The sequence below is a fragment of the Monodon monoceros genome, unplaced genomic scaffold (assembly GCF_005190385.1).
Source record: "Monodon monoceros isolate NGI ecotype Baffin Bay Population unplaced genomic scaffold, NGI_Narwhal_1 Super_Scaffold_18, whole genome shotgun sequence".
In the NCBI taxonomy this organism is placed as follows: domain Eukaryota; kingdom Metazoa; phylum Chordata; class Mammalia; order Artiodactyla; family Monodontidae; genus Monodon; species Monodon monoceros.
The window spans coordinates 92,629,454-92,692,103 of NW_021703774.1; the positions used below are offsets into that span (position 1 = coordinate 92,629,454).

The window sequence follows — 62,650 nt, forward strand, 5'->3', positions numbered from 1 at the left end:
GATGAAGAAATGGGGAATTTCAGGAGGGATTTAGAAACTGCATAAAGAGCATAATGGAAATCCTAAAGATAAGAAACACACCTAAAATCAAAAATTTTGGAAAGTATTAATAATAGATTGAATACAATAGAAGAAAGATCAGTGAATTTGAATAAAAGACAATAGAAGTCATGTAAGCTGATGCACACAGAGAAAACAAAATTGAAACAAAAAGAGAGCAGGTACTAAAGGACTTGTTGGAAGTAACAAGTAGTAAAATATGTGTGTAATAGGAGATACAGAAGGACTGGAGAGAGGATGTGGGGTAGACAAAACATGAAGAAATATAAGCTGAAAATTTTCCAGATTTTCTCAGAGTAACCCACACATCCAATAATGTCTGCAAACCTCAAGCAGAATGAAACCTGCATCTAAGCATGTCAAAGCCAAACTGCTGAAAACTAAAAGTTAAAAACAAACATAAAAGTAGCCAGGAGAATAAAATGCATATTAAATATAAATAACAGTAAGAAAATTGACTCAGACCTTGAAGGATAGAAGTCAATTGAATAACATCTTTAAAATGCTAAAGGAAAAAAAAACCCCTCAATTAAGAATTCTATATTCAGGAAGTTATTCCAAATAACAAAAATGAAAACAATAGATTCAACATAATTCCTATCAAAATTTCAACAGGTTTTTTTTTTTTTACAGAAATGGAAAAGTTGATTGCCAAATTCATATAGAAGTGCAAGGGGCCCTGAATAGCCAAAATAACCTTGAAAAAAAGAATAAAGTCAGATGCTTCACATTTTCCAATTTCAAAACTTACTACAAAGCTACAGTAATTGTAACAGAATGATACTGGCATAAGGATACATTTATAGACAAATAGAATAGAATTGAGAGTACATAAATACACCAATACATCATCTATGGTCAATTGGGTTTTGACAAGGGTGCTAGGTCTGTTCAATAGATAAACAAGTCTCTTCAACAAATGGTGTTGGGAGGGAGACCTTCAAGATGGCGGAAGATCACCTTCCTCCCCACAAATACCTCAGAAATACATCTACATGTGGAACAACTCCTACTGAACCCTGGCAGAAGACCTCAGACTCCCCAAAAGGCAAGAAACTCTGCACGTACCTGGGTAGGGCAAAAGAAAAAAGAATAAACAGAGACAAAAGAATAGGGACGGGACCTGCACCACTGGGAGGGAGCTGTGAAGGAGGAAAGGTTTCCACACACCAGGAAGCCCCTTTGCAGGCGGAGACTGCGGGTGGCGGAGGGGGGAAGCTTCAGAGCCACAGAGGAGAGCATGGCAACAGGGGTGCAGAGGGCAAAGTGGAGAGATTCCCGCACAGAGGATGGGTGCCAACCAGTACTCACCAGCCCGAGAGGCTTGTCTGCTCACCTGCCGGGGCAGGCAGGGGCTGGGAGCTGAGGCTCGGGCTTTGGTCGGAGTGCAGGGAGAGGACTGGGTTGGCAGCGTGAACACAGCCTGCAGGGGGTAAGTGCACCACAGCTGGCCGGGAGGGAGTCTGGGAAAAGTCTGGACCTGCCGAAGAGGCAAGAGACCATTGTTTCAGGGTGTGCAAGGAGAGGGTATTCAGAGCACCACCTAAACAAGCTCCACGGACGGGCGCAAACTGCGGCTATCAGCATGAACACCAGAGAAGGGCATGAAACGCTAAGGCTGCTGCTGCAGCCACCAAGAACCCTGTGTTCAAGCACAGGTCACTATCCACACCTCCCCTCCCGGGAGCCTGTGCAGCCCGCCACTGCCAGGTTCCCGAAAACCAGGGACAACTTTCCCAAGAGAACACATGGTGCGCCTCAGGCTGGTGCAACGTCATGCCGGCCTCTGCCACCGCAGGCTCGCCCCACATTCTGTACCTCTCCCTCCCCCCGGCCTGAGCGAGCCAGAGCCCCACAATCAGCTGCTACTTTAACCCTGTCCTGTCTGAGCGAAGAACAGACGCCCTCAGGCGACATATACGCAGAGGAGGGGCCAAATCCAAAGCTGAAACCCAGGAGCTGTGCAAACAAAGAAGAGAAAGGGAAATTTCTTCCAGCAGCCTCAGGAGCAGCAGATTAAATGTCCACAATCAACTTGATGTACGCTGCATCTGTGAAATACCTGAATAGACAACGAATTAGCCCAAATTGAGGTGGTGGACTTTGGGAGCAGCAATATGTAATATTTTTTTCCTTTTTCTCTTTTTGTGAGTGTGTATGTGTATGCTTCTTTGTGTGATTTTGTCTGTATAGCTTTGCTTTTACCATTTGTCCTAGGGTTCTGTCTGTCCATTTTTTTGTTGGATTGTTTTGTTTTTCTTTTTTTATTACTTTTCTATTTTTTATTATTAATAATTATTTTTTATTTTAATAACTTTATTTAATTAATTAATTTATTTCTTTTTTTCCCCTTTTCTTCTGAGCCGTGCGGATGACAGAGTTTTGCTGCTCTGGCCAGGTGTCAGGCCTATGCCTTTGAGGTGGGAGAGCCAAGTTTAGGACATTGGTCCACCAGAGACCTCCCTGCTCCATGTAATATCAAACAGCCAAAGCTCTGCCAGGGATATCCACCTCAACACTAAGACCCAGCTCCACTCAATGACCAGCAAGCTACAGTGCTGGACACCCTATGCCAAACAACTAGCAAGATAGGAACACAACCCCACCCATTAGAAGAGAGGCTGCCTAAAATCATAATAAGGTCACAAGCACACCAAAACACACCAACGGATGCGGTCCTGTCCACCAGAAAGACAAGATCCAGCCTCATTCACCAGAACACAGACACCAGTCCCCTCCACCAGGAAGCCTAAACAACCCACTGAACCAACCTTAGCCACTGGGGGCAGACATCAAAAACTATGAACTACGAACTACGAACTACGAACCCACACCTGCAAAAAGGAGACCCCAAACACAGTAAGTTAAGCAAAATGAGAGGACAGAGAAATACACAGCAGATGATGGAGCAAGGTTAAAACCCACCAGATCAAACAAGTGAGGAGGAAGTAGGCAGTCTACCTGAAAAAGAATTCAGAGTAATGATAGTAAACATGATCCAAAATATTGGAAATAGAATGGAGAAAATATAAGAAACGTTTAAGAAGAAACTAGAAGCACTAAAGAGCAAACAAACAATGATGAAGAACACAATAAATGAAATTTAAAAGTCTGTAGAAGGAAGCAATAGCAGAATAACTAACGTAGAAAAATGGATGAGTGACCTGGAAAATAAAATAGTGGAAATAACTACTGCAGAGCAGAATAAAGAAAAAAGAATGAAAAGAATTGAGGACAGTCTCAGAGACCTCTGGGACAACATTAAAAACACCAATATTTGAATTATAGGGGTCCCAGAAGAAGAAGAGAAAAAGAAAGGACTGAGAAAATATTTGAAGAGATTACAGTTGAAAATTTCCCTAATATGGAAAGGAAATAGTTAATCAAGTCCAGAAACCACAGAGAGTCCCATACAGGATAAACCCAAGGAGAAAAACACCAAGACACATATTAATCAAACTATCAAAAATTAAATACAAAGAAAAAATATTAAAAGCAGCAAGGGAAAAACAACAAAAAACACACAAGGAAGGAATCCCCAGAAAGTTAAACAGGTGATCTTTCAGCAGGAACTCTGCAAGCCAGAAGACAGTGGCAGGACATATTTTAAGTGATGAAAGGGAAAAATCTACAACCAAGATAACTCCACCCAGCAAGGATCTCATTCAGATTTGACAGAGAAATTAAAACCTTTATAGACAATCAAAAGTTAAGAGAATTCAGCACCACCTAACCAGCTTTACAACAAATGCTAAAGGAACTTCTTTAGGCAGGAAACACAAGAGAAGGAAAACACATACAATAACAAACCCAAAACAATTGAGAACATGGTAAAAGGAGCATACATATCAAAAATTACTTTAAATGTAAATGGATTAAATGCTCCAACCAAAAGACATAGACTGGCTGAATGGATAAGAAAAACAAGACCCATATATATGCTGTCTACAAGAGACCCACTTCAGACCTACGGACACATACAGACTGAAAGGGAGGGGATGGAAAAAGATATTCCATGCAAATGGAAATCAAAAGAAAGCTGAAGTAGCAATTCTCATATGAGACAAAATAGACTTTAAAATAAAGACTATTACAAGAGACAAAGAAGGACACTACATAATGATCAAGGGATCAATCCAAGACAAAGATATAACAATTGTAAATATTTATACACCCAACATAGGAGCACCTCAATACATAAGGCAAATGCTAACAGCCATAAAAGGGGAAATTGATAGTAACATAATCATAGTAGGGGACTTTAACACCCCATCTTCACCAATGGACATATCATTCAAAATGAAAATAAATAAGGAAACACAAGCTTTAAATGATACATTAAACAAGATGGGCTTAATTGATATTTATAGGACATTCCATCCAAACACAACAAAATCTTTCTTCTCAAGTGCTCATGGAACATTCTCCAAGATAGATCATAACTTAGGTCGCAAATCAAGCCTCGGTAAATTTAAGAAAATTGAAATCATATCAAGTATCTTTTCTGACCACAATGCTATGAGACTAGATATCAATTACAGGAAAAAAATCTGTCAAAAATACAAACACATGGAGGCTAAACAATACACTACAAAATAACCAAGAGACCACTGAAGAAACCAAAGAGGAAATCAAAACATACCTAGAAATAAATGACAAAGAAAACATGACAACCGAAAACCTATGGGATGCAGCAAAAGCAGTTCTAAGAGGGAAGTTTATAGCAATACAATCCTACCTCAAGAAACAGGAAACATCTCAAATAAATAACCTAACCTTACACCTAAAGCAATTAGAGAAAGAACAAAAAAATCCCAAAGTTAGCAGAAGGAAAGAAATCATAAAGAGCAGATCAGAAATAAATGAAAAAGAAATGAAGGAAACAATAGCAAAGATCAATAAAACTAAAAGCTGGTTCTTTGAGAAGATAAACAAAGTTGATAAATCATTAGCCAGAAAAAAAGGGAGGGGCTTCCCTGGTGGCACAGTGGTTGAGAGTCTGCCTGCTGATTCAGGGGACAGGGGTTCGTGCCCCGGTCTGGGAAGATCCCACATGCTGTGGAGTGGCTAGGCCCATGAGCCATGGACACTGAGCCTGCGCATCCGGAGCCTGTGCTCCGCAACAGGAGAGGTCACAAGAGTGAGAGGCCCGTGTACTGCAAAAAAACAAAAAAACAAAAAAAAAAGAAAAAAGGGAGAAGACTCAAATTAGAAATGAAAAAGGAGAAGTAACAACTGACACTGCAGAAATACAAAGGATCATGAGAAATACAAACAAACCAAACACAAGCACTGAAATTGAGACTGTGATTAAAAATCTTCCAACAAACAAAAGCCCAGGACCAGATGGCTTCACAGGCGAATTCTACCAAACATTTAGAGAAGAGCTAACACCCATCCTTCTCAAACTCTTCCCAAATATAGCTGGGAGGAACACTCCCCAACTCATTCTATGAGGCTACCATCACCCTGATACCAAACCAGGCAAAGATGTCACAAAGAAAGAAAACTACAGGCCAATATCACTGATGAACATAGATGCAAAAATCCTCAACAAAATACTAGCAAACAGAATCCAACAGCACATTAAAAGGATCATACACCATGATCAAGTGGGGTATATCCCAGGAATGCAAGGATTCTTCAATATACGAAAATCAGTCAATGTGATACACCATATTAACAAATTGAAGGACAAAAAACATATGATCATCTCAATAGATGCAGAAAAAGCTTTTGACAAAATTCAACACCCATTTATGATAGAAACCCTCCAGAAAGTAGGCATAGAGGGAACTTACCTCAACATAATAAAGGCCATACATGACAAACCTACAGCCAACATCATTCTCAGTGGTGAAAAACTGAAACCATTTCCACTAAGATCAGGAACAAGAAAAACTTGCCCCCCTCACCACTATTGTTCCACATAGTTTTGGAAGTTTTAGCCACAGCAATCAGAGAAGAAAAAGAAATAAAAGGAATCCAAATCAGAAGAGAAGTAAAGCTGTCACTGTTTGCAGATGACATGATACTATACATAGAGAATCCTAAAGATGGTACCAGAAAACTACTAGAGCTAATCAATGAATTTGGTAATGTTGCAGGATACAAAATTAATGCACAGAAATCTCTTGCATTCCTATACACTAATAATGAAAAATCTGAAAGAGAAATTAAGGAAACACTCCCATTTACCACTGCAAGAAAAAGAATAAAATACCTAGGAATAAAACTACCTAGGGAGACAAAAGACCTGTATGCAGAAAACTATAAGACACTGAAGAAAGAAATGAAAGATGATATAAACAGATGGAGAGATATACCATGCTCTTGGATTGAAGGAATCAGTAATGTGAAAATGACTATACTACCCAAAGCAATCTACAGATTCAGTGCAATTCCTATCAAATTACCAATGGCATTTTTAACAGAACTAGAACAAAAAATCTTAAAATTTGTATGGGGACACAAAATACCCCAAATAGCCAAAGCAGTCTTGAGGGAAAAAAATGGAGCTGGAGGAAGCAGACTCCCTGACTTCAGAGTATACTACAAAGCTACAGTAATCAAGACAACATGGTACTGGCACAAAAACAGACATATAGATCAATGGAATAGGATAGAAAGCCCAGGGATAAACCCATGCACCTATGGTCAACTAATCTATGACAAAGGAGGCAAGGATATACAATGGAGAAAAGACACCTTCTTCAATAAGTCCTGCTGGGAAAATTAGAGAGCTACATGTAAAAGAATGTAATTAGAACACTCCCTAACACCATACAAAAAAATAAACTCAAAATGGATTAAAGACCTACATGTAAAGCCAGACATTATAAAACTCTTGGAGGAAAACATAGGCGGAACAATCTATGACATAAATCACAGCAAGATCCTTTGTGACCCACCTCCTAGAGAAATGAAAATAAAAACAAAAATAAACAAATGGGACCTAATGAAACTTCAAAGCTTTTGCACAGCAAAGGAAACCATAAACAAGATGAAAAGACAACCCTCAGAATGGGAAAACATATTTGCAAATGAAGCAACTGACAGAGGATTAATCTGCCAAATTTATAAGCAGCTCATGCAGCTCAATATCAAAAAAACAAACAACCCAATCCAAAAATGGGCAGAAGACCTAAATAGACATTTCTGCAAAGAAGAGATACACATTGCCAAGAAATACATGAAAGAATGCTCAACATTACTAATCATTAGAGAAATGCAAATCAAAACTACAATGAGGTAACACCTCACAACAGTCAGAAGGGACATGATCAAAAAAATCTACAATCAATAAATGCTGGAGAGGGTGTGGAGGGATAGGAACCCTCTTGCACTGTTGGTGGGAATGTAAATTGATACAGTCACTATGGAGAACAGTATGGAGGTTCCTTAAAAAACTACAAATAGAACTACCATATGACCCAGCAATCCCACTACTGGGCCTATACCCTGAGAAAACCATAATTCAAAAAGAGTCATGTACCACAATGTTCATTGCAGCTCTATTTACAATAGCCAGGACATGGAAGCAACCTACGTGTCCATCGACAGATGAATGGATAAAGAAGATGTGGCACGTATATACAATGGAATATTACTCAGCCATAAAAAGGAATGAAACTGAGTTATTTGTATTGAGGTGGTTGGACCTAGAGACTGACATACAGAGTGAAGTAAGTTCAGAAAGAGAAAAACAAATACCATATGCTAACACATATATGTCGAATCTAAAAAAAAAATGGCTCTGATGAACCTAGGGGCAGGACAGGAATAAAGATGCAGATGTAGAGAATGGACTTGAGGACATGGGAAAGGGAAGGGGTAGCTGGGACGAAGTGAGAAAGTAACTTTGACATATATACACTACCAAATATAAAATAGATAGCTACTAGGAAGCAGCCACATAGCACAGGGAGATCAGCTTGGTGCTTTGTGACCACCTAGAGGGGTGGGATAGGGAGAATGGGAAGGAGACGCAAGAGGGTGGAGATATGGGGACTTATGTATATGCATAGCTGTTTCACTTTGTTATAAAGCAGAAAGTAACACACCATTGTAAAGCAATTATGCTCCAGTAAAGATGTTAAAAAACAAACAAAAAAAACAAATGGTGCTGGGACAACTGAATAACCATATGTAAAAGAATGTAGTTGAACCCCTGCCTCACACCACACACACAAATTCACTCAAAATGGTCAATGACTAAGTATAAGAAGTCAAACTATAAAACTCTTAGAAGAAAATATAGAAGCAAACCTTCATGAACTTGTTTTCTTAGTTACAACAACAACAAGAAAACAGATAAATTGCACTTAAAGTAAAAAAAAAACTTTTGTGTATCAAAGGGCATGGTCAAGAAAGTGAAAAGATAACCTATAGAGTGGGAGAAAATATTTTCACATTGCATATATGATGTGGTTTAATATCCAGAATATACAAAACCTCCTACAATGCAACCAAAAGACAATGCAATTTTTAAATGAGCAAAGAACCTGAAAAGACATAGCCAAAAAAGATGTACAAGTGGCTAATAAACACATGAAAAGATGTTCAACATCATTAGTCATTAGGGAAATGCAAATGAAAACCATGGTGAGATAGCACATTGCACCTACTAGGATGGTTATAATTTTTTTTAAAGGGAAATAACACATGATGAGAATGTAGAGACACTGGACCCCTCGTACATTGCTAGTGGGAATGCAAAATGGTGCAGCTGCTGTGAAAAATAGCTTAACCTTTCCTCAGAAAGCTAAACATAGGCTATTATCCAGCAATTCCATTCTTACCTCAAAGAATTGAAAACAGGGACTCAGACAGATAATTGTACACCAAAACTAATTGTAGCATTACTCATAATAACCAAAAGGTGGAAACAACCCAAGAGTCTATCAACAGATGAATGGATAAACAAAGTGTAATTATATACATACAGTGGGATGTTGTTCAGCTGTAAAAAGGAATGAAATTCTGATATATGCCTCAACACGGATGAACCTTGAAAACTATCTATAATAGGCAAATTCGTAGGGATAGAAAGTAGATTAAAGGTTACCTGGGGCTAGAAGAGCAGAAGTTATTTAATCGTTGGCTACAGAGTTTTTTGGGGTGATGAAAAAGTTTTGGAAATAGATGGCGGTGATACTTGCACATTAGGAATGCAATTAATACCATTGAACTCTACACTTAAGATGGTTAAAATGTCAAGTTTTATGTTATATATATTTTATCACAATAAAAAATTTTAAATTGTATAAAAAAGAAAGCAAATAAAGACATTTTAAATAATCAAAAACAGATTAAAAATGTTGTCAGCACCTCTGCCTTGCAAGAAATGTCAAAGCTTTTCATCCTGAAAGGAAACAATATAAAAATTGAAAGGAAGGAAGGGAAAGAACAGGATATTGTAAATATGTGGGTAAATATAAAGGTCTTTCTCTTCTTAATTTCTTTAAAAGTAAATTGACTAAAAGCAAAAACAATAACAATGTATTTTGGGTTTAAAACCTATTTTGGGTTTTAAACATACAGTATAAAATGTATGATAATAATAGCACAAGCAGAGCAAGGGTTATAAGTGAAACTGTGCTGTTGTAAGGGTCTTACATTGTATATCTAATAGTATAATATTAATTATAGATAGATTGTAACAAGTATGCATATTATAATCCCTAGAGAAAGCACTAAATATAATAATATAGAGGTAGTTAAAAACATAAATAGAAGAGATAGAATGAAATTCTAAACAATACTCAACTGAAGGGAAGATAGGGAAAAAAAACTCACAAAACAAAGCAGACAAATAGAAAACAAAGAGATGATAGATTTAAACCCAACCATATCAATAATTACATCAACTGTAATGAACTAATATAATTAAAAAGCAGAGATTGAAGACTACATAAAGAAGCATGACCCAGTTATACAGTTTAGAAAGGATGCACTATAAAGACACAGTTTGAAAATAAAAGGGTAGAAAAATATGCAATAAAAACGTTAAGTATGATATAGTCATACCAGTCTGCTATTAACATCAAAGAAAGGAGTCTTCAAGACAGGAAGAATCATCAGGGAGGAAGTTATTTGATGATAAAATGTTCAATTCATCAAAAAGATCTAATGATACTAAATGCTTATGTTCCTAACAACAGTCTCAAAATACATGAAGCAAAAATTGACAGAACTAAATGGAGAAATAGATAAATAGATTTGTTTCTACATGTTGCTAGATTTGATTTGCTAAACATTTTTCTGTCTATGGATACATGAATTGGAAGACTCAATATTGTTAAGATGTTAGTCCTCCCCAAGTTGATATATAGATCCAAGGCAATCCCATTTAAATTCTAAGCAGTCTTTTTTGGTTTTTGTAAAGACATACGCTAAATCTAAAATTTATGTGAGAATTTAGAGGACCTAGAATATAATCGTTAAAAAGATAAATAAAATTGCAGCTGTTACACAAACTGACTCCAAAACTTATCAACCTATTAAAAAGCTACAATAATCAAAGTAGTAAGGTATTGACAGAAGTAGAGAGAAATAGACCAATAAAACTGTATAAAGAGACTAAACATAAACATTTTTTAAAGTTAAATGATTTTTTACAAAGCATCAAGATAATTCAATGGAAAAAGGAAATTCTTTCAACAAATGTGCTGTAACATAGAATATTTGTGTAGAAAAAAAAATGAATCTCAACTGCTACATCATGTGATACATAAATATTAATTTGAAATGGATGATGAGACTAAACTAAAAAACTAAAACTATAAAGCTTCTAGGAAAAAAATTAGGAAAACATCATGATTTTCTGGTACCTAGAGACTTCCTAGAACTCCGAAAGCACTAACCATAATGTAAAATGTATATAGTGTATTTTGTCAATATTAAGAACTTCTGTTTTCAATGAAACACTGATAATCAAACAAAAATGTAAGCCACAGACTAGGAGAAAATATTTGCAATATGTATATCTGACAAAGGACTTGTATCTAGGTCATATAAAGAACTCCCATACTACATCATCATCACCATCACCACCATCATCATCACCAAACAACCTGGGTTTTAAAATGGACAGAAGATTTGAGCTATTTGTAACGAGGTGGATAGACCTAGAGTCTGTCATACAGAGTGAAGTAAGTCAGAAAGAGAGAGACAAATACCGTATGCTAACACATATATATGGAATTTAAGAAAAAAAATGTCTTGAAAAACCTAGGGGTGAAACAGGAATAAAGACACAGACTTACTAGAGAATGGCCTTGAGGCTATGGGGAGGGGGAAGGGTAAACTGTGACAAAGCGAGAGAGAGGCATGGACATATATACACTACCAAACGTAAGGTAGATAGCTAGTGGGAAGCAGCCGCATAGCACAGGGAGATCAGCTCGGTGCTTTGTGACTGCCTGGAGGGTGGGATAGGGAGGGTGGGAGGGAGGGAGACGCAAGCAGGAAGAGCTATGGGAACATATGTATATATATAACTGATTCATTTTGTTGTGAAGCTGAAACTAACATACCATTGTAAAGCAATTATACTCCAATAAAGATGTTAAAATGAAAAAAAAAAACAGTTCATAAAAGAGATTATATATGAACATGGTCCCGAGACATATAAAAGCCTCTTTTGACACCACTAGTCTTCAAGGAACTACAAATAAAAACCACCATGATATGCCACTCCCTATCTACCAGAATGGTTAAAATTTAAAAGACCAACAATACTAAGTGTTGACAAGGATGTGGAGCAAGAGGAGCTCTCCTACTTTGGTGGTGGCTGTATGAAATGGTATGACCACTTTAAAAAGTTTGACAGTTTCTTATAAAGTTAAATGTACACCAATCCTATGACCCAGCAATTTCACTCTTAGTTTTTTAACCCACGAGAAATGAAAACACTTGGTGGTGTTGGTTCTGAGCTCTTTTTTTTTTTTTTTTTGTGGTACGCGGGCCTCTCACTGTTGTGGCCGCTCCCATTGCGGAGCACAGGCTCCGGACGTGCAGGCTCCGGACGTGCAGGCTCAGCGGCCATGGCTCACGGGCCTAGCCGCTCTGCGGCATGTGGGATCTTCCCAGACCGGGGCACGAACCCACATCCACTGGATCGGCAGGCGGACTCTCAACCACTGTGCCACCAGGGAAGCCCTGGTTCTGAGCTCTTTAAAAGACATTTTCATAAACAAACTTTCTAAAACGTTAAAGCATACTAGCCATCTCCACTTCCTTACCTCTCATTTACTCCTCCAATCACTGTTATAAAGCATCATTCTCTGGACTCCCCTGAAATCACTTTGGCATCTCAAGTGTTTGAAAGTTCATAGTAATTAAAGAGGCTGCCTTGGTTTGAGATCAGCTGGAGTGAATAGTGTTTAATGGGTTTGATTATTCTCAACCTGCTCTGTCATATCCTGGATTAGGGTAGCTACATTATGGTATATTTTGTTGATCATGTTGGCTCTATACACAGCCAGCTCTGTAATTTAATTAGGCAATGGGACCTTAGATTCCTTCTCTAGGTTGTCTTATATCCCCCACTCCCGACCCACCACCCCCTAGTTTAGGCCATCATTACTTCCTTTATATTTTTGCAAGAATTCTTACCTAATGGCTCTCCCTCCTCTCTCATAATACGCGTCTAGTCTTCACAGGGCTGAGTGAGTAAGGTTCCTAAAGCACATCTCTGTTCAAATAACTTTGTGTTTCCTTTTGCCAGCAGGATAACATCCATACACTTAGGGTTGATGTTCAAGGCCCACCACGATCTGGTCCTGATTTAGCATGTCCTGGTCAATTTAAATACTTGATTCCAATTCAGCTGATCAGGGCAAAATTGCAAATAAAAATACCTCATATTTACTGAGTGTTTACTCTGTGCCATTCACAGATTATCCTTAGCATGGTAGTCACAAGATTTGACCTAAAGTGATCTTTGTCCTGACTCTTGCTTTGTCATCTCACCTTAACCACCAGCTCTATTACTTTACTTTCTTCATCCATTTCAGTCCCTCTGATTATGGCATCCTGAGTTTTTGGCTTCTCTAGTTGCCTCTGCCATCATTTCCTTTGAGTTCTGTATTCTTATCACCATGACATTTGTCCAACTTTCCTGTTTGTTAACTAACCCTTTTTCTTGTCCTCCAGATGCCCTTCTTAGAATTACCACCACAGGAAGACTTGTTGGCACTGACCCCAGCAACTTGGGCTCTATTCTATTCTTTGGCTTTGATATCACAGGGGTGGACCCTGGACATTCTGAACCTAGCCTTCCTGGTTTATTATAAAATCATGCTGTAGATTTCCTAGAATGTCAGGTTTAAAAGGAATCCTAAAGTTTATAACAGTACAACCACTAACAGAGTTAAAAACCCTATGTTCTTTCTCTTATTTTGCTCATTCCTTTGAATAGTGCTTCAAATATTTGATGGCAGAATTCATATCCCTAATTCTGTTTCTAATCTAAATATCCCAGTTTCTTTAGTCATTGTCTCCAGCTTGACTAATTTCCTCAAAATTAGCTTTATTTTTATTACTGCCCTTTTTACAATAAATGGTGGAAAGAATTTTTTTTTAATGTCCCAATTATGTTCTGACCAGTTTGGGCTAGAATAGGGCTTTATGTTATTTACTATTAACTTTTACGTAACTTTCCCCATGATGATGATTGGGATCTTTTTAAATCCTTGTTCTGGAATCAGTGTATTAGTTATTTCCTGCTTCAGCTTCAGTCTCATCTCAGATCCAAATCACAGTGCTGGGGTCAGAGTGCCATGCTTCTTCCCACAAAGGGCAGCAGCTTTTACTATCTTCTCTGCAGCAATGTACAGATATACAACATATTGCTGTGGGTATGTCCAGATATGAGTGTTGGAGAGTTCTGCACAATTCTCTTCTGCTAACTGTAACTCCCACTCATCTCCCATTTACTGAAACCATCTGAATGCCAGTGAGGGAGATATTATCAGATAGAAAACCTTGAATCCATGTTGATTTACTTCTTAGCGTTAGTAACAAATTCCTCTTCACACACAACTGATTGAAACACATCCGTGTGCTTATCACAGATGAGATTCCTCCACATATGAGACTTCCTCTAGGTACTGATCAATAGTACACCTAGTATGCATTGGGTAGTCATTTAACCAGTTATTCTAACTGTTCCACATCCTCTCCAAACAATTAAAAAAACTTTATCAAACCCTTGCCAAAACTTTGATTTCATCATGTCTATTGCATTCCTCTTATTTAGAGGCTTCATGAAAAATAAAAACTAGTTTGTCTTAACTTTCTTTCCCCTTTCAAGTTCTGATTATTACTGCTCCATTTTTATTTTTAAAAGCTTTAGAATCTTAACAGGGTCCATGTCAAGCTCCCCTTTCTATGCTGTTTCTATGCAATCTACCTCCATTCATCAGGATTAGTCAAGAATTAGCGGATTTCTTTTTCTTTGTAATTGGGATGTGATTCTCCTCTCTAATGGACTCATTCCCCATCCCCAGAACACACCCTCCCTTTTCTCTTCTCCACCCGCGCCACCCCCCCACCCACAAACCCCTACCCCGCTGGCTCTCCCAGCCTTTGCTTAGGGTCTGAAATATCCTGTTCTGTTATGTAACTGTGTCTGTATGTCTTGGCTCCTCGGCTACAACGAGAGTTTTCTGAAGGTGGGAGCCCTTTATTATACTTCATAGTGTCTAGTGAAGAGCAAAGCACCTAACAGTCCAGTAAAGACATACTTTCTGAATGGATGAATGAGGACACATTAATTTTTCTTAGCTTTTCTCCACGTGAATACTCCTGCAAAAAATATTCCAGCATATATGCCTTCTTGTGAATGGATGCTTTTGTATCTAGAGAGTCCCAAGAGCGAAGTTATTTGTACTAAAAAAATAGATGTTGCTAGATTCCTTTTTCCAAAGACTTTATCTGCATTTCTCCCAACGATGTATAGGAGCATTGCTTTTCTCACATCTCTTTTAGCAGTAAGTATTTTGTGTTGGATTTTAATCTTTGATAGTTCATTATTAAACATTTGCAATATCTTTACTATTAAGTTTGTAAATATTTTCATATGTTCTTTGATCTTTTTGATTTTCACTTCTGTGAATTTGTTCTTCATGTGAATTTTCAGACTCTGCCCATTTTCATGTTTGGTTGCTTGTCTCTTTTTATCAGTTTAAAAACTTTTTGTGTATTATTGTTATTTATTTTCTGCTCAAACTTAGCATTGCAAAAACTCTTTCCAAACAAATTGTTTGTCAGGCAGTGTTGGTGGTATAGTGGTGAGCATAGCTACTTCTAAATAAATTGTCTTTGAGCTTGTTGTATACTTTTCAATACTTTATGTCTTTCAATAAGATTTTATAGTTTTCTTTATAAACTATATTGACAAATTTATCCCTAATTATTTTGTAGTGTTTGTCAATATTGAGAAAATTTTTTCTCATTTCTATTTCTAGGCCCTTATTATTAAAATAAAGTTATTGATATTTGAATATTCATCTAGTATCCACCTATTTTACCATTACTGCTTGTTATTGTTGTGGTTGTTACTCAGATTTATTGGGTGTTCATACCATCAGCAAAAGCAGATAACTTGATCTCATCTTTTTGAGACTAGTTATTTTATGTTCTTGTTGTTTTGCATTATCTAGAACTTCTAAGACAATGTTTACTAATAATGGTGGCATGAACAAAAATTTGGAATTTCTTGGAAATTAAGACTGATTCTTCTAGATAGTTTTTGGATCAAACAGAAATCAAAAGTGAAAAGATAACTAACCTATCTAGAGAGGAGTAAAAAAGAGACATTCTACCAAAACCTACAGAACCTAGAAAACACTGTAGTCAGAGGAAAACATATATATATTCTTAAATGACTTCATTATTAAAGAAAAGAAATATTAAAAAATCAAAGGGGAGAGAAGAATTTAATACCCATTTTAAGAGTTTAGGAAAGAAACTAAAATGGAATTAATTTAAAATTTTTTAAATGACCCTGTCCCTTCTGTCTCCCTCTTATAAGGACCTTTCTGATTACATTGGACTCACTTCAGAAATCCAGGGTAATCTCCTCACCTCAAGATCTTAATCCTATCTGCAAAATGCCTTTTTACCATATAAAGTACCATATTCATAGGTTCCAAGGATTAGGGCATGAACATTTTTTGGGGGGTGGGGGGGGTCATTATTGGGCCTATCACACAAAAATTTGCACTAAACTTCTCTTTTCCAAAATGATCAGTTTCAGCTAAACACACATTAATTCGATTTTCTTTACTCTCTGTATCTTACAGCTTTAATTCTTTCTTACATGCACTAGTACAGAACACTATAAAGCACTCATTCTGCCTTTTAAAATTATTCCTTTTTTCCCCCATTTTCCTTCTTGCTGACTTTTAACCTCTTTCTTTCAAGGTTTCCAAATTCAAAAAGTATAAATACACATAATGATCAAACATGTGCTATACCTTAAGTCCAAAGCGATTTCCTCAAGAGTTTGCTCATGATGGCAGATGGCCGCTTAAACATAGTAACCTGTATGTTTATTTAAAATTCAACAGAAAGGAGATAAGTGTCCAGTGAACAATGTTGGATATTTAACATAAGGAATCTGGGGTTCTTATGCTCTTCAGAAAGCATACCACAAAAACTTATCTGAACAATATTATCAGCCCTTCTCCCTTCCCATAACAAACTGAAGACCTAAGATAGATTTCTTTTTTAAGATTACTTGCCATCTGTTCTTCAAAGATGACTAAGCCTGTAGAAGTCTATTTCATGTGTATGAACTAAAAGTAACAGTATAGAGAATGACAGTGCCAATTCTGGAATCAGACAAACCGTGGTCAACCATAGCTCCATCGATTATTGAACTTAGGAAAATTACTTAATTATTCTAGTTTAATTTTTCTATTGGTCAGATAACAGTACGTAGCTGGATTAATGTAAGTATTAAATAATTCATGCAAAGCACTTAATCCAAGATAGGCATGCAGTAAATTCTTGATAAAATTACTTATCAGTTCTTTTTACAAGGTCTCATTAAAAATGTGCCAGACACATCACACAAGGATTTGTTCCCTAGCTTTGATCAGCCTGAAAAACAGAGGCACTCTAACCCTGGAATCAATGGGACCACTGCTGAAAGAAAACTTTCAAGGTCCTTATTCCCCTATGCATGTCATTAATGTTGACCTCATTTGTTGATGAAAAAGAAACAAGTTGGTTTATGTTATCATTAGCCTAAGATCCTGAGTATATACTTCTTCAAAAGGAAATAGGAAAAAGAAAGATCTAGTCCCCTAGAATTTCTCTGTTACTATTAGTCATGTTTCTCTTTTCTCTTCCTGATAAAGCTATAAAAACTCTTTTTAAAAGACTCCTAAAGTTTCTTTACTTTGTTCAGACAGTTTGAAAAATTAAGACTAGTGCTACTCAGATAAATCCTAGAGGAGCCCATGTCCCCTTTGCATGGCAGAAACAAGGGCCAAAAAACAGACTTTTCTTAGCAAGGGTGAAACTGGAAGAGGTGTAAAGTAGTATATTCTTTTATTATATCAAAGATGTAAACAAAATTGCAGAGCTACCTGGTTGAAAATTTCTGAAGAAATAAAATGAATTAGTAAATTCAGTTGCTCAAACACAGTAATTTAAAATAATAAAGTGGCAGTTTTACTCTTTTCCCAGGATTTCCTCACGTCTTTCTTTATCTGCTTAAGTATTATCAGATTCCCACAGTAGTAAATTATGCAAGACTGGAAAAGAGTGAACAAATGATTCTTGAGGCATAAAGTAACAAAATTTACTGGTGAATTTTGGTGAAATATGAAGGTTTCACCAAACCTGGTGAAATATTGAGGTTTAAACCTCAATATTTCACTTCAGTGTCGCCAAGTAATTCTGGCTGCGTCATTCCCCAAGTCCTGTGAGAGTGTGGAGTGATGGTGTGCAGGCTCTTTATGTCACCTTCCCTCCCTCCAAGGCCTTATTTAGAAATTCCAGAGGTGGTTTAGTGGTGAAAGGTTGTTCAAGTACTTTCCTCTCCTTTTTATTCTCTTCAGAGCAAATACTCAGAGAGCCAAAGCAGCTGTCTCACTCTATGTCTGGATCACAGAGCCCTAAATATTTATAGGTCTTTGAGAATTCCAAGTCTCAAGTTCAGGTAGGATGCTATTTTTACTTGGTTGTCATTTGAAGACTTACTTGCAGTGGTTAACACACTAGAAGATAACTTTTTTGACTATAACTCTAATACTTTCTAATTTGGAAAACTAATTAGAATTAGTCATTCTAATTTAGTCATTAGAATGACTAAAAATACTTAGTCATTCTAATTTGGAAAAATATTCATACCAAATATTTTATTTGGTATAAATAAAATAAAAATACCCATAATACCACTGTCAATGTAACACTGTGATCTCCTTTCCTCTCTCTATGTGTATATGCATATAGACACACAGTATTCAGATTTTTATGCTGTTCTCACATTTTACATACAATTCTTATTCTGTTTTTATTAATCTATTATTTTGTTATTCCTTTACTGGAACATAGGCATTTCCCCATGCCAATAAATATTTTTTGAAAATGTTATTTTAGTAGCTAAATAATATTCTGTTTTATCCACATATAATGTAAGAAAAATGGTTCTCCCATATCTCACTATTGTGGCAGCCCTGGAACTAAATAATGGAAAGGAAGTTATCACTAAATGCAGAAAGCTGGGAGGGGAGTCTCTGGGAATAGTCAGGGGACAAAGGTATAGATAGAAAATATCAGATGAACATGAGGTGTCAACCTCCTAGAGCATTGCCCTGCTCCTGTTGGTTCCTTTCAATGGCTCTTACTCCTAAACAAAGCCCAAACTTCCAAGTCAGCATTTAAGGCCTCCCACAATTTGCTACAACTCACTTTTCCAACTTCAGTTCTTACTGTACTTGTTTACACTTTCCCATGTTTCTGCCAAATGGGCTGGTTGCCTCTTCTTTACATAGAAGTCAAAGGTCTTTGCTCCCTCTATACCCATGCTCACTCTTTCCACTTCACATTGAATGTCTCTGCCCTTCCTTATAGTGACTTGTCTACATCTTATCCCTTGTTTCAAGATGCAGCTTGAATAGCACCTCCTTCATGGAGCCGTGCCTGAGTCCTTCTATCTCTCCTGGCCAGAGTCAGTGTTTTTCTCCTCTCAGTTTTATCTTTACCTATGCATCAATCTTTACTTGAATTATGGCTATTTGGGCACACATCTTATTACTCCTTTTAGATTACGCATCAAAATTTTTGAATATTTCCATGTCACAGTATTGTCTTGAACATTGTAATTTTTATTGGCACACACTAAGGAATTAATAGCATCCACTGTTATACTGCTTACTTATCACTTTGTGTCCTTATTTGAGTAAAACTCACCTGAATGGTCTTTCTTACATTCATCAGAGAAATGTTTTTTGATGGTAACTGATCTCCAAAGATGGTCCCCAATATTTCCTCTTCACTCTGTAAATTCCCAAACACATCAAGATGTGGAGCTACCTCCTACCCGCAACCCTCAGAATCTGGGCTGGCCTTGTGAATTGGCTTTGAGAATGCAGTAGAAATAATAGTCTGAGACGTCCAAACCCAAGACATGTGAGGAACCCATACTACAAAGCAAAGAGCCAAGGTTGTCTTTGACAGCCACAGGTGAGCTCCCAGCTGACAGCCAGCAGTAATTATCGGCCATGTGGGTGAATCACATTGAATATTCCAGCCTACTCAAGCCCCTAGACAACTGACCCAAACCCATGAAGAAGAAGAGCACAAACCCATGCAGCCGACCCTAGTCAGCCCAAGAATCATTAAACATAATAAAATGGTTGTCATTCTCTACTACCCAAAGCAATCTACAGATTCAATGCAATCCCTATCAAACCACCACTGGCATTTTTCACAGAACTAGAACAAAAAATTTCACAATTTGTATGGAAACACAAAAGACCCCAAATAGCCAAAGCAATCTTGAGAACGAAAAACGGAGCTGGAGGAATCAGGCTCCCTGACTTCAGGCTATACTGCAAAGCTACAGTAATCAAGACAGTATGGTAATGGCACAAAAACAGAAAGATAGATCAATGGAACAGGATAGAAAGCCCATAGATAAACCCATGCACATATGGCCACCTTATCTTTGATAAAGGAGGCAAGAATATACAACGGAGAAAAGAAAACCTCTTCAATAGGTGGTGCTGGGAAAACTGGACAGGTACATGTAAAAGTATGAGATTAGATCACTCCCTAACACCATGCACAAAAATAACCTCAAAATGGATCAAAGACCTAAATGTAAGGCCAGAAACTATCAAACTCTTAGAGGAAAACATAGGCAGAACACTCTATGACATAAATCACAGCAAGATCCTTTTTGACCCACCTCCTAGAGAAATGGAAATAAAAACAAAAATAAACAAATGGGACCTAATGAAACTTCAAAGCTTTTGCACAGCAAAGGAAACCATAAACAAGACCAAAAGACAACCCTCAGAATGGGAGAAAATATTTGCAAATGAAGCAACTACAAAGGATTAATCTCCAAAATTTATAAGCAGCTCATGCAGCTCAATATCAAAAAAACAAACAACCCAATCCAAAAATAGGCAGAAGACCTAAATAGACATTTCTCCAAAGAAGATATACAGACTGCCAAAAAACACATGAAAGAATGCTCAACATCATTAATCATTAGAGAAATGCAAATCAAAACTACAATGAGATATCATCTCACACCAGTCAGAATGGCCATCATCAAAAAATCTACAAACAATAAATGCTGGAGAGGGTGTGGAGAAAAGGGAACACTCTTGCACTGCTGGTGGGAATGTGAATTGGTACAGCCACTATGGAGAACAGTATGGAGGTTCCTTAAAAAACTACAAATAGAACTACCATATGACCCAGCAATCCCACTACTGGGCATATACCCTGGGAAAACCATAATTCAAAAAGAGTCATGTACCAAAATGTTCATTGCAGCTCTATTTACAATAGCCAGGACATGGAAGCAACCTAAGTGTCCATCATCGGGTGAATGGATAAAGAAGATGTGACACATATATACAATGGAATATTACTCAGCCATAAAAAGAAACGAAATTGAGCTATTTGTAGTGAGGTGGATAGACCTAGAGTCTGTCATACAGAGTGAAGTAAGTCAGAAAGAGAAAGAGAAATACCATATGCTAACACATATACATGGAATTTAAGAGAAAAAAAAATGTCATGAAGAACCTAGGGGTAAGACCGGAATAAAGACACAGACCTACTGGAGAACGGACTTGAGGATATGGGGAGGGGGAAGGGTAAGCTGTGACAAAGCAAGAGAGAAGCATGGACATATATACACTACCAAATGTAAAATAGATAGCTAGTGGCAAGCAGCCGCATAGCACAGGGAGATCAGCTTGGTGCTTTGTGACCACCTAGAGGGGTGGGATAGGGAGGGTGGGAGGCAGGGAGATGCAAGAGGGAAGAGATATGGGAACATATGTATATGTATAACTGATTCACTTTGTTATGAAGCAGAAACTAATACACCATTGTAAAGCAATTAAACTCCAATAAAGATGTAAAAAATAATAAAAATAAAATAAAATTAAATGGTTGTCATTTTAAGCCACAGAATTTTGGGGTGGTGTGTTACACAACATATAAACCTAACACTGATACACAAGTTAAACCATGTGAATTGCTGATATTGGACAGGTTTTGACTGACAACCTCATATATTTCAACCTAATACGAATAATGCCTTGATATTGTTCTATTGCTCTTAGCTCTTATTCTAAGCAAGTTATAACGCTCTTGTTTCAGAACCCACTCAACATAGAGAGGTTGAAAGTTATCACCATAACAGTAAATAATAATAACAGTAAATAAAAATAAATGAATATTATGTATTGACCAAAAATTAAACAATCCAACAGAGAAGTGTGTTGTATATACTAGTGGTCCATACACAACACTAAAGAGAAAACCCCCGAGTTCAGCTTTTCCAAACTTCAGTTCTTTGCATACCACCTTCATGATTTAGGGCACGTCTTCATACTCACTATAAGATTATCTACATTATCTTTACTCAGAAAAATCATTTTAGTGAAACATTATATCCCTCCCATCAACAGACCTATTTAAAGAGACTCAAAGTGATAGAATGTTACTGGCTCTCTTTGAAGCTTATATGTTAAGATAGACACATTTACATACCCACAGGCTCTGATTAGATCATCAGACACACAAGTAGCACAACATGTGTCTTAAAACACAAAAGATCAGAGTTCTTTCTTAGCAACATTGTGAAAAACCCAAGGCTTTCCTTCATCTCCTATTTCTCTTTTTCAGTATACTTATCACTCTCCAAACCACAACCTGAGGCATCCATTTCTTCCTAGTACCCCAAATATCGCTGGTCTACACAGTGACATTTGATCTAGAACCCTCCTCAGTGGACAACACTTAAGCTCCAAAGATTTCTTGTCTTCTTTTCCAACCATATTTATCCTGTTCACCAACTCCATGGGTTTTGTTCTCCAATAGAGAGAGTGAATATAAAGAATTCATCTAGACTACTTTGTTCATGCTTATGCTTTCAAGGTACCACGTATACACAAACTATTTTAATTTTTGGTTTACTTCTTTGTATTCTGGCCTTTCCATTAAATATGAGGTAACTTACAGAAAGTGTTTAATAAAATATAAATGTAAGGAAAAGGCACAAGAGGCAGAAGAAAATGCAAACTGGTACAGATGTAACCAAGGGGAAAATAGCACTCAAACAAACAAAATAGTCCATAAAATACCACACATATGCTATAGTTAATACGTAAATTTGACTAAGAATCTCCTGGTTGATCAAAGAATAAAGAAGACAGGTCTTTTATATTAATCTCCTTAATCATGATTTAGAAGAAAACTAATTTCTTCAGATAAATGTTGTTTCCTGCATTGTATTCTAAAATTAATCTCTTATATGGATCCTTATAATGTGGAGCAGAGAAGTGTAAAATATAAAATAAACATTCCTACAACAAATAGAGAAAAAATTTCTAGAGAGTGTTTCTAGCAGTAGTCTTTGATTAAAAGTGAGTTCAGACTTCTATTTCTAGTCAAGATAAGGGGTTGGATTTACCATTACAACTGAAATAATGACAAAGCCAGAGAATATATATGAAACAATGTTTTTCAGTCATTGGATAGGAGGTTGCAAAGGACAGTGATATCGGCGAGAGTGGAAACAAATGAGGTAAGTCTTCTGATTGCCCAGATTTACTGCCTGGAGAGAGTTTCCAGGCTATAACTTGAAGAGAGAGGGAACTCAGGCAGAGCCTTGGGACTTCCTGAAACTGAGAATTGTTTAGAAGTTGAGAGAGGCTAGGGTTGGTAAAGTGTGCAGGACAGAGTTCCAGAGAGGAGAGAGCTACACAGAGAGAGCTCTGGAAACCTTCAGAAAATCTCCAAGTCTTCCTCAAGCTGGGCTATGACAGTTTCCTTTGTAAGAAAACTACCCACATATCGGGAAAGAACCACCGAATAAGAGCAACGGGAACAATTCTTGGGTTTCCACAGGACAAAGCATAGTTTGTGCTCCCTTCAACAAGAGTGGGAAAAACTCATAAATCATGGGATATCAGGTAGAATACTCAAAAGAGTATTGATTCAGTAATAAAAGAAAATTAGCTCTGGATTAAAGGTGGCTCCAGTCTCACAAAGCAATACTTAAAAAATAAAAAACGGGCTTCCCTGGTGGCGCAGTGGTTGAGAGTCCACCTGCCGATGCAGGGGATAAGGGTTTGCGCCCCAGTCTGGGAGGATCCCACGTGCCACGGAGCGGCTGGGCCCGTGAGCCATGGCCGCTGGGCCTGCGCGTCTGAAGCCTGTGCTCCGCAACGGAAGAGGCCACAACAGTGAGAGGCCCGCGTACCGCAAAAAAAATAAATAAATAAAAAATAAAAATAAAGAAAATAGAAACCTCAAAAGGGTCAACATTTCTCCAAGTAACTTAGCTATGACCTAGAAGAAAAGCTCAGGAATATTTATAAGAATATGAATATATCCAGCACCAAGCAAGGTTAAATTCACAATGTCTTGCATCTAATAAAAAATTAAAGGTCACAAAAAAGCAGGAATGTATGACTCATATTAAAGAGATGGGCCAATCAATAGAAACAGACCCAGAAATGACACATATGATAGAATTAGCAACAAGAACATTAGAAGTTATTATAATGATATCCAACACATTCAAGAAGGTGAAGGAAACTTGAGCATGGTAAGTAAAGGCCCAAGTAGAACCACTAGCCATGAAAACTACTACTGGGATTATTTTAAAAAACACACATTGAGTAATAGCAGATTAAACAATGTAGAAGAAAAGATTAGTAAACTTGAAAACATAGCAATTGAAACTATTCAAAATGAAACACAAATAGAAAAAAGACTAGACCAAAGAAGCAGAGCATCAGTGAGCTATGGGACAATGCCAAGCACTCTTTTGTATCTGTATTGGAGTTTACAAAAGGGAAGAGATGGGTGGTACAGAAAAAAATTTTTTGAAGAAATAATGGCTGAAATTTTTCCAAACTTAATGAAAACTATAAAGTCACAGATCTAAGAATCTTAACAAACCAAAACACACACACACACACACACACACACACACACAAATCATAAAGAAAACTATATGAAGGCACATCATAATCAAATTTCTTAAAGCCAGTGTTAAAAATATCCTAAAAACAACAAGAGATAAAAAAAGATGTTACATTTAAAGAACAAAGATAAGCAGATTTAGAAGAAGGTGAAACATTTCTAAAGAACAAAAGCAAAAACAAAAACATAACCTTGTCAACCTAGAATTCTATACCAATAAAGTTCTCTGACCATTTATCTGATTAACTTCCACATTGGAGGAAATTACTGACCTGAAAACTATGTGAGGCAACAGGATACCTGTCTCTGTAAATTACATTGTAATTTAATGGAACATAATTATTGTATGTTTATAAAATAGCATCACCATTTGAATGTATAAATTTGTTAATTAAATTATATATTCATTTTATTAAAACTATCTTTCAAAATGAAAACTCAAAAAAAAAAAAACCCAGAGATGTTCTCAGAAAAGAATTCATTACCAGCAAACATGTATGTACTATGAGAAATGTTAAAGGAAGTTTCTAAACAGAAGGAAAATGATGGCAGAGGAAAATCTGAATCTACAGAAAAGAATGATGAGTACTAGAAATGGTAAATATGCAGTTAAACAGAAAAATTTTCTTAATTTTCAAATATCTTTAAAAGATAATTGACTTTTTAAAGTAAAAAACAACAGCAATATATTGTGGGGTTTATTACACCTGTAAAATAAAAATATCTTAGCACGAAAGCTGGAAGGGGGAGATAAGAAAATGTATATTATAAAGTTCTCATATGTGAAGTGGTGTAATATTTAAAGATGTACTATAAATCCTAAAGCAACTACTAAAAACAAAAACAGAGAGTAATAACTAATAAGCCAATAAAAAGGGTAAAGTGTAATTACTAAAAGTATAACAATCAATCCAAAAGAAGGCAGAAAAGAAAAGGAAATATGCAGTAAAGAACAGATAGGATTATCTTACACCGTACACAAAAATCAACTCAAAGTAGATTAAGACTTAACATAAGACCTAAAACTATAAAATTCCCAGAAGAATATGTAGGGGAAACCAACAAAGGACAGGTATCCAGAATATATATGTATCTCCAGCTCAAATGATCCTAAACACAAAGAGTTGTTAAATGTATGAAAAGATGTTCAACCTCACTAATAATCAGGAAAATGCAAATTTAAACCATTATGGGAAATCATTTTATACCCATAAGAAAGGCAAATTTTTAAGTCAGACAATGCCAAATTTTGGTAAGCCATTTAGTAATGTGAACTCTTATTCACTGCTGATGGGAGTATAAATTATTTCAATCACTTCAGAAAATAGTTTGGCTTTCCTTATAAACCTGAAAGTGTACATTTCCTACACCCCAGCAATTTCATTAGAATGTATACACTTTATAGGAATTATTGCACCCTAAGTTAACTCTTACACATGTTAGTCAGGAACATGTAAAACAGTGTTTATAGACGCTTTGATCAGTATTGTAAAAATGGAAACAGCCCAAATATCCATCAACACTAGAATGTATAAATAAGCTGTAGCAAAATCTTATAATGAATATACAAAGCTAAATACAATATGGATGAATTATTCAAAAACATAATTCTGTGTGAATAAAGTCATCGACAAATATATTGTTTGATTATTTTTATGTAAAATTCAAAAGCTGGCAAACAAAATAATGTTCTACTTAGGGTTTCCTATATAGGTATAAAATCTCCAAAGAAAGGGAATGGTTAATGTATAATTCAAGATTTCGCTTATGCCTCAGTAAGAGAGCTGCAATCAGTGAGTAGCATCTAAGAGGCTCTGAAGAATAGTAATGCTCTATCTCTTGGCCTTAGTGGTACATACAGGTGTTCACTTGCTGCCCTTTAATATGTGTATGTTCATCTGCATTCACTCTTTCTGTGTATACTATATTTAAAAAACTTTTTAATTGCAGATTCCAAGGTCACAAAACCAGATATTTCAGTTCAATAAGTTAGGATGGCCCCAAGAAATGTGAATGTTTGTCAAGTTCCCATGATGATTCTGATAAAAGTAATCTGAGGACCATACTTCAAGTATCTGCTTATTAGTTCTATGGGTTTGAACTCTTTGGTCTTTGAACTTGACATTTCACAAAGAGCTGCAACATGATTAAAGGAGGCAATTTATAATAAATAAACACACAACTCTTTCAATTCCAGAAATTATCACTTTACTATACAAAAAAACCTAAACATTTACAAAAGAAAATCAAAAGAAGTTGCATTTTTAGACCACATTGGGAAAGTTACACAAGAGTCTGATGAACAAACAACATCATAAAACGTCTCTGTACCGTATTAGTACCATCCAGAGAAATCCAATCAACCACTATACCATAGGTTGAAGTGTTTAGTACCTGAAAGCCAACCCAGTGCCCTCTTGGTTTATCATTTGCCTATAACAATGTAAAATCCTAACATCTTTACAAAACATGGAATTGTTGTCTATGAACTTATAGGAATAAAATTTTGTTAAAGGAAATAAAATATTAAAAAGATGACATAGTTCAGCTGCCAATCAATATTAAGATGCTTTAAGTTATAACAGTCAATCCAAGCAACATTTTAATAATTATAGAAATGTGACTATAGTGTGCTGATATTCCAAGCAATCTTGCTATGGCATAGTTTTATTTTACATATATACAAATCATGTTATTGCATATACACATCAAGAAACTACTCCAGTCGTCACATCTCAAAGGTAGTGCCTATTTTTTAGGCAGAAATTTTCCTTTGGCTTCTTGCTCACAAGGGGCATAGGCAGCCATTTCTTTCCAAGAGTTCACTACATTCAAGGAAGTCTGTACTCCTAGCTTGTTGTTTTCCTCGTGGAATGATGAGCAGTACTGAGGATTTGAACTGATAAATAGTGTCTCTGATTGAACATTTCAAACATTAGCTACACTTTTGATTTCTGTGCTTCTACAAGACTGTATGACCCTTTCATGTTGGCTTTTCTAGCAAAGTAAATAATCATTCCAATGGCAGGTATTATCAAGGAGGATGCACAATAGAGCACGAGAAGTTCAGGAGAAAAATAGTGCTTGTTACTTTCTCTTCCTGGAAAATAACAAAATGAATGCAATTAATGTGTAGTATAAAAAGAAATTGTTTAATAATAATAGTTACATGTTTTATTTTAACAGTACAACTCGTTCTCTAAAGAGAAGTGAATCAAAGTAGTGATAAGAACCAACAGGGCCCAAAATACATATTTCTTTGAATTATTCAAATAATCAGTTAGCAGTTGCTATGGTCATGATGAGTCTAAAGATGACAGTTGTTGATTTCCACAAACTTGGATTCAAATAGATTCAGGTTCAACAGCAGAATGGAAGGAAGGGCGCAACTTTTTAGAACTCATTTAGAAGAGCAAGAATTGGAGAAGAGGGTTTGCTTTGGGAAATAGAAACATATACTAAGGAACTAGGACTCTGATCATTATGAATTAAAATAAATAAACAGCTCTCCAAGAAAAGCCTTGTAACACCTAGAGTGTAATCATTATAGTCAAACACCACATATAAGATAGTAAGGGAAAGAATTCTTGTCGATGGCTTTTTAGAGATATATAGAAAACTTTATATTTTGTATCTCTGAAGTAGGGCATCTTAATATACATTATTCCTCTTCAGCATTTATATCACTTCTTGATAATATGAAGTTTTTTGGATAGCATTATGTTTTAGCTTAAATGTGACTTACTCAGAGAGACATTCTCTGACCTGCATCTCCTCCAGCCTAAATAAGAAACCCTAATATACTTTTTTCCTAATATAGTTATATAACCCACTACACTTTCCCTCCATAGCTCTAATCACAGCTTATAGTTAAACATTTGTTTGCTTATCTATTAATTTTGTCTTCCTCCTTCAGACTGTGAATTACATAAGCACATGTATCTAGTTTCTTTTTGATCCACCACTGAATAGCCAGTACCTGGCTCCCTACTTGGAGTAGCTTGCACCCAATAAATACCTTTTGAATAGTAATATATTTTTTTCTTTCTACATCCTGTCATTTTGACATTTTGTTGTAAATTGGGTATATGAGGTAATAGTATACAAAAACTTTAAAATTAGTACTCTTTCTACTTACAAAAATCATCTGACCCCTACAATACTATTTAATATCTTAACCTTGTAAGAACATCTATAGAAGATAGCATGGTATTTACTGAAGTTCCATCTCTATTTATATTTACGTTTGCACAGCATTGTATGACCTCACGAATATTGTTTCTTCAAGTGAAGTATATATTGTCTCAGTCCTGGAAGAAATGAGTGATTTGACCTTGATAATCATTGCTTTACTTCTAGGAGTTTCTAATCACTGGAGATCAACCAAGAAGAAAAGAATCACTGGAGTTAGATGACGGGGAGTCCATTTTTTTGAATTATTGAGGTCAAAAACACTTCACCATAAACATAATGATAATTGCCTATTTTTCTACTTTCCCTTTCTAGAGTAGAACTAGTCAGAGTACAAGGGTAATATTTCAATAGAATTTCCATTATCATAATTATGGTTAAGCATCAATATTGATAACCTGCTGAGCAATGGTATCTCTGCTCCTATTGTTTTCTTTTCAATTTAATACATATTATCTTTTGCCTTTTGTTTTCCCCTCAGATATCTGCAGTAAAATACAAATTCGCTGCTGAGTTTGTTACCAGGGCAACCTTCAAATACAATTTTCTATTAGCTGTATCAACACTGAAAATCCTAAAGACTCCCAACCATTTCTATCACTGGAATACATTCAAGCAAATATATTTGTAAAAAAAAAAAAAATTAATTTTAAAACTCAGCTTATTACAAAAGATGACTAGTTGAAAATTCCCAGGAAAAATGTCAAATTTTTGTTTCCATTCATTTGTAGTTATTTTAAACCATATTTAGTTTGGGTTCTAGCTGAGTGCCTAATGTGCTTCAATTTGTTCATTTAAATAATGAGTGAAAAATGGCAAATATGTAAGTTACTAACTTAATAAAGCAATTAGAAAAGACAGCAATGTATGAGAGATAAAAAGTGGAGAAGAAGCTTTGGTGTGTCTTTAAAAGAGAATCGTTAACTACAAAAAGAAATATAAAAATGTTAGGAGTCCAAGTTCCTGGGACTAGGCTTGATTAAAGGTGTTCTGGAGGCATTGAGGATTAAATAGGAATAAATGAATTTCAACCTACTCATAACCAAGATCTCAGTCCGTCCAGAAACATCCCCAACCTCACTGGAAGCACTGATTACATACATCCCTGTGTCACTTTGAGTAACATGATACTAGGTAAATGTTCCATTCTTTGAACACATAGTAACTTCATTGGCCAGATCAACTCTTTTCAGGATAATCACTGCAGGTGGATGACTAAAAGTTTTACATGTAACCGTGATATTTTCCCCTTCTTTAACATTTCTAGGTGTATGTATTGATATTGTTGTGTTCTGAGGAGGTACCATGAAGACAAGAAAACATACAGTAAGGTCTTGTAATCTTGAGAAATTTGGCCAGATGAGTAAAATTTTTATCCATTTACTGACCCACGTTTAAATTTTCTTTACACTGATGAGTAGTTGCTAACTCTGAGAGCCCAGTGCCAGAGGCTCTTAAGAATTGGCATTTGTTTGCAAGAATGTTCACTTCAATTTTGGCTTCCAACACACAATGCGAGCTCATTAGCACTCAAGGGGTGGGAGACAGAGTAGTAAAGCCTGACTTGTTCTGCTTCCACTGATAAAATCAACAGATCCTACTGTGTGTTCACATGAGGGGTTAGGAGATTAAGAGGCTTCTGAAGTTTCTCTGCTGGGGCCACTGCCCCCTCCCTCCCTCTCTCCATCAGAATAGGGTAAAATGGACAAGGAGCTTGGATTTTCTAAGGAGACAGTTCTGTAGTCTAGAGTTTCCTTTATGTTGTTCAGCATTAAGATCACCATACTGAATTATTTTCCTGAGGAAAGTCAATCCAGAAAATATGTAGTTATTCCATGTTCAGAGAGTGACACTCTCTTCTGGTAGGAAGGAAAAGGGTCTGGATAGAACCTTTCTTTTTCCATGTGCCAATTCTACTTCTCTAGTTTCCTTATAACCCCCAGGGAAAGGTTTTGAAAATACATTTAAACACTTTGGAAATGCAGGACCTCAGAGACAAATGATGAATTGTCAACATTTAAAAAAGCAAATGGGAATTCTACACTGACCAGTGATTGATTAATGTCAACTTCCTGGCTGAACTCCATAGGATAGAGCAGCTGTGCATGATTATTTTAGGAAAGACTAAGAAATAACCATAATCATCATGGAATTCAGTTCCATTTTGCCCACTCATTCACCTAATCCTTGAAATTCGTTACAATTCACCAAGCCTCTGACCGATTATAAAAAATAATAAAAAACAAAAACAAACCTTTAACATCAAGTGTTATGCTTCTTAATTGCAAGCCAACTTCATTTTTAGATTCACATTCGTATACTCCCGCATCCTCCAACTGGGCCCTGTGGATGGTATATGCACCATCTGTAGACTTCAGCACTATGTAGCCTGACCCTGCTTTTTTCTTCAGGATTATCAAAGTTTGGGGAACATTTCCACATGTACAGGAGATAATGACAGTGTCTCCTTCCTTGACACTCTCAGAAGGAAAAGCTGTAAGTCGTATATCTTTCGGAGCAACTGTGGAAAGAATTTAAAGATACCTCTGACTGAATGAAATATAAACCAATCCCATATTACTTTAATGACAGTAACAATAGCTGTCAAGATGGTATTTGTGCTTACTGTTTGCATTAAATATTTAGAGGGGTAATTAAAGAAGTCAAGCATTTACTGGATTGTTGTAAATGATCACATTTTTAATAAAAGAAGACAACTCTTACGCTTCTTTCATGTCCCTTAATATAATTCTTTACCCAGCCTAGCCAACGAATAAGTGTTTTAAAAACAGCTGTAGGTTTCAAATGTGAAAAATAACTTTTTTTTTTTGGTCACACTGCTGTGCAAATATTTCTTTAAGTGTACAGGCCTTTACAGACTTCTGAGTTCTGAGCTGGACAATCCCAGATCAAGAAATTAAGCTCTGGGGCTTCCCTGGTGGCGCAGTGGTTGAGAATCTACCTGCTAATGCAGGGGACACGGGTTCGAGCCCTGGTCTGGGAGGATCACATGCCGTGGAGCAACTAGGCCTGCGAGCCACAACTACTGAGCCTGCGCATCTGGAGGCTGTGCTCCACAACAAGAGAGGCCGCGACAGTGAGAGGCCCGCGCACCGCAATGAAGAGTGGCCCCCGCTCGCCACAACTGGAGAAGGCCCTCGCACAGAAACGAAGACCTAACACAGCCAAAATTAAATAAATTAATTAATAAAATCCTACCCCCAACATCTTCTTTAAAAAAAAAAAAGAAATTAAGCTGTGCTTACAATCCTTAACAACACCAATTATCCTGGGCTAAGTACTTGACATACAACATCTCTGTTAATACACAGCCCGTGGAGGGAGGTACCACATCACCATTTTATAAGTGAGATTCCCATTAAGTTCATCTGTTTTGTGACTTGATTTGATACTCTTTCCCCAACCAGAGCTACCTCCTAAGGGCTTTCTTTAAGGTAGTGCATTGCCCTGCCAAGGTTCTTCCTTTAAAATACAAATTATTATTGTAATGATGTAATAAGAAAGTCACTAATATCTTAGTGGAAACAATACCAAGGGGTAAGAGAGGAACTAACAGCTCTAGTGAAGAAGAGAACCTTGAACCCCAAAAGGGAAGGTAAGAGGGAAATCCAAATCACTTCATGATTTTGCCCAAAACTGCCTACAGCTTCATCTTGTCAACTAGGAATTGTTTTGTTCTCAGTCTTGCCTCTCCATCCTGGCAAGAATGGGTCTGGATCTGCTAATTTCATCCACCCTAGTGATTCTATGCCATTAAACTGATAAACCAGAGGGCATGGTCACTGCTACTCAATCTCAGAATTTATAAAATGTTTAAGTGCCTTCTTAGGCTCCTAAGCACATACTAGCAGGCATCTTGTGAGATTACCACTCAGAGTTTAATCCAGCTAGATAAGGTAGCTTTAGTCCTAAGTAATTTCAAAATACATATATACATCTTCCTATCCTTATTTCAATGCCATAATCAATGCCTTGTGAGTGTAACTGGAACTCTTGGCACAGTTCCTGGATTCCACCTGCAGTTGAAAGAATTTTAGGATAAGTGACTTGGAATGGTTCATGGGGAAGTACTATTCCAGGAGCTTTCCATGCAGAGGAAACATCATGAGCTCTTCAAAATGCTCAATGCATTCTGTTTTAGTAAAAATTTTGTTTGTTTCAAAAAGGACTTTGCTCAAAACCAGTAACACAACCAAAATAAGACTAGCAATCATAACTCATTTAATCACTTAGCTCACCTTGAATAATTAATTCGACTTCTTTTCTGCTTATTCCAACCTGGTTAATGCCTTCACAGACATAAATACCAGAATCTTCCATTTTTGTAGACGTTAAGGTAAGAGTGGTATTCTCAGAAAGAGGCTGTAGATCCCCATTACTTAGCAGCCTGCTCCACAGGATTTTCGGAGCTGGAAGGCCATCGCTAGAGCATGTCATATTCACAGATCTACCTTCCTCCAGGATGGAGGAGGGGCTGATCAAGATGGTTGTATCCCCGGGAGCAACTGAAAAGGTGGGGACACTTGTTAGCTTGACTCTTTATACACCGAGTTCCAAAGAATTTTGATAATGTTGCAAAACTGGGCTATGGATTCACGGATTAGAACAGTTTATAAATCTTGATAACTTTCCAAAAGAGGTTTCTGTCCGCATTTACTTTAGCAGGTACAGAACGATAGAGAGTAGAATATGGACACATCCTGGATATTTTCCAACGGAAATAAATTCTGTAGAAACTCTCTTATATCAAAGAATGGATGATCAATGATAGTACATATTGACATTTATGGTACATTAAACATGATCATGAACTATGTGAATCACCTATGCAAATGTGGACTCTATTTTTCTACCTCTTGAATCTAGGCTGTCCTTGTGACTAACTTTGACCAATATATCCTGGAAGAAGTAACACGGTAGGACTTCCAAGCCCAGGCCCCAAGAGGCCCCTTTCATGATCACCCTCTTGAAATACTGCACTCTGGTGACTATACCTAGGCTACCTTCCTTGAGAGACACCACATGGAGAAAGAAAGGCCAAGAAACACCAGAGAAGGCCCAGACATGTGAGTGAGGCCACCTGGGACCATCCCCCACTGACCTGCCAACTGACTGACAATGCGTGAATGAGCTCATCTAATACCACATTGAACAAACTGCCCATCTGACCTCTTCCCAAATTTCCAGCTTAGAATCATAAGCCAATAAACAGTTGTTTTAAGCACTGGGGGTGGTTTGTTATAATAATCATTATTTTGTTGTTCCTTTTCAATTATTTTTTTCACAACGGTTTTAACAATCAACCTCATGTTAACTCTTTCCTGGCAACCATGATTAAAAAAATTCATATTAAATTGTGGATCCATCATGCATGTACTTACCATTAACATACAGTATCTGTGTACTCTGCCTTTGTTTGGGTTCAAATTCCATTTCATCAATAGGTAACTTAGCCAGACAAACAAGAACTTTTCCCGTGTCTTCAGTGGTGGGGATGAAGGTCATTTCCAAACTCTTGGTCTCTAGGGATTTCTTACTTACATCTTCCCAAAAGATTTTATTCTTCATAATACTCTCCCCTTTAAGTAATTCAATTTCCAGCCGGTCAAAAGGGTACACATCAGGAACCTTACAGCTTACAGTGACTGGGTTTCCACTCACTAACAGACCACTCATCTCAATTTCTGGATCTCTAAGGAAGGCTGCAAATGTCAAGCAAAAATGATGCTTATATGTGACAGTCAAGGAAAAACAGAACTAATCTCTATTAAATGCAAAGGTCTCAAAATGCAGATTTTAATTCACCTGGGATAGGATGATCACTAATATATAAATAACAACATTAAGTATAAATATTTATGACATTAAATATAAATAATGCTGGAAACGAAAAATAACTAGCACATCAAATCATCGGGTAATAAATATACTTTTTATTCTTCTCTAGTCATGCAATCTTGCTGACAGCTGTGGTCTGGTCTTTTCAATGGACATGTCAGCTTCCACCATCCTATTTAGTAACTATATATTTTAAACATTTTAATTATTTTCCAGGATGTATTGGATATTTACTATGTGCTAGTCCCTTAACATTCATTATCTCAGTCTTCAAAACGGCATAATCTAATGGGTATTAACTTATTTTACAGCTAGAAAAACTTATAGAGAATGTATTTTACAGCTAGGGAAGCATAAAATTCATAGAGGCTAAGAGTCTGCTATTGGCATTATATCTAGTAAGTCACTGAGCTGAGATCAGAATTTCTATTTCCTTGAGCTCAGAGCCCAGGCTTGGTTTCACAGAGCCATGCAGCCTCTCATCTCAGATAAGACCCAAGGGCATTTCTCAGTTTAGACATTTTCATTTGCAATGGCCAAGTTTAGGCAGAAAGTCTTAAATGTTCCTTGGATAATACTTGTAGTTAAGAGGAAACTATGAGATTTAGATTCTGAATAACATTTATAACACATCTTATGCAAATCAATAAATGTGAGATTAGAGTGGTTATCAAGAGCAAGAGCCATGCTAAAATTTTTTTCTCCTTAAGCAAAGTGTCGTTAAAGTGATACATTCTCTAAAGTTTCTATATGATGGTAAGGCTTCACTGCTGGTTCTCATTGCTGTTGGGAATGTGCCTACATCAGCAGGTCCTGGACTCTTGGTAATACGATAACGCAATAAATTTACCCTTCTTCTGAGAGATTCAAATCCCTTTACGGACATACTCTAACTCATGCTGAACAAACTCCTGAGGGGTAACACAAGTTTGGGCAGGATTTCTGGAGGAAAATCTCTACAATTGTTCTCTTGAATTCCACTGAATAAAAACAAGGCAGAATAACCTACTCAAAGTGTAACTTTATGATCACTTTGTATATTTTCTCCCTCGTTCATTATAAACTGAGGAACTCCAGCAATGTCAATTCATAGAGATTTGAGGCTGTAAAGGATTTTTGTTAAGGTGACAAGAACAGCAAGAAAAAGTGTAGTGTATTTATGTGGTGTAAATCAATATTCAAATCTAGTGCAGTCCCCTGTTTCTACTTCTTGTCTGCCACTGACCATCCCCAGTGACAAATCTAACGCCCTGGCTTTCTTTTGCTCCCCATTGCCTCATTTCTCCCATCCTGCCAATCGGATTTCAAATGTGCCGTCAAAACAGACCTACTAGAGCATGGACTTGAGGATACAGGGAGGGGGAAGGGTAAGCTGGGATGAAGTGAGAGAGTGGCATGGACATATATACACTACCAAATGTGAAATAGATCGCTAGTGGGAAGCAGCCGCATGGCACAGGGATATCGGCTCGGTGCTTTGTGACCACCTGGAGCGGTGGGATAGGGAGGGTGGGAGGGAGGGAGACGCAAGAGGGAAGAGATATGGGAACATATGTATATGTATAACCAATTCACTTTGTTATAAAGCAGAAACTAACACACCATTGTAAAACAATTATACTCCAATAAAGATGTTAAAAAAAACACAAAAAACAGTATGCTTGGGCCTCACCCCCAATTCAAATAATTGAGCAGCAGTCATCCCACCCTGTTATCTGAGTGGACACTGACTACACTCCTTGCACACGACCACGTCTGTACACCCCACATACACCCAGAGGGGGATGGGAAGCAGGGAGCATGCAGTGCGTTCAAGTCCATGATGAGAGAGTATCGACAAGACACAGCCTAAGCATTGTGGATGCTGGGTTCATATGTAATATCTACTTAAGACTTAGGCCAATTAAGTTACATCAAAAATTCTGGTTCAGAGATTTCGGAACCATTCACAATGCTAAATTCCCCTTCTAAACACAAGGATCTTGTCTTGTGTCACAGATTCACATTCTGTTTCTTCCAGTGGAACTGGGAACAGCGACGACAAAACAGTAAACAATTCTGAAAACCACTTACAGTAGAGCTCCACATGGATTCCTTTTTCCAGTTTCTTATGCCCACATGTCACGGTGCACAGATAAAAATGTTCGTTCTCAAATCTCACAGGACTCAGGGTCAATGTCGACTTGGACCCCTCGCTCCTCACCTTCCCGTTCAGAGGACTGTCTATCTGGGTTCTCCAAGAGAAAGATGGGGACTCGCAACCCATGACATCACAGGTCAACACAACTGAGTCGCCAATCTGAGCAGCAATCTGGGATCCAGGGGAGATCTCTACAGTAAACATTTTCTCTGGGGGATAAAAGAACAAGACGAAAAGAAGATAAGATTCTTTTCTTCTTTCATCACAGCTCAATATACGGTCTTTTTTTTTTCCTGGCCTCTTTTCAGCTAACATCTATGCCAGGAATAAATTACTCCTTTCCACCTTGGGACCTTCAGAAATGAAACCACATCTTTTAAGAACAAATGCACAAGACGCTGTTGATTCATTCATTCAATAGAATGAATAAGGATAAAAATTTGTCAAGACAGAGATTGGCATCTTTTCAGCAAAAAAAATTCATTCTCCACTCAAATGTAGTTTATCAAATCCCTGTAACAGTGGAAAAACAGCTCAAAAATATAAGAGGTTCCAGTGTGTCAAGCATTGTGGAAATCACTTTACATATATTATCTCATTTAACCCTCACAACTTCATGAGCTGATATTATTAATTCTGTCTCCCTCTCCTCCCCTTCTTCCTCCTCCTCTTTCTTCTTGAGGAAAGATGATAAATAACCTCACCCAGGTTACAAGTGGCAAAATTAGGACTTGAAGCCAGGTGGGTCTGATTCAAGATCCCAGCTTTTCAATTGCTTGAACAACTAAATCAAATCATCCTCATGTGGAGATAAAACAAAATCTAAGAAAAGTACTGAAAAAAAGTTATACAAATATGTGTTCTGATTAGAAGCAATACCTGTGACAGATCAGCACTTAGAGCTTCTGTATCAACAGAATAAAGCTGCACCATCGAAAGTCACACAGAATCACACTGAAAGCAAAGTCAAAATCTAAGCATTAAAGTGGTATGCAGGCCACCTCTTAAATTTGTTTGATACAATATAAAAATACTTTACTATTGACTCAGGGGCTGAAAACTGAGATGCCAGGGCAAACTCCTAAGTCTCAGATATCCAGAAAAGCTCTTTGGCTGCCAGTGCCATCCCTGCTCGTTGTTTCTGACTAGATTGTGAAGAGTTTTATGTGACTATTTTAAGAAATGTGAATTTTAATTTACATGCAGTTAGGGTTTGGTTGAAGTCATATAAAATGTGCACCTTTCTTGTTTAAGGTAGATAACTCTGGTAGCAGTGCATAGGATTATGTTGGGGGACAGAATGATAGCAGGGTGACCATTTAAAGACAATTATCTATAGTTGAAAAACCGTGGGGTTTGGGGTTCAAATGGGCCTCTGTTAAATGCCATTAATGAGCTATGTGACTCTAGGCAAATTGTCAACTATTCTGTGCCTGTGTTTTTATTCACCTCATAAGGTTGTGGTAAAGAAAAAAGACGTAACATTTATAAAGTGGAAAGAGAATTCCTGGCAAATATTAGGTGTACAAGCAATAAGGGTCATTATTAATCTCTGGGAGACACTATTCTCTCATCTGTAAAATGGATATAAAATACATACTCGTTAGTTATCTCTTCAAGATTAGAGGAAACATATGTAAAGTGCCTGGAATATAGCTGGTGGATGTTATTTATTGATAAGAACATCTTTCAAGAGTCCAAGTGAGAGATGATAAACTAAGGCAATGGCAAGAGGGTTGAAGAAAAGAGGTCAGATTCTAGGGATCATTTTGAGGTAGAACTGACAGATTTTGGTGATATGGAATAGGAACATGAATTTCAGAGTAAACAGCACATAATACATAGTTCAAATCTTGGGAGTCCAGAGTTAGAAGGGAGGAGGACCAGATGTGGGAACCTGAGAATACTAATATTCAAGGGGCAGAAGGACGAGAGAAAGCCAAGGAATGAGGCAGTGAAAGAATGATGAGAAATGGAAAGTAACCAGAAAAGCAGAGCCATGGAAGTTCTGGCAGGACATATTTCCAAGAAGTATGAGTAAGATGAATATATAATTGTATTAAAGCACATGACGATCAGATGGATCATCAATAAGAGTTAACGAAGTAATTTTGGCATTGAAGCTATTTCACTATTGCTTAAATCCAAATGACGGCAGCTTATCAGTCCTTTTTCGCATTCTGCTTACCTTGAACAATTAATTTCACCTCTTTTCTGTCTTTCCCAACCAGATTAACTCCTTCACACATATAAATTCCAGAATCTTCCATCCTCATAGCAATTAAAGTGAGAGTTGCATTCTCAGAAAGGAGCTGTAGATTCCCATTGTCTAATTTCTTGCTCCAGAAAATCTGTGGAGCTGGTAGACCTTCACTGGTACATGTCATCGTCACGGAATCACCTTCTTGCAGGCTTGTGGAGGGGTTCACAGATATAACTGTGTCCTTGGGTGAGACTGAGAAGGCAGGGCACAATAGTAGTCATTGCTAAGCATCATCTTGATCCAATAGGGCTACGGTATTTCTCTCATAGACTTTATTTACATGCTTTCACAAATTTGACAAACTTTCTCTGCCAAACTAGTGTAAAGAATTGCTGAGTCATAAAAATTAGTCAATCCAGTTTCTGACTAATTTGATGGAGTTACTTTTTTTGATGTTTGGTGTTTTCAGATGGCCATAGATACTTAGAATAATGTGGTTCAATCTCCTAGGTAAGGTAGAAGTTCTGGCTCAGCTTCCTTGCCAAAGGTTCATTCAAGTCGGCTTCAACACTTATGGTGCAAGGAATCCATGCCTTATAGTAAACACAGTCCATTTGATTTTTGGACAGCTCTAGTTATTAGAACACTTTCCCTTTATTGAGCTGAACTCTTCCTCTTTGTAACTAACTTTTATACACCGGTCATAGTTCAGTCCTCTACTGCTAAAGAATATATCAAATCCCACTTCTACGTGACTGTCTTTCAAATACTTAGTTATAGCTCTTGTTTCCAAGTTTTATATTCTCTAGGAAAAATATCTATTTTGACTATTCTTCTCAAAACATTGATAAAACATCTCATTCTCTTTCAACTAAACTTGTTATAGAAGGCAATACTTACTTTTAAGTATGGTGTCAAAGCAGACCAGAGCATTTTAGCCTAGAACAAAGCACAGTGAGTCCACTCCTACCAATTCTGGGATTTCAAGACTGCTTCAGCTCCCCCAGCCGTCTCAGGGAGCATGGAGACAATCAAACCTCATCTCCTCTCTCTCACCCCACACATATGTGTCCAGGTGAGCATACATATATGCACTCACACACAGAATAAGTGCCCACCTCGTAAAATCTCTATACCTTGATATTTCAAGGCATGGTATACGAGTTTACAAAACATGATTAAAAACATTTTATCACTTGAGCCTATTTCCTACTACCCGATCAGGTGGTATTAGTAGTCCTCTTTGATAGACTGTGAAATTAAGTGACCCAAATTCACACAGTTAGTGGAGCCAGAACTTAAGCTCAAATCTTCTCAACACAAATTTGGTGTGCTTATTAAATTATGCTATTGTCAAAAATTATGCTCTCAATGAATCAAAATGGTGTAAAAACTACAAACACGTTTCTTCTTGACTTTAGCTGCTAAGTTTACTGCTGTATAGATCCAAGACTAAATGCCCATAGACTTTACACAAGTACTTACTGTACACTTGCAGTTTTTTTGTAGTCTCCCTTACTTGGGGTTGAGAATCAATTTCATTAATGTGTAATGTAGCTTGACAAACAAGAGCTTTCCCAATATCCTCATCAATAGGAGTGAAGGTTACTTCCAAACTCTTCGTTTCCTGGGACTTCATTTCTGAAACCTCCAGAAAGTCCTGTGTCTTCACGGAACGGTTGCCCTTCAGTAATTCTATCTCCAGCCTTTCAAATGGGTAAACATCAGGGACCAAACACGTGACTGTGACTGGCTTCCCAACCTCCAGGGGGCCACTCAAATGGATCTCTGGGTCCTTAGGGAAAGCTGCAAAGTTCAAACAAATACATGCAAATGGACTTTTTGTTCATGTTGTATGAGGTCCCTTACTGATTTAAATCAATGTAAACTAAATCTAATATGTTTGCGAATACAGTCTTAATACAGCAGAATTGTTTAAATAGCCTTTTGTGGTTTGGGGTAGGTTCAAGAACTGGAATCTCCTGTTAGAGAGTTCAGTTCTGACGTTGCATGTACTAAGTGTTGCATGTTATCAGAGTGAAAGGAAGGCGAAGAAATTCATGTTTATTGAATACTTACGTGTGCCCATCACTGTGCTATTCATTTAACACCAATGACTTTATTTCATCCTCACAACAACCCTAAGAAATAGATACCACAATTCATAGATATGAAATCATAAACTTAGCACATGTGCATAACTTTCCTAAGGTCACACAGCTAGTAATGGTAAAGCTGGGATTTAAACTCAGGATTTTTATTAGTCTGTACTGCTATTGAAGATTTTTTTTATGTTATATCACATTCTCTTATTCTAGTGAGGGCAGATATATTTCATTTTATGGATAAGGAACCTGAGGCTTAGAATGTCATTGCAAAGAATAGTTATTGGGCAAGATATGCTAAGAAATGAGAAGAACAATTCTAAATAATTGGTTTCTGAAAAATGGTGCCTCTGACAGGCATTCATCCACCAGAAAGGTACACCTGTGCAGTCTTTAAATTCTGGAAGGCATATTTGCCTCCCAAAATGCCTAACTCAAAGTCTAACTAATACTCCAGTTGAACTTTTTAGTGTCAAGGGACACATTATTTCAGTCAGTCATTGCTTTCCTTGCAAGGCTACTTTTCATTGCAAACCGCCAGGATGGTAACACGTTGGCTCAATTCAAGACTGAAATAAGAATAAAAAGTTTCCAACTCTAAAGAATATTACAATCAAATGTGGAATGGAGACAGGACTGTTAAACATAATGAAAGACAGACATTCTTGAAAAAAAACTAAAAAACTTCAGCCAAGATAATTAAAGCCAGAAGGGCCTTCATTTCTCTTTTAAAATTTTCAACTATTTGGTACTTGCGAGGAAAGGCAAAGGAACTGGAAATGTTTTGCTATGTGAAGAAACAGTATTTTTCATTTTTCCACCAATAGTCCTGTCCCTCATATTCTGAAAGAAATGCGTTTATAATCCACAGTTTGCTGTCAGGTAATACAGGAACTTGCTACTTTCTCCTGTATTTACATAAGGGGGCCTTTCAAGGAGCTCAGGAGGCTGCACAGACATAAACTCTGCATGTACAACCAGCATAATTGAAAGCAGCCGGCCAGGCACAGTTTCTTGGGAAGCACTAGCAACATACAGGTTTCTTGAAGAATCAGTTAAGGTTACTGGACAAAGTTGTCTCCACTACAGCAGAAGAGAAGCAACATAAGTAGAAAAGATAATCAAATGATGTCTTTCTGAAGAGATGACTATCAAGGATTCCAGTATTTTGGAAAAAGCAGTAACCAGAATGCAAGTGATTTATTTTAGGTTATTTTTTCACTCCTTTTGCTAACTTTTTTGCTGGATTGAGAATGGATTTGGATACATTTTGGTAGGCTGGTAAACGAGGGGTATTCATTCACATTCACAAGGCAAATCTAGTTCATTATACAAATATCTTTGAGGTTGAGCGATTGAGCATCAAGACTTAATGGCACCAAACAAAAACAAAAACAAAACCTCCTAAATTTATCTCCACCAAAGTCAAATAAGTGAAATGTTTGCAGATATTTTTCTTCTAGCTAAAGGGGAAAACTGTACAGGAGCCCATTACTAAATTATAGCTCTCCTGCTTAATCTTTAAACTAATTTTAAGCACCAAATTGCATAAGAATAAATAAATGGAAAATCCCTGAAGTATGGAATTCATAAATCATTTAGACACATGGACAAGTGAACATATAAGGATGTAATTGAATAGAAATTTTTTAAAATAAAATAAACAGAACCTTAGAGATCTTCACTTTATGATTAAGAAAACTGAAGCCCAGAGAAGTTGAGTCTTACCCATGGTCACCATGTTTGTGGCAGAGTTGGAAATAGAAGCTAGGATTTGGGTCTCTGGTCTAGTGCTAGGTTCAGCTGTCTCTAGCTTTCTTGGTACACTAGGTCCTCTAGCCAAGAATCTGGACATGAATATACTTTTTTCTTTCTTTTCTTTCAAAACTATCCTTTTAGAAACTTATTTTGAAGCAAAATGGAGAGAAAATCAAATATTCTCTAAAGTACTCACAGTAGATCTCCACTGGGATTCCTCTTTCCAGTTTCTGAGACTCACAAATCACTGTGCACAGGTAATAGTGTTCATTCCCCAGACTAACAGGATCCATGGTCAGCGTGGATTTGGTCCCCTCATTTCTCACCTTCCCGTTCAGTGGACTGTCTATCTGAGTTCTCCAGGAGAACGATGGGGACTCACAGCCTGTTGTGCTACAAGTCAGTGAGATGGAGTCACCAATCTGAGCAATAATTTTGGATTCAGGGAAGATGTCGATTTTAAAAGCTTGAGCTGTGAAGGCAGAAAGAAAAAAACAAACACTGGTTTGTTGAGTATTCTAGTCCTTCTTCTCTGTTCTAGTATAACATCTAAAATACAATCTGGCTGATCTCTTTCCTAAACTGCTTCCAACTAACGCAAGGTAGCATTGAAGTCACTTTCAAAAGAAGGTGTTGAAATCATCTTTGCTTAGGAGAACCCTCATTCTGACCTTGATGCCCACTTATCAGAGTTGTTTTGTCACTAGCTAAGTTTGCTCTCATTATCAAGTGCAGGAAACTAAAGAGACAGACCTTCCTAGAGATAGAATCCAATTACTCATTTGACATTGGAAAAAAAGTATCCAAAAAACATCAACTTTACAGCTGTAACTATAACAATATAATGGTGTCTAGCAATACTCAATAGCACATTAAAAGTTAGGTTAAATTAAGTTTTCCCACTCTTTAAAAATCCTAGTGCCTTTCTTTACGACCATAACAAAACTGACTGAAGCCAAAATCAGGGCTAAAGTGGAATGCTAGCATTTGGAACAAATCAAGGAGAAGAACTTACAAACTGCAAACACCATCCAAAGTATATTTGAGGCTCCAAAGATCACAACCATCTTCCTAGGCATTTTAAGTTGCTGTTGTTATGAGAAAATAATGGTTCCAAAACCCTTCTTTCTGTCCCCACTGAAAGTGCCTGGGAAGTCTTGAGCTCCTAAAGCCAGTGAGGTTCAGTGAGGAATGAAATAGAAAGTCTGCTCTTTATAAAGGGTCTTGTTGCAGAGACACAGAGGCGGAGGGAAATCCCTTCAAGGGGAAACCCGGAGCAGAGCCAGAAAAAAATTTTAACTGACACCCAGCCAAGTCCAGTGTTAACCCCTTCCGTTGCTCTCAGTACTGAAACTGCTATCTCTGCCCTAGAAAAAGAAAACACTTCCAAGCCTATAAAATTAAAACTTTTCCTGATTTTTTCATTCTAAAAGGATATCTTTGCATGAAATATATAAAATCATGCTTGTGGCAGAATGAGGCTTTCTGAATCCAATGGGGAAAAGAGAGAGGGAAAAATAGTAAATTACACTCTAGTTTTTGAAGTGGCTAAACAAGCACTATGTCATGCGAACTGATTTTTCTCCATTAGGAAGATATATTTGCAATTCTAAAACAGAGACTAAATTTTCTCTTGCAAAAAAAAGGAAAAGATCCTTTCTTTTGATGAGTTATTTTTTAAAAGAGAGACAGCATAGCTTCTTAGTTTTACACTTTTTATTCACAACATAGTTTTTTTGACAACAAACATCCAGCTTCTGAAATGATTTTCTTGAGTAGAGAATAAAGGAACACTACCAGAACAAGAGAAAGAATTTTCATCTTCTGTTTTAGAAAAGCTACCAATTCTTTGGTTCAGTTGCTGGATAATTGGAAGTCTTTTGCAGACTTAAATGCAAATGTATGGAAGTCATCTGAAGTGGTAAATCTCTTAGACTGTGAGACTTAACCACAAACACAGTTAAAACATGAAAAATAATTTGTTTCTCTTTTATGGTAGGTGACAACAACAATTTTATGCTCTTTTTTCCCTGCCAGTGAAAAGACTTTTTAAAAGGTATTTTTAAATGACTGTTTTTGCCTTACACACACATACTTAAGTCTTTGCAAAATGCTTGCCCATCAAAAAGAAACCGGAATAGCCACTTCCTTGTATTAGACTTGTGCAGGTCTTCCTCCCACACTGGATCATCAGTTCGTATCATGGTCCCAGACCAGCTCTTGTTTAGCATTGTATCTACCTCTGCCTTCCCAATATCTAATGCTTGGTTTTGCACTTAGTGGGTACCAAAAAAGTGCAATCATAAATATTATAAATTAAAATTTGGAAAAGAAACTTCCAAAATGCTAGCAATAATATGTAAATACTGCATGAGAAACATGTTGGATTCTACAAAACAAAAAAAAAATACCAAAGCTCACGGACTCCCAGGGATGTGTACAATAAACAGCCCTGTGCTATGTGACTGAGGAAGGCCATAACTGAGGTTTGGAACTGATAACTGTTCCTACATGGCTGGAGAGGTTCTGGACCTCCTCTTGGATGCTGATGAGGCTCCCACTCAAGGCTAAGGAGAGAAAAAAAGTGGAAGAAGCTACTGGCTGTGATGGTATATAAGTGTGGCTTCATCTGCCAAATAGCTAAGGATCAGAAAAGGGGCTTCAGGCAAAATTAGCTGATGAACATGTAATCTAGAGGTCTTTTACAATGTTCATGTCATGGAAGAAGATTATCAGAACCATGTATGTTAACTGCTTAACTCAGAAGAAATCAAAAGGGAATTATGGAGTTTTATTGTACTCTCTGGGGTGTAAAAACACAAGTGAACCATAGGATCCAATTTGGGATCACTGAGAACAAGTCATAGCAAATAACTTCAGTATCAAGCTTGGATATGATTCCAAGCTTGGAACATTGGAGAAATATCTAATCTATTGAATTAGTTCATAGTGGTTTCGGCAGAAGTCCCTCATGACATACTTGAGTTGGATGACATTTGAGGTCCTACCAGCTCCTCCCAGGTTGAGTTGACTGTATTCTCTTCTGTGACCTCTTCACTAGAGCCTACTAGCAGTGAAGTACTTGTCATGCTGCATTTACCTGTTAACATGTCAATCATTCCTAACTTACATACTCAGGTGTTTTCATTTTCCATCATAGCATCTAGCCCAGAATAAGATATTCTTAAAATTTGTGGAATGAATGAGTGAATAGAATTTCAAGTATAAGGTTAACAGATTGGGACTAACCTATCTGAATAGAGTGTTAACTGTGTTTTTTCTTTGAAATTGTTCAGTTCAACATTTTTATCAGTAACACAGGAGACATGATTATCTAATTTATTCATAATGCAAAACTGAGAAAGACAGTTAACCTTAGAGATGACAGAATCAAGATAAGGATGATCTCAAAAGATGTAATAATGGTCCAGATAATGAAGTGAAATTTAATGGGAATACATTAAAGTCCAGCATTGAAATGTAAAACATTAAAGTCTTGAGTAAAATATGGAAGAGTTTTGACTTGATGGTAATCCATAGGAAGACCCTCTAATGGTTTTAGTGAATCACAAAATGAACACAAGGCAACATTGTCATGAGAAACCAAAATAGATATTGATAGGCTCAAGGTGCACTCATAGCATTCAACCTTCTTATCACCTGAGGCCATAGTCTCCAAGACCATATTGGGAGCAGAGGTGTCTGATTCAAGGCTCTAGTCCTTATGAGAGAGACTGACAAAATAGAAGGTGTGCAGAAGAAAGTGATAAGGCTGGTAGATGGTTTTAAAATCCCTGGCCTGCTGGGAGCTGTTGAAAGAATAGGATGTTTAGTTTGGATAAGAGACACCTATGAAGTCATTTGATAAATAAATGACTGATGTGTGAAGGAAGGAATATACCTGCTGCTCTGTGCTATATCAGAGGCTAAAGGTAGGGCTTATTGGTAGGTAGTTACTAGATTATTAGCTGTAGGAAGGCCAGGGGTATATGTGTCCTGTTCACCACTAGAGCCTCAGCACTTAACACAGTGACCAGTAGGTAGTAGGGGTTCAGTAAATCAATACTGAATGAATAAATAACAATTTGAAAGAGAGCTTGACTCAGATCCCATTAGTCCTGAATTCAAATTCACTACTCCACCTAGGAATTCCACAACTTTGAGCAAGTATAGGTAGTCTCTCTACACTTGTTTACACATGCTCAAATAGGGATAATAGTATCATTTTAAGTGATTCACATGATTTTTATGACTATCAAATCAAAAGTGATCATCTGAAATCTCTTTAAATAAAAATAGCAAAGTGCTCATTGGTTCAAGATGGTGGAGTAGAAGGACGTGCGAGAGAACTGGAACCACAACTAGCTGCTGAACAATCATTGACAGGAAGACACTGAAATTCACCAAAAAACATATCCCACATCCAAAGACAAAGGAGAAGCTGCAATGAGATGGTAGAAGGGGCTCAATCACAATAAAATCAAATCTCATAACTGCTGAGTGGGTGACTCACAAACTGGAGAACACTTATACCACAGAGTCCACCCACTGGAGTGAAGGTTCTGAGCCCCACATCAGGCTTCCCAACCTGGGGGTCTGGCAACAACGGGAGGAGGAATTCCTAGAGAATCAGACTTTGAAGGCTAGAGGGAGTTGATTGCAAGACTTCAACAGGACTGGGGGAAACAGAGTCTCCACTCTTGGAGGACACACACAAAGCAGTGTGTGCATCAGGACCCAGGAGAAGGAGCAGTGACCCCATAGGAGACTGAACCAGACCTTCTTGCTAGTGTTGGAGGGTCTCCTGCAGAGGCAGGGGGTGGCTGTGGCTCACCGTGTGGACAAGGACACTGGCAGCGGAAGTTCTGGGAAGTACTCCTTGGTGTGAGCCCCCCCAGAGTCTGCCATTAGCCCCACCAAAGAGCCGGGTAGGTTCCAGTGCTGAGTTGCATCAGGCCAAACAACCAACAGGGAGGGAACACAGCCCCACCCATCAGCAGACAAGCAGATTAAAGATTTACTGAGCTCTGCCCACCAGAGCAACACCCAGCTCTACCCACCACCAGTCCCTCGCATGAGGAAGCTTGCACAGGCCTCTTAGATAGCCTCATCCACCAAAGGGCAGACAGCAAAAGCAAGAAGAACTACAATTCTGCAGCCTGGGGAACGAAAACCACATTCACAGAAAGATAGACAAAATGAAAAGGCAGAGGAGTAAGTACCAGATGAAGGAAGAAGATAAAACCCCAGAAAAAAAACTAAATGAAGTAGAGATAGGCAACCTTCCAGAAAAGGAGTTCACAATAATGATAGTGAAGACGATCCAGGACCTCAGAAAAAGAATGGAGGCAAAGATTGAGAAGATGCAAGAAAAGCTTAACAAAGACCTGGAGGAGTTAAGGAGCAAATACCTAGAAGAATTAAATAACAAACAAACAGAGACGAACAACACAATAACTGAAATGAAAAATACACTAGAAGGAATCAATAACAGAATAACTGAGGCAGAAGAAAAGATAAGTGACCTGGAAGACAGGATAGTGGAAGTCACAGCCTTGGAACAAAATAAAGAAAAAAGAATGAAAAGAAATGAAGACAGCTTAAGAGACCTCTGGGACAACATTAAACACAACAACATTCGCATTAGAGGGGTCCCAGAAGAAGAGAGAGAGGAAGGACCTGAGAAAATATTTGAAGAGATTAAAGTCAAAAACTTCCCTAACATGGGAAAGGAAAGCCACCCAAGTCCAGGAAGCACAGAGAGTCCCAGGCAGGATAAACCCAAGGAGAAACATGCCAAGACACATAGTAATCAAACTGACAAAAATTAAAGAAAAGAAAAATTATTGAAAGCAGCAAGGGAAAAATGACAAATAACATACAAGGGAACTCCCATAAGGTTAAGAGCTGATTTTGCAGCAGAAACTCTACAAGCCAGAAGGGATGGAACAATATATTTAAAGTGATGAAAGGGAAGAAACTACGACCAAGATTACTCTACCCGGCAAGGATATAATTCAGATTCGACAGAGAAATCAAAAGCTTTACAGACAAGCAAAAGCTAAGAGAATTCAGTACCACCAAACCAGCTCTGGAACAAATGCTAAAGGAACTTCTCTAAGTGGGAAACACAAGAGAAGAAAAGGACCTACAAAAACAAACCCAAAATGATTTAAGAAAATGGTAATAGGAACATACATATCGATAATTATCTTACATGTGAATGGATTAAATGCTCCAACTAAAAGACACAGGCTCGCTGAATGGATACAAAAACAAGACTCATATATATGTTGTGTACAAGAGACCCACTTCGGACCCAGGGACACACACAGACTGAAAGGGAGGGGATGCAAAAAGATATTCCATGCAAATGAAATCAAAAGAAAGTTGGAGTAGCAATACTCATATCAGATAAAATAGACATTAAAATAAAGAATATTATAAGAGACAAGGAAGGACACTACAGAATGGTCAAGGAATCAATCCAAGAAAATCTAACAATTATAAATATATATGCACCCAACATAGGAGCACCTCAATACATAAGGCAATTGTTAACAGCTATAAAAGAGGAGACCAACAGTAACACAATAATAGTGGGGGACTTTAACACCTCACTTACACCAATAGACACGTCATCCAGACAGAAAATTAATAAGGAAACACAAGCTTTAAATGACACAATAGACCAGATAGATTTAATTGATATTTATAGGACATTCCATGCAAAAACAGCAGATTACACTTTCTTCTCAAGTGAACATGGAATATTCTCCAGGATAGATCACATCTTGGGTCACAAATCAAGCCTCGCTAAATTTAAGAAAGTTGAAATCATATCAAGCATCTTTTCCGACCAAAATGCTATGAGATTAGAAATCAATTACAGGGGGAAAAAATGTAAAAAAACCAAATACATGGAGGCTAAACAATATGTTACTAAATAACCAAGAGATCACTGAAGAAATCAAAGAGGAAACCAAAAAATAACTACAGGAAAATTACAATAAAAACACGACGATCCAAAACCTTAGATGCAGCAAAAGCCATTCTGAGAGGGAAGTTTACAGCAATACAATCCTACCTCAAGAAACAAGAAAACTATCAAGTAGATAATCTACCTGACACTTGAAGGAACTAGAGAAAGAACAAACAAAACCCAAAGTTAATAGAAGGAAAGAAATTATAAAGATCAGAGCAGAAATAAATGAAATAGAAACAAAGAAAACAACAGCAAATATCAATAAAAATAAAAGCTGGTTCTTTGAGAAGACAAACAAAATTCATAAACCTTTAGCCAGACTCATCAAGAAAAAGAGGGAGAGGACTCAAATCAATGACATTAGAAATGAAAAAGGAGAAATTACAACAGACACCACAGAAATACAAAGCATCCTAAGAGACTACTACAAGGAACTCTATGCCAAAAAAATGAAAAATCTGGAAGAAATGGACAAATTCTTAGAAAGGTGTAACCTTCCAAGACTGAACAATGAAGAAATAGAAAATACGAACAGACCAATCACAAGTAATGAAAGTGAAACTGTGATTAAAATCTTCCAACAAACAAAAATCCAGGACCAGATGGCTTCACAGATGAATTTAGAGAAGAGCTAACACCTATCCTTCTCAAACTCCTCCAAAAATTGCAGAGGAAGGAACACTCCCAAACTCATTCTATGAGGCCACCATCACCCTGATACCAACACCAGACAGAGATACTACAAAAAAAGAAAATTACAGACCAATATCACTGATGAATATAGGTGCAAAAATCCTCAACAAAATACTAGCAAACAGAATCCAACAACGCATTAAAAGGATAATACACCATGATTAAGTGGGATTTGTCCCAGGGATGCAAGGATTCTTCAATATATGCAAATCAATCAATGTGATACACCATATAACAAATTAAGGAATAAAAACCATATGATCATCTCATAGACACAGTAAAATGTTTTGACAAAATTCAACACCGATTTAGGATAAAAACTCTCAGAAAGTGGGCATAGAGGGAAACAACAAAATTAAGGCCATATATGACAAACCCACAGCAAACATCATTCTCAATGGTGAAAAACAGAAAGCATTTCCTCTAAGATCAGGAACAAGACAAGGATGTCCATTCTCGCCACTATTATTCAGTATAGTTTTGGAAGTACTAGCCATGGCAATCAGAGAAGAAAAGAAAATAACAGGAATACAAATTGGAAAAGAAGAGGTAAAACTGACACTGTTTGCAGATGACATGATACTTATACATAGGAAATCCTAAAGATGCCACCGAAAAACGACCAGAGCTAACCAGTGAATTTGGTAAAGTTGCAGGATACAAAATTAATGCACAGAAATCTCTTGCATTCCCATACACTAATGACAAAAGACCAGAAAGAGAAATTAAAGAAACAATCCCATTCATCACTGAAACAAAAAGAATAAAATACCTAGGAATAAACCTACCTAAGGAGGTGAAAGACCTGTACTCAGAAAACTGTAAGACACTGATGAAAGAAACCAAAGATGACACAAACAGATGGAGAGATATACCATATTCTTGGCTTGGAAGAAACAATATTGTGAAAATGACTATACTACCCAAAGCAATCTACAGATCCAATGCAATCCCTATCAAATTACCAATGGCATTTTTTACAGAACTAGAACAAAAAAATCTTAAAATTTGTATGGAGACACAAAAGACCTCAAATAGCCGAAGCAGTCTTGAGGGAAAAAATGGAGCTGGAGGAATCAGAGTCCCTGACTTCAGATTTTACTACAAAGCTACAGTCATCAAGACAATATGGTACTGGCACAAAAACAGACATATAGATCAATGGAACAGGATAGAAACCCCAGAGATAAACCCACGCACCTATGGTCAACTAATCATGACAAAGGAGGCAAGGATATACAATGGAGAAAAGACAGCCTCTTCAATAAATGGTGCTGGGAAAACTGGACAGCTACATGTAAAAGAATGAAATTAGAACACTCCCTAACATCATACACAAAAATAAACTCAAAATGCATTAAAGACCTAAATGTAATATCTGACAATAAAAAACTCTTCAAGGAAAACATAGGAAGAACACGCCTTGACATAAACCACAGCAAGATCTTTTTTGACCCACCTCCTAGAGTAATGGAAATAAAAACAAAGATAAACAAATGGGACCTAATGAAACTTAAAAGCTTTTGTACAGCAAAGGAAACTATAAACAAAATGAAAAGACAACCCTTAGAATGGGATAAAATATTTGCAAATGAATCAGCAGACAAAGGATTAATCTCCAGAATATATAAACAGGTCATGCAGCTCAATATTAAAAAAACAAACCACCCAATCAAAAAATGGGCAGAAGACCTAAATAGACATCTCTCCAAAGAAGACATACATACAGATGTCCAAGAGGCACATGAAAAGCTGCTTAGCATCACTAATTGTTAGAGAAATGCAAATCAAAACTACAATGAAGTATCACCTCACACTAGTTAGAATGGGTATCATCAGAAAATCTATAAACAACAAATGCTGGAGATGGTGTGGAGAAAAGGGAACACTCTTGCACTGTTGGTGGGAATGTAAATTGATACAGCCACTATGGAGAATTGTATGGAGGTTCCTTAAAAAACTAAAAATAGAATTACCATATGACCCAGCAATCCCACTACTGAGCATATACCCAGAGAAAACCATAATTCAAAAAGACACATGCACCCCAGTGTTCATTGCAGCACTATTTACAATAGCCAGGTCATGGAAGCAACCTAAATGCCCATCAACAGACGAATGAATAAAGAAGATGTGGTACATATATATAATGGAATATTAGCCATAAAAAGGAATGAAATTGGGTCATATGTAGAGATGTGGATGGACCTAGAGACTGTCATACAGAGTGAAGTTAGTCAGAAAGAGGAAGACACATACTGTATATTAACGCATATATGTGGAATCTAGAAAAATGGTACAGATGAACCAGTTTACAAGGCAGAAATAGAGACACAGATGTAGAGAACAAATGTATGGACACCAAGTGGGGAAAGTGGGACAGGCGGTGGTGGTGGTGGTGGGATGAACTGGGAGATTGGGATTGACATATATACACTAATATGTATAAAATAGATAACTAATAAGAACCTCCTGTATAAAAAGTAAATAAATTAATTAAACAAAACAAAAAACAAACTTATGGTTACCAAAGGGGAAAGGGAGGGAGGGATAAATTAGGAGCTTGAGATTAACATACACATACTACTATATATATAATAGATAAAAAACAAGGTCCTACTGTATAGCACAGGGAACTATATTCAATATCTTAGAATAAACTATAATGGAAAACAATCTGAAAAAGAAATAGAAAAGTGATTCAATGTGTGTATATATATATATATATATATATATATATATATATATATATACATAACTGAATCATCTTTCTGTACACCAGAAACTAACAACAAAAAAAGAAAAAAAAGAGAAATGCAAATATTATTTACCTTATAAATAGTTTTTAAAATATTGATTACATGTTGAAATGATCATATTCAGGATATGGGTTAAAAAAATGTATTATTAAAATAAAAAATAGCAAAGTGCTGTGTAAATGGCATGTATTAATATTAAGATACAACACTATTAAGTTCACTGTGAAGAAGGACATTCTAGTTATTAAATGTTTTAAACAATGGAATGGGTTGCCTTAGGAATTCACCAACTCCTACTCACTGCAGGTTGTCAAGCAAGGTTGGGTGACACCTCCTAAAAATGTGGTAGACGTCAAGTTTTGTTTTATATGAGATATCCAACTGGATGACCATTAAGGTGCCCTTCAAAGTTAAGATTCTTTTATTGTCGACAGTGTTATCCATCCTTTCTAGCCTAACTTCACCAGTCCCCTCATTGTCCACTTCAAAATTCTAAGCATCTTCTGATGCTCCTCTGGATGGACTCTCAGAAGTTTGAGGCATACTTCTTTCAGCCAGTTTAATACCAACCACATTTGTAGTAACTCCAACTCTTTAGGACTTCCAAGTAATCAATCTGTTATGGGCTTCCCTGGAGGTAAAGTTCCTATCTTTTTCTAACACATCTGAGGCAAGTGACATTCCTAGTAGTAACAGTGGCTTTTAATGGCAGCCATTCTCACCAAGGTAAGAGGAGGAGCAATTCATTTTTTGGAGGGCATATCAGAATGGAGAAGGGAATGTGAAAGACCCCTTTGGTAGATTCTACAATGTCAATTCCTCCCCACTTTGAGAATTACTCTGGATAGGTTAAAAAAATCTTGTCTGTAACTGCATTAGGCCCTGTGTAATAGAAATCTTTCACAGTGACTTAACAAATGTGAGATCTAAGGGTATGCAGTTCAAGGCTGTTTCAGCTACTTGATAAAAACATTGAGAAACAAGATCGAGTCTAGTTTCTGGGTTTGTCATCTATAGTGTGTCACTAACCCTCATGATCATAGAACTGCTGCTTCTTCTCCAAACATTACATCTGTATTTCAGGCAAGAAAACCAGAGAAAACAAAGGGCAAACAAGCAAAGCCATTGCAGATTATCCCGTTTTAAAGAGTTTTCCAAGAAGTCCCAAGGAATGACTTCCACTTATATTTCATTGAAAAGGTGGAAGAGTGAATATTTTTTTCATCTTTTTCTTTTTTACTTTTTTTTCTTTTTGCTGCTTCTTTGAAATTTAATACATATATCTTAAATAAATGAAAAAAATTCAAAGCCAGAAACAAGAAATGATGATTCAAAAATATAAAACTTAACCCCAAAAGTAAGTAAATTAGCTTATTTGCAAGTGTAAAACGAAACTCTATTTTTTTTTAATTATTTTTTATTGGAGTACAGTTGCTTTACAATGTTGTGTTAGTTTCTAATGTACAGCAAATGAATCGGCTATACATATACATATATGCCCTCTTTTTTGGATTTCCTTCTCATTTAGGTCACCACAGTGCATTAAGTAGAGTTCCCTGTGCTATTCAGTAGGTTCTCATTAGTTATCTACTTTATACATAATATCAATAGTGTATATGTGTCACTCCCAAGGGAGATTGAATATTTTAACTGAATACATTGTTGCCCCAAATGAACCAGGATTCTTTGTATAAGAAAAGAGAATGGAGGATAATTAGGCAATTAGCAATGGCAGTCACAGTTTCCTAATAGATATAGATATAGATATAGATATAGATATACAATTATCTTTGGATTCTTTTTCATTGTAGGTTATTACAAGATACTGAATATAGTTCCCTGTGCTATATATTAGGTCCTTGTTGTTTATCTATTTTATGTGTAGTAGTGTGTATATGTTAATTCCAAATTCCTAATTTATTCCTCCCCCAGCTTCCTGCTTGGTAACCATAAGTTTGTTTTCTATGTCTGTGAGTTTATTTCTGTTTTGTAAATAAGTTCATTTGTATCATTTTTTTAGATTCTGCATGTTAAGTGATATATGATATTTGTCTTTCTTTGTCTGACTTACTTCACTTAGTATGATAATCTCTAGGTCTATCCATGTTTCTGCAAATGGCATTATTTTGGGGGTTTTTTATGGCTGAGTAGAATTCCATTGTGTATATGTACCGCATCTTCTTTATCCATTCATCTGTCAATGGACGTTTAGTTTGCTTCCATGTCTTAGCTATTGTAAGTAGTGCTGCTGTGAATGCTGGGGTGCATGTATCTTTTTAAATTAGGGTTTAAAATTAGAGTTTTCACCCTTGACTCATAATTGGAAGTTTGTACCTTTTGATTCCCCTTCACCCATTTCACCCACACTTTACCCCCTCAGATTCACTCTTAGGGACCTAAGATTCTAATGTCAGAAGAGGAATTCTCTTTGCCTCTTGTTGGAGCTTAGAAGAAAAATTAGTAGAGCCCCTGAGCATCAAAACACACTTCCTATCCATTCTTCCAGTTGCCTCCAGTCAGCCTTAAATGGGATTTCCTTGGAAACCAGCCCCATAAGACAGTCCCACAAACTTCCTGACCCCAAATGATTCCCACTCTATTTTTCATTTGCAACATGAGCAACACTAAGGAACTGAGGAGATGAAAATATTCAGGTCCTCTTCTGTTCCAAAATGATTATGAAACATCTGTTTACATTGTGAGGGGCTACTTAGAGAGGACATTTCATGAGCTTGTGGTAGATAAGGACAAATAAATACATGAGAAAGAAAAAAAAAGCAAATGCCATGGGAGAAAATCACTAAACCAAAATGTGTTAGCTCTATTAATAAATTGCTTATTTAATTTGGGAATGATCTTATGATTTACAATGACCAGAGTTTTGTATAGAAAACAATAAAAAATATTTTTCTGCCATTTGACTAGATCATAGACATTTTCCCCCCAAAGCACAATACCTTTGGAAATCTACCTTTAAAAATGATAATTGTTTAAACTTATGTGCTAAATTAAAGTTCCAGTATTCATAAACAGCACATAAGTTTTTTTTGTAACCCAGACCCATTTTAAGAATTGTAGCTCAGCATTGCACTGAACAGTTTAGGAAGACGTAGTCAGGAGTAAGGACACCTGGGTCTTGCTCTATAAATAGAAGTGTAATCTAGGGCTTGAGTCTTTACTTCCAGGGTCCAAGTTTTTTCATCTGCAAAACAGAAGGCAGCAGGATAGATGGTTTGCAAAGTTCTTCCCTTTCATCATTATGATTTCTGGGTTAAAAATGAGTAGCAAAAGAACTATAGATAAACTGACCAAATATCTGCTTGTCCAGGTGTTATGGCTCTAAGCAAACTGCACAAGTCCTCTTGCAAGGCAGATATTTCTTTGCAGAAACCTCATGGAAATCCAATTGCATGTCTTTTTTAAAAAACATGCTATTGCTTTTTTATGCCTTAAACAGACTCCCTGCTGTTGGGTGAAGCTCTGGGCTCTTGTATCTACTCTGTATGTCCCAATGTTTCTATTTGGGCCCCTGGACATGAACATGTCTATTTCCCCTCCACAGCTAAGGCTGGTGACAAAATGAATATTTATGAGTGCCTCTTATGTGCTAAGCACTGTTCTAGGTGCTCAGGACTACAGTGGTGACAAAGCAAATAATATCCCTGCTTGCTTTTACGGAGTTTACATTCTAGTAGAACTAAGCAAAGAAATATGAAGAGAAATAAAGTAGCAGAGGGAAGGTAAGTTAGAAAAGACAGGGAAACAAAGCAAACCCCAGATGGAAGTACAATGTGTTTGAATAAGAGAATGGTCAGTTTCTTTCAGAAATCTCTCCTCCCATTTCCCCTTTTGTCTATTAAAAAAAAGTTGTTAGTGGCCTTCGATATAGAATATGGTGTGAAATGAATATCTTAAGAAATCACATACCTAAAAGAATCACTGATTTTTCCATGCAGCCAGGTTCAGCTTCAGCAGTGCAGATTCTGTATGGTGTAATATTGGATTAACCAAAGTTGGGAGTTTGCCAGGTAAGGACAGTAGAGGAAAATAGGGGCATAGGAGGTGAAGGTGAATCTGGGACATGGTATATGGTAACAATAAGAATCAAAGAACTGTTAAATTTGGACTGTAGAACAGTAAGTGAATTGAAAAAAAAATGAGGAGGTAGCGGTCAGAAAATGGGAATCTTGATATCAAAATTACGATTAGGAATATTTTGGGTGATGACAAGTTTTAGAGAATGACTATGAGATGGAATGACTAGGTTCTGTAGAAGCAATGATTATTATAAGCAAAGAAGTCAAAAGTCAGAGGCCAGTTCTATGAGGGTATTCAACTTATTAAAAATAAAGATAGGAGTGGTGGAGAGGAAGAGATTGAACCATGTGTCCAAATAATTAATGAATGAAGAAGGGTCACCAGAAGTTATCAGGAGGTTAAAGAAGATGGGCTTTGGGAAGTAGTGGAGAGGAGTAATGTTTGGGAATTGGCAATGAGAAGAAGAAAAATCCTTAATCTAAACTCAGGCTCAGTGGCATGTGGAGGTCACCATCTGCTAGGACTTCAGTGGAAAGAGTGTTATCAAACCAAGCCAGTCTTCTCTTGGAATAAAAAGATGAAGGAAAGGCTTAATGAAGGTAGAGATTGTCAGAGATTTTGCAGATAACTAATCTTAAATTCTGGAGAGCACAATGAAAGTCTTGGAAGACCTAGAATTGGCACAGAATAAGGAATGTACAGAAAGTTATTGATAATGAATTCAGAAGCTTAGACTTGTGAAGAAGGACCTAAAGAGAGATGGGATTCATCCTGATGATCTCTTAGAGGAAGGTCAGAGATCAGACCTAATTATCACCATCTTCTGGATTTGGCTTCATAGGCAATTTGTACTGGTAAGACTAAGATAAGCAGGGGAGGGTTAGTCTTTCTAAGAGCTCACCAAACTTTGGAAGAAGAGCAGAATGGAAGAAGGAGGTCTTTACAGGAATAACTCAATAGTCTTCCTTTAAATCCTATAGCAGAATCAAAACATTGGTACAGCTACTATGCAAAGCAGTATGGAGGTTCCTTAAAAGACTAAAAATAGAACTACCATATAATCCAGCAATCCCACTCCTGAGCATATTTCTGGAGAAAAACATGGTTTGAAAGTATACATGCACCCCAACGTTCATTGCAGCGATGTTTACAATAGCCAGGACATGGAAGCAACCTACATGTCCATCAACAGATGAATGAGTAATATACATATATATGATGGATATATGGTACATATATCCATCGTATATATGGTACATATATACAATGGAATACTACTCAGCCATTGAAAAGAATGAAATAATGCCATTTATAGCAACATGGATGAACCTGGAGATTATCATACTCTGTGAAGTAAGTCAGACAGAGAAAGACAAATATCATATGATATCACTTATATGCAGAATCTAAAAAGAAATGATACAAATGAACTTATTTACAAAACAGAAACAGACTCACAGACTTAAAGAATGAACTTATGGTTACCAGTGGGGAGGGTGGGGGAAAGGGATAGATTAGGAGTTTGGGAGTGACATGAACACACTGCTATATTTAAAATAGGTAACCAACAAGGACCTACTGTATAGCACAGGGAAATGTGCTCAGTACTCTGTAATAACTAAAATGGGAAAAGAATTTGAAAAAGAATAGATACATGTATATGTATAACCAAAGCACCTTGCTGTACACCTAAAACTAACACAATATTGTTAATCAACTATACTTCAATATAAAATAAAAATGTAATAAATAAAATATATAAGCTACAAGGATATATTGTACAGCTCAGGGAATATAGCCAATATTTTATAGTAACTGTAAAAGGAGTATAATCTATAAAAATTTTGAATCACTATGTTGTACACCTAAAACTAACTTAATATTGTAAATCAAGTATACCACAATAAAAATTAATAAGTAAATAAATAGAAACAAACAAAATCCTATAGCAGAATCATTAACATTTGCTAACCCTCCTTCAAATAAATAATAGACTTCTGAGGGTATAAACAAGTACTAATGAAAGAAACACCATATCCTGATGAGTTGAAATACCCCAATTAATCTTGTCATCTCATCCAATTTAAACATCATATGTTCAAAGGTTAATTGAATCATAGAAAGATTTTATAAAGATATCTCACATTCGTAAAGTGCTTTATAATTTTGTTAATTCTTTAATATGTTTTATCTCAAGTGAGCCACTTAACAATTCAAAGTACTCAGGTTGAGTATTTTTTATCTCCATTAAATGAGGAAGAAACTGAGGGTCAGAGAGGTTAACTGACCTCCTCAAAAACACACAACTAGGTAATAGGAAAACTAGGACTAGAAGTGAAGTTTTCTGATTCCATGTCTAGTGCCCTTTCTGCTCTAGCACAGTGCCTACTTTTGAAACAACCTCAATTCAGTTCAACTGCAGATCTTTTTTGATCTTCCTGTACCAGTTGCTGTCCAGGAAAACCTTACGGATAACTTAGGCATCACCTTTTCCTGGGATGTGGTATTGTCAGAAGCAAACTATTTTTATCCATTTTGCTTCTGATGTCATAGAACAAACTTTCCATTTCCAGATCACACTTAAAATTCACTGCCCTGATAAGCAAATATATTTGTAAGAAGTAATGTTGTGAAGTAAATCAACTGAATTCAAAAATTCCCTCTGTATGTTTTTGTTGGCTCAGAACATAAGCTGTGGAAATTCCAAGACTGCCATATAAAAAATTAGAAAAGCTTGCCTGTGATTTGCCACTTTAACTAAAATAGGACTTAAGGAGCATATCCTGCTTTTGAAGACTTTGTGCCAGGATAAATAGGGTAAATACTAAGTGATTAAAATCTTTAAAAATGAAATTATAGCAAAAATTTCAATGTTCTTATGGAGATTAAAAATATTTTCTATAAATGTTCTAGGTAAGCTTTTAAGAAGCCCAGAGGGAAATAAATATATAGGGAGAAATGCTGAATGTAAAAATGAAAATAGACAGCTTTGACCTAAAAGATTTCCCACTTGAAGGATTCAGGCACCTAAGAATCTATGTGCTCTGTTATTTCCTCTAAATCAGGACGGAGACCATGTTTGCCTCAGATGACAATAATCTTCTTAAGCCAGATGGCACCGGGCAACCTGACATTTTCCATGCCTCTCAGGATTCTGCAGGAGCAGCAATGGATTTGGCAATTTTATTCTCTTCTCAGGGATGTTCTTAAATTTTTTCAGAGAATTGCTATAACACCCTTTCTTTTTAGATTAGCAAACTGGACAAAACTTAGAAATAATTGTGCTGTGTAACTTATCTTCAAAGCAGTCAATCCAGAAAGACCACTGTGAAGGTCTACTGGACAAAAGTTTCAAGACCATAAATGAGATGTTTGTGTTGGAAGAGATCTGAAAATCATCTAGTCCTGTGGTTCTCAACCACAGAGCAGTGATCAGGTGTAAGAGCTGCTCTTTGGAAATTATTTATTTTTAAAAAATAGATTAGATTGCAGATAATTCCTATGACGGTCATCAGGCTTACTCACTTGCATTCTGAAATGCTTTCCTGATTGGGAGTAAAGAGGTGGAGTTAAACAGCAAGTTTCCTGTGAATTGCTCATAACCCACAGTCTATCTTATCTGCTACATGGTTAGTAAGATAACAGACATTCTGTTAATTATTATAGTTGTTGCAATTAGGAAAAAAAGATTGCAATCTTTTTTTTTTTTTAAGTTATTTATTTATTTTGGCTGAGTTGGGTCTCCGTCTCAGTTGTTGTATGTGGGCTTTCTCTAGTTGCAGCGAGCCGGGGCTACTCTTTGTTGCGGTGTGTGGGCTTCTCATTGAGGTGGCTTCTCTTGTTGCAGAGCACAGGCTCTAGGCACTCGGGCTTCAGTAGTTGCAGCACGTGGGCTCAGTAGTTGTGGCACATGGGCCTAGTTGCTCCACGGCATGTGGGATCTTCCCGGACCAGGGATCGAACCCGTGTCCCCTGCACTGACAGGCGGATTCTTAACCATTGCGCCACCAGGGAATTCCCAAGGCTACAATCTTATTTGTCTTGCATCCTTGCAAAATATTCATGGGTTTCACCTAAATCTGGGTTTGTGAAAAAGAAAATCATCCATTCTATACTGTGGTGGAGAAAAATTTGAGTCCCTCTGATGAAGCCCAACCCCATCCGATGTAAATGCAGCAAACAGCGACCACCGGAATCACAGGGAGCAGAAGCCTGGCTGGGTCTGGAACTCAAATCCTTAGTGAGCTCTTTCCACTAATCTCTGGTGACACCAGAATATCTGCCTTTAGGGTTGGTTATACATTACAAATAAAATAATTTTGAACAGTTCCATTGAATATCAGCAAGGAAAAGGAATACATGACTATTTTGAGGAAAAGGACATAAAAATAATTCTTTAAAGATCAGACATACCAAGAAAGTAAAAGAGATGATAATAAATTTACAGAACGTAGCGTTTGATTTATTGCAGAAAAAAGAGTAACATCTAAAATATTTCAAAAATAATATCTTGTAGGCATAATATATTCTTCCTCTGTGGCCCTTAACAAGTCTGTTATCTTATTCATTTTGACATTATCCTTGGGAGGAAGGCCCACTTTACAGAATGTAAACAGTAAAGAGAGTGTTTCGTGGTTTTCCAGGATTATATATTTGGAGGCAGGATGGTACTGCAAATCCTGGTTCCGCCCCTTTTTCTTTCTGAGCAACCCAAGGGAAGTTACTTTGCCTCTCTAGGCAAAGGTTTCCCCATCTATAAAATAGGATTAAAAATAACACCCATCTAACAGGATTGTCTCAAGGGTTACATAAGATCATGCAAATAGAGTTAACAACACATTTCATCGTAAACAGAAAATACTCAATAAATATCAGCTACTCCAGAGAGAAAGGGAGAGCATATGTGAACTGTGATTTGTGATCTGCTTCTATTGGGTTCTTTGGTAAACTGATGAGACAGCATCCAAAATACACCAATCTTTTAAAATAATTTTTGGCCAATTATGTAAACCAGACTGTCTACAGTTTTGGATCATGAACAGAGGAAGAATGGGGAAATTGAGTGACCGTATGTGAATTTGCCCTATTCTCCATTTTCTGTGTTGCTGGTGTGTGTGTGTGTGTGTGTGTGTGTGTGTGTGTGTGTGTGTGTGTGTG

The 62,650-nt window shown here is 36.9% G+C and overlaps 1 protein-coding gene across 1 annotated transcript; it reads right to left on the reverse strand.

The window, feature by feature from the left end:
- Positions 1 to 26,947: 26,947 nt before the first annotated feature.
- On the reverse strand, positions 26,948 to 44,204 carry VCAM1 (vascular cell adhesion molecule 1). Its single transcript, XM_029228843.1, has 9 exons — positions 44,034 to 44,204; positions 43,215 to 43,490; positions 40,641 to 40,961; positions 39,141 to 39,407; positions 36,886 to 37,161; positions 34,356 to 34,676; positions 33,213 to 33,479; positions 31,208 to 31,474; positions 26,948 to 27,862 (listed from the first exon to the last, which is right to left on the reverse strand). Exons 1-9 carry the CDS (start codon positions 44,095 to 44,097, stop codon positions 27,702 to 27,704), a joined length of 2,220 nt encoding a protein of 739 aa, XP_029084676.1. The 5' UTR covers positions 44,098 to 44,204; the 3' UTR covers positions 26,948 to 27,701.
- Between the last annotated feature and the right edge of the window lie 18,446 nt (positions 44,205 to 62,650).

Bases quoted from the DNA above. Each gene is read 5' to 3' on its own strand.
- VCAM1 (XM_029228843.1), bottom strand. From the start codon at position 44,097: ATGCCTAGGAAGATGGTTGTGATCTTTGGAGCCTCAAATATACTTTGG. The intron at 43,491-44,033 runs GTAAGTTCTTCT...CTGCCTTCACAG, and splicing joins TTGGATGGTGTTTGCAGTTT to CTCAAGCTTTTAAAATCGAC. The intron at 34,677-36,885 runs GTAAGTGGTTTT...TGACATTTGCAG, and splicing joins AATCCATGTGGAGCTCTACT to CCTTCCTTAGAGATCCAGAA.